Source organism: Cyprinus carpio, unplaced genomic scaffold, assembly GCF_018340385.1.
Source record: "Cyprinus carpio isolate SPL01 unplaced genomic scaffold, ASM1834038v1 S000006534, whole genome shotgun sequence".
Taxonomy (NCBI): Eukaryota; Metazoa; Chordata; class Actinopteri; order Cypriniformes; family Cyprinidae; genus Cyprinus; species Cyprinus carpio.
The window spans coordinates 366,343-438,431 of NW_024879199.1; the positions used below are offsets into that span (position 1 = coordinate 366,343).

At 36.6% G+C, this 72,089-nt stretch overlaps 1 protein-coding gene across 1 annotated transcript; it reads right to left on the reverse strand.

Annotated features, from left to right (window-relative positions):
* Positions 1-505: 505 nt before the first annotated feature.
* On the reverse strand, positions 506-22,979 carry LOC109076912 (spondin-1-like). Its single transcript, XM_042754515.1, has 10 exons — positions 22,919-22,979; positions 15,017-15,218; positions 13,550-13,690; positions 13,042-13,117; positions 10,849-11,031; positions 8,297-8,467; positions 7,694-7,861; positions 7,002-7,166; positions 5,341-5,607; positions 506-2,627 (listed from the first exon to the last, which is right to left on the reverse strand). Exons 1-10 carry the CDS (start codon positions 22,954-22,956, stop codon positions 2,464-2,466), a joined length of 1,575 nt encoding a protein of 524 aa, XP_042610449.1. The 5' UTR covers positions 22,957-22,979; the 3' UTR covers positions 506-2,463.
* Between the last annotated feature and the right edge of the window lie 49,110 nt (positions 22,980-72,089).

Consider the following 72,089-nt stretch of genomic DNA (forward strand, 5'->3'; position numbering starts at 1 on the left):
ACTGCTTCCGCAGGTCCCCCAAGGTCTGGAATCGGTCCTTCTCCACAATCTTCCTCAGGGTCCGGTCACCTCTTCTCGTTGTGCAGCGTTTTTTGCCACACTTTTTTCCTTCCCACAGACTTCCCACTGAGGTGCCTTGATACAGCACTCTGGGAACAGCCTATTCGTTCAGAAATTTCTTTCTGTGTCTTACCCTCTCGCTTGAGGGTGTCAATGATGGCCTTCTGGACAGCAGTCAGGTCGGCAGTCTTACCCATGATTGCGGTTTTGAGTAATGAACCAGGCTGGGAGTTTTTAAAAGCCTCAGGAATCTTTTGCAGGTGTTTAGAGTTAATTAGTTGATTCAGATGATTAGGTTAATAGCTCGTTTGGAGAACCTTTTCATGATATGCTAATTTTTTGAGATAGGAATTTTGGGTTTTCATGAGCTGTGTGCCAAAATCATCAGTATTAAAACAATAAAAGACCTGAAATATTTCAGTTGGTGTGCAATGAATCTAAAATATATGAAAGTTTAATTTTATCATTACATTATGGAAAATAATGAACTTTTATCACAATATGCTAATTTTTTGAGAAGGACCTGTATTTGAACTGGCTTATGGCCATTATCTTTACTCAAGAATAGTATATTTTCCAACAACTATTTTACAGTTATCTTGTAAAAGTAAGTAAAGCTGGTTTGCAAACATGGCAATACTTCTGGGCAAAGACTATTAAAATCAAACATATTACCAGCTCTAGGGCCTGATTTATGAAAGGCCATATATACGGGAAAAGTATGCAAGTATAAGTGACTAGGTAAAACAACCTTTGTACGAGCACATTTTTTCAACATATCTGTCGGGATTTAAATGATCAAACATTTTCAAAAATTTGCTCTGCTACCTGTGTGTACTTGTACTTGTGTGACATTTGTGTGACAAGTTTATTGATTTTTTTTATTTTTATTTTTTTATTGAGGATGTCAAAGCAGAATAGCCCTCTTTAGATGCAAGTAAACAATTTTGCAAGAAATTGTGCAGTATATCAACATGATCTCATGAGTATTTTTACTTAATGTACTGTAAAGTGTGGTTCTACCATTTGCACACACAATAAAACGTACAATACTGATGTATTAATAGCATCTAAATCAAATTATTTATATATGAAAAACTTTATATACAAGCATGTCTATGAATACTTAATTATGAATACTGAATGTATGTAATTAATTGTATGATTTTGCATTTATGATCAAAATTATGTTTTCAATCGCATTAAAATAAAGTTGGCTCATTAAAAAAAAAAACCACCTTTAAAACCTTAAAATATATGCATTTGAACAAAATATCTGCACCTTAAGTATATTGGAATGAGATTTTCAGCAAGAAACAGAGAAACACATTAGCCATGTGGGATGCTTTGGTGCTGGCTTTTTTATGTTTTATACTTATGTTTAGGTTTGGGGTAAGTCAAGGAATCTAAAACATCTATGAAATGGTAATAATGTAACTATACAAATATAGTTATGATAAAAGATTTGAAAATGTCAAGCTTCTGTAGGTGTAAATATGTAACAGTGTTTACAATTTACATGTTGTCAATATGCCAATATTGTACGTTTCAGTGTCTATTAAAATGCACAAATTTTGGATTTTGTTTAGTTTTTGTATATTTTGTTGTACCTTAAATGTTACATACTAATACCAAGTTCAGATGCAAAAGCATCTTAGTGTTGTCTGAAATGTTCTTCTAAAATTAGTATTTTTCTCTGGCTTCAAAGCAATAAAACTCCAAAACCCTGGATATTTATGGCCACAGCATTTCAGATCTCTTGAATAAATGGTTTGCATGCATCTAAATGTAGCTCCTCTGATCATTCTGATTATAGGGTAAAAGTGAACATGTTCATGTGATCTCAAGGAAAAAAAGAAAAAAAAAAGAAAAGAGAATTCGGTCACATCACATGATGTCTCTGAACCTCTAATACTTATGACTGTGATTTCAAGAGTAATTTCTTTTGGAAGGATGCTATTTTTTTTTTTTTTTTTTTGTATATGTGTAAGTGTTTGGATCACAGAGTATAAAAGGAGAAATGTGTTTTGCATTTCATGTCGGAACACATTAATCTTTAATACGCCATGGACTGCTTGTGAAAAAAAAAACAACGTTCAAAAGAACACCCTTCTTCAAAGCTTCATAGAGGACTGTTACTCTCAAATACTAATGCATATTAATACATCTGAATTTGTACAGTACATTGCAACTCTGAGCACCCCCCTCTTGGTTTTCCATTCCTTTACAGGCTAGACAATGCCTGGGTCACTATAAATTCTAGAAAATAAAAGTAAAAATAACAGACTACTTGTTGCAGCTTTCCAATCCCAAACAGAGTGCATTAAATAACTGCAAGACAGTGTCACAGTCTGTTCATAATGTAGATTGGGTCCCATCACGCAAGCATATTCAAGTACAGCCCTAGCAGGGATGGACATTGCAGGCCCGTATCTCCTTTCGATCTTTACAGCTAGTTAGTTGTGCATTCTTATATCTCTTCTTGGCAGTCATTAAACGCTCCTGGATTCCCCCACCACACAGCTTGGTACAGTCAGTCCATGCAGACCACGGCTTCATTTTGCATCCTGCAGGAAGAAAAATAGACCAGATACAACTCTTGATGATCAAATAATCATCTGTCTTTTTATTTAGAGACACTGTCTGTAGTGGTTATGATATTATGAATTAGTAATGGAGAGCTTCTGTGTCATCTGTAGTGGCAATGTTATTAAAAATAATTACTTTAACAGAATTATAGCATCTGCAGTGCAGATGCTGATTCTGATTTGCCATTGGAGTGTTGGCATCAGTAGTGCTGTGATGCTATGATGCATAATTACAAATTGAATGACATGTATTAATAACATGTGCAATTTAATGTTATGATTCTGATGGACTAAAAAAAAGAGCTAGCTAAGATGATATTATGTTAATGCACTAAAAAAAGCCCCAGTATCCACAGTATCATTAGTAGTGATGTTATAATGCTAATTTATTAAAATACATTGTCAGTGGTAATGTTATGATGCTTGTTTGACATATGTATAAGTGATAACATGATACTGATTTTCTAAGGTCAGTATCTCCAGGGGTGATGTGATGATGCAGAATTACTAATTGTAAATGTCAGCAGTAGAGCCATGCATTTCAGCCTGGCCTGACAGGCCCCAAACTATTTACACCCCTAGGGCAGGGCTTCAGGCCAATATTCACATCATAGCTCAGACCTGAGCTTGGCATTGGTCCTGTTTTAGGCTTCTCCTTATTTTTAGATTTTAGACATCCATCAATTACGGTGATGAAAAAAAAATTCTACCGCAACTCTCAAGAGTGGCTCGGACGGTGTTTAGTGACCCACCAGCAGCAGCAGCAGCTAGCGTGCCTTCAGCCCAGATGGAAGAGTACCGCCTGCAAGTGCACACAATAGGCTAAAGCTTGCCGCAAAGCCCCAGCAAAAGTAATTACCATGAATGTGTCAGGGGGAAGTAGGAAGGAGATATTTTAATTATTTATTAATAAACTTATTTCTAAACCAGTGTCGCAAAGATGAAGTTGATGATCCTGACTCGCCATCTCCTCATTTGCCACACCTTTAGAGAGAAATGCATCTTTAAGGATTACATAATGAAAGAGTTTTTGTTTTCGATTAGATTATTTTCGTTTTAAAGTAGTAATTCAAAACTTTCTATAGATACATTTGTCATGGATGTGCAACGCACATTTATCTAGGTTAAAAAATTTAAACTAACATTGTGATATATGCTTGAAGTGTTTTATATCTATAGATTTTATTTTAGGCAAGTTGTGATGATTTGAGAAAAGCTAAATTTATCAAACATAGGCTATGATCAACTGACTGTCTGCTGCTGGCCGCTTGGTCGTTACTTAAAAAACAAAAACTTATATTTAACGAACAAAAAAAAAAAAAAATGCTCCAAACCTTTTTATTTTTTTTTATTATTTTTTTTTAATTAACGATAAAAAAATTAATGAAATATTATCACTTTACCATTACATACAAAACTGAACTATTTTAATAGGTGAAACAGTAGTATAAGCTGTTTTGGTAGAAAGAAAAAAAAAAAAGCTTGGGTTGGACTCGGGTTGGTAATTCTTATAAGCTGTCGGACAAAGGTTGGGCTAGGGCCTGAGCGTCTCAGGCCAGGGCAAGGCTAGGGCCTATATTTGAGGCCTGTGCATGGCTATAGTCAGCAGCAATGTCATGCTGCCTTGCTAACAACAACAACAACAACAACAAATCCTTGACATGTAATGTGATTATTTAAGGGAAATTCCACCCCAAAATGAAAATGTTGTCATCATTTAACCCTCATGCCATTCCAGATGTATATGATGTTAATAAAATGAAGGACATTTCATGTTTTACACACAATTTATCAAATCTGTCCTTTCCTTTTATATTGTGGAAATACATTTTTCATAATTATGTTCTTAAGAAAGTCAAAATTTTTCTTTGTACTGTTGACTTGATTTTCAGAGTGTTTTAGAATGCCTATAAGCAAGAAAGACTCGTTTGTGGCTGTGGTCATTAAGCTATAGAATTGTTCTGGCCTGGAGAAAAGACTGTACTTCATTTACAAAATGTATAAATGTTTTAAGAATATACTTTATACATCTATTTTTATGTGTGTTTTAGAACGTAATTTTTATAATTCTATGTATGTTATAGTTATAAGTACATGGATGTGGTTAGGGTTCTGGCATCTTGCTGCAATCTTAGTTTCCCTAAACAGGACATCAAAGCTGAATCTGAGTCAGTCTGTCTTCTGTGGAAAACAAAGGGAGATTTTTTAGAAAAATAAGCACTATGCGTGAGTTCTAATAACATTAATATGGACTCTAATAATATTAATATGGACATAGATTATTACAGATATTTTAAAATGTAATTGTTTCACAACACACTTCACAACATGCTGACGTTCACAGCATGCTGACAGTAGGAAGTTATTATTGGTTAAGTTAAATTAAAAAGTTAAAAGTATTAGCCTTTTTTTGTCTCATATACATGTATAGTTTCGCTTAAAAAGACATTGGTATAATATATTTTACCGTTGTGTTCATTTTGAATGTTTTAAAGCAACAATTTTAGGCCAGTTGCATTGTATGGACTCACAGACACAGATTTTTTATTTTTTTTTTAAATCCATGTTTATGTTCCGTATGCACAGAAGAACGAAAGCCACATACATCTGGGATGGCATGAGTAAGCACATGATGAGAGAATGAAAATTTTGGGGTGGATTATTCCTTTAACAGTGACACTTGCATGTTCACCTGCAAGCTCATCGGCACTCTCCTCCCTTCCCTGTTTGTTCCTCCTCTTCTTACGGTCTTCCTTGCGCCTCTTCCTCTCATCACTGTTTATGCCTCCTTGATTACACTTCTTGATCTTGCATGTTTTTTTCTGTGTAGTCTCAGGGCACGGATCCCCACCAAACTGAGGCTCCAGAGTGATCATGCGTGTGCGGATCAAGTGACCCTTTCCACAGGATTTACTGCACTCTGACCACTCGGACCATTCTGACATCAAACAATCCATCGCTAGAGAGAGACATCAAAAGAGACAATATTCAAACAGAAATATGACAACATAGGCCTATCTCAGGGAAAATGTAATAATTAAAGAGAGGACGTTTATTATTTAGCATTATTTATTTATTTATTTATTTATTTTGTATACACATATATATATATATATATAAATATATATATATATATATATATATATTGTTTATTAGGTGCTCCTGGTTCACATCACAGCTGTCTATCTGTACAATGGATTTCTGATAAAACATATTTCAATCATGACAACCCTCTCAATAGTTTTATATGTTAAAGTATTTGGTCTTGGCATACTAGATCTGCTATGTACGCTGGATTTGATACCACCAATAGATACACAGACACACTGCTGTAAGCATATAAAATGTGCTGTTGCTGCATGAGTAGACATAAATAAATCTAATAGTAGATCTAGACAGGTGGGTCTGGGGAAGAGGAGGATTTCAGAGAAATTCTAATAGTGCATTGCATGACAAAATTACAGGGAATAATGCCCGAGATTATTTAAATGCTGAGCAAGCAATCTCATTGGCTTCAGACCATTCAGCTTCTGTCATATAGTGAACAATATGATCGCTGGCAAATTGCATTTAAAGAACCTATTTGCCTGTGCCATCCATATTTTACGACTCAACTAGAAATGTAACCTTAATTAAAAATAACATGAACATGTAAGTCAATTCAATTAAGCCTTTGTCAAGACAATTATGGAAATAATTGGAGTCTCTAAAATACATAAAAAAGGAAATCTGCCACAAGAGGTGTTAATTTGAAATAGTAATTTATTTCTTAAATAAAGGCTTAATTTTCTCATTGAAATGTACAGTACTAAATAAGTAAAATAATTGTATGTTTGAATAACAACATAGTAATACAATATGTGTTTTATATATAATAAGGGCTTTTCATTGCAATTATACAACAGTTCAATAATCAAGAATTTGATTGTGTAACTCGGAAATCTTTAGTCCTGTTCCTGGAGCTACACACTTGAGATGTCCCAACTTGCATATCATCTGCACTAAATAGTATCAGACATTAGAATTAGAGTATCCCAAATCATAGCAAGCTGAAAAGAGTATCCTACAGTTACTCAGATGGTCTTACAGTATATCTCAAAGGGTGTGGCCAACTTGTTATCAGAATGTATCACATTTGTTTGTTTGTTTTTGTTTTTTAATGATGGGTGGATGGATGGCCAGACAGGTCAGACTTTAACTTTACTTCTCCTGGACCCACTCTCACAATTAGGACTGATTAACACACATACACACACACAGACAGACACATACTGTGTATCTGTTATTTGTGAGAGCTGTTAACTGTTATGTTTGTGTGTGTATGTGTAATAGAGAAGAGCATGTGTAACTCACGACACTCTGGCAGCATGCATTTCTCCATCTGTTCCAGCTCCTCGTTACATTCTCCCAGCTCTGCAGGTGATTTCAGCATACGCTGACGCATCCGTGTGCCTTTACCACACGTCACACTGCAATCGCTCCAGTCCGACCAGGGGGACAGTAAACATGGGATCGTATCTATACACACAACAAAACTCAGCATCATAACACTGAAAACTGCAGGCATGTGGGTGTTTATTCTGTATAAATATACTAATGTGGGCTTGTTTATGAGAATATGTTAATGTATTTTTTATTTTTTTAATATGATAATATTGGCATGTGCAGTATGCAAATTTGTGTGTGAACAATGTAATGTGAGTGTATGTGTATTTTATAATAATACGCACTAATTATTTCCTATGTTATGTATATTAATAGGTTAATATGGGTGTGAATATGTTTGTGAGTGTATTTTTTGTGAGTTATGGATTTCAATATGTTACAGTGGGGCAGTGTGTTCACTTCTTGTGTTCTGGGTATTCATATGAATATGTGAATGTGAATTTGTAATTATGGAGATGTTAATGTGACCCAAACATTCACAGACATGTACTGATACTGTGTGGGAATCTTTTAATGTGCATGTGTGTTAATATGGTCAATTTAGCATTCATGGCTGTGCATATATTAATATGGGCATGCATGTGAATGTTTGCACTCACGGCATTCTGGCATCATACACTTCTCCACTTCCACCACCTCGGCCCCACAAATAGAGCCATCAGATGGGGGCATTTTCACCATCCGCTCCCGTCGTTTCATGCCAAGCCCACAGGTGGCGCTGCATGCATCCCATTCACCCCATTCAGTAACCAAGCAACTGCTTGGAGCTACACACAGAAACATATACAGTACATATGATTGGAGCACACAATTATGTTTTAAGATCATTTGTTTAAAATAACTTTTAGTATTTTATTAAAATATAAAGTAAGGATTTGACTGGCTAGTTTTTATTTTATTTTATTTTATTTTATTTTATTTTATTTTATTTTATTTTATTTTATTTTATCCAAGTAACCTAAACAATACATAAAAACAGCAATAAAACATTTACTGTAGATGAATGACAATGTTAGCAGGAATCGACAGTATATTATGTAGAGGAACTTTAGGTACAGGTACATTTTATCAAAATTTCCTTCCTGCACAATTGGCAATTGTCAAAAATTTGATTAAATTGTGATGGATCAATAAAATTGAAAACATCTGTTTTATTTCAATGAATTTGGCTTGTTATTAGTCCACAGGTAAATAATACTCACAGCAGTCCTCATTGACAGTGCATGGCTCTGTCTCTTCAGTGGGATGAGTGCAAGCAAAGCCATCATCAGGAAACTGTTTTACATAGCGTTCCCTGGAACGCACACCTGCACCACAAGACATACTGCATGGTGACCATGTGATCCATTCCGACATCATGCACGTGGAAGCATCTGTAAAAGTCAAAGTTCACTTTGTTATGCATGTCCTTGATAAAAAATCTTTTAACATTCAACCACCAGTCCTGTTAAAAAATGCAGATAAAATACTGATAAAATTAGCTTAAGTTGACAGATGTTTTGGAACAGTGGTTACCAGCCATGTTACTGAGGGGGCTCCAGGAACATGGTTTGGAATTATTGTTTTGGAACATGGAAGCTGGTTTTCAGGGCCTGGCAAAGATATATTAGTCAAGGGGCACTACTCAAACAATTACATCATAATAGTGGGCAAAACATTTTTATTTTTTTTTATTTTTTTTGAAGATGGTAGCTGGTTTCTAGCTGGTCCAAGCTGATTTAGGTAATTATGGAGCCTGGCATAGCTGGTAGAATGTTTTAGTCAAGAGCCCCACTAGAACAACCGCATCACCATATCACTGAACATGGCAGCTAGTTTATTAAGGGCCAATCGCTGTTTTAAAATTCAGATACCACCTTGAAAATTTACCAATAGTACATGAGAACTTTCTAATTTTCTTTTTTTCTTTTTTTTCTTTAACAAGTTTAGCTTTTCTAAACAATTTTAGATGCCCTAATATGCATTCATGAAAAATGCCTACTCTACTCTACTCTACTCTACTCTACTCTAAAGTTTAATTAAGAACATTAACCTGTTCTACAGGCAATAATATACAATGCCACCATGAATTTATAATATTACTTAATCTGTTATAGTCAGATGCATTGGCAAGATGCATATGGTGCAAAGCCTGGACTTCCCTCTTCTTTCAAATTACTGGCATTTGTTCTGCTTGATAAAACGTGGCTTATTGAAACACCAATAAAACTGTGAGTAAATATGACATCCTGGAGGCCAACTCTGTATCATCTATATTACATGATAATCAATTAATAATGGATATTAACACCACATTAAACACTAAAGAAAAACCCACCCACTAATGTGTGGTTTGCGATAAACAGGCTGTTTTATTTAAAGTATTAAAGAGACATCTTAATTCACATCTAACTTTATTTATTTTAATTCTTTTAACTTTATTTATTTTCATTCTTTTAATTCTAGTTGCTAAAGCATTATAAAACAGCTCATCATTTTATTCACTATGTTACTCATTACCTTATACACATACATGCTTGCTCATCCTATGCATCAACATTTTGTTTTATTAGAAATAATACAAATGAGCTATGCATTTTTATCGATTTTCACTCTGGCAACAAAAACTATGCAGAAGCTGCTTTGACCTTTTAATGTCTCCAGTGAAAATCAATAGTACTGCCCATTGAGAAGTAAGATGCAACCTTACCCAAGAAAGATGCAAAGATTATGTCACCCAATAAAAATGTCTAGTTAGTATTGCTTTAAGGCATTTTAAAAATGTTCCTGCTCAAGGCAGGGTGCCCCAAGATGTCTGATCAATAAAGCTCTTGTTGTGCACAAAAATGGTGAGTAAAGGTTAGCTCACCATAAAATTATATTCTGTCACGGTTTGACTGGTAAATTTTGTCCTTGTAGGATGTTAGGTTAAATTCTTAGACCAGTTATAAACAGCATAAGCTGATCAACATATGAAAAGAAAGAAAGAAAGAAAAAAAGAAAGAAAGAAAGAAAAAGACAATGAAAGAAACAAAGACAAAAAACAATGAATGAATGAATGAAACAATCAATGTATTAATCAGTCTGCTACAGGGAAAACTGTAGAAGTAGAAATTCAATAAAATAAAATCTACCTTATAAGAACCAAACTTACATCCTTTACAGTCTTGGCATTCCCAATATGTATTACTCCAACAAACTTGAAATAAATAAATATGTGGGAAAAAATATTATATATTATTATATTAAAAATATATTATTTTATTTTATTTTATTTTACCCATGAAAGTCCCATGAAAATAGTTTAATATTTTAAAAAGTTATAAGCATTTTTATGAATTTCATTATATTTTCTGACCACAAGGTGGCACCGGCCCCGTATGAGAGATGTTTTAAATAAATAAACAAACAAACAAAAAACACAGGATGTAGTAAAGACATCTATTTGATGTGCATAGACCAACTTAAAAGAATAGCGCTTCCGGAATTCAAGAACACATTTTGTTTTTTAAACCAAAATCAAATAATATTATTTTGACGTCTGGAAAAAGACCTATAGACCCATGCATTCTTATCTATGCATCCTATCCTACTATTTTTTGAGTACAAGAACACATCCTGTGTAGACGGCCTCTTAGTAGGCAGCTGTTTCAGTATTTTCTTTTTTTTTTTTACATTTTTAAACAGAGATAATATCAATATGATTGACAATAACTTCCATGGTCCTTTCCATATTGGGACTAAAATCCTGATTTTGTGTGTGTTTGATTCTGACCCTCATCACTGCAGCCGGGCCCCATGCAGGGCTCAAAGTCTTGAGTATGCGGACAGGGCACACTGAGATCCAGCTGTGCCTTCAGCATCCTCTGCCTCATCCTCTTCCCCTTCTCACATGTCGAGGAGCTGCACGCAGACCACGGAGACCAGTTGGAGTATATACATGTCTCTGGAGTGTCATCTGACAAGACAGAAAAGAAAAAGAAGTGGGAGGATGAAAAGTCTCATAATAAGAACATTTTTGTCTGTTAGCATTATGGATTCTCATAAAGGGAGTGGCCATAAGACAGAAAAAACACTACTGGGATCGTTTTTGTTGTTGTTGTTGTTTCAAATAAACATCTGTGAGATTAAATGGAGAGCAAAGAGCAACTTTTGCTTAAACTTTTGCTTTAAAAAAAAATGCCAAAAAAACCCATCTCCCAAGACCATATCATCTGACATAACCAAGAAACGTAATGAGCTCTGCTTTAACATACTGTATGATGTTGTTGATAGCCACAAAAAGATGTTGCATTTCATAGGTCATTCAGCACTGCATCAGTACTATGCTATGGTCACACTCTCTTCATGGCATGTGAGTATCATGGCAGACACTCAGTTGAGTGAACCTATTAAAGGGAACTTCTTGGTTAAGTATGTAACCCTGGTTCCCTCTGTAGGGAATGAAATACTGCATAATTATGCCATACCCTTTTTGTTACTGTCACAACTTCTGTACTTTTACAATTTATTTTGTAGAAATCTGATGAGTGATGGTAAAAGTGTATCCTTTGAGGCACTGGTGTAATGGTTCCTCGGAGGGTGCCATCAGCACCATCAGCCAATGAATCTGCATGATTCTATATTGGCTACTGAATATTGTCACACATGGAGGGTGTTCAAATAGAATATCATGATTCCAATTCAACATAAAAAAGTAAGTCCTAATCTCTCTCTAATCTGAAAGGAAATAAGTATTATTGTGGTTATTGTGTATTCTTGTATGTAACAATTGTTATTTCTTTGAAGGGATTTTGCAAGAAACATCAGAGACCAAGCTGAGATTTCAATTAAAGATTACTGAAAATTTAATTAATTCATCATTCATTAGCTATGAAAGTTTCTATTCAGTTCACCTAAACTGTTATGTCATACAAATGTGATTCTTCATCTAACATGTTCTGGAAGAACCCGAAGAACAACAATTGACCGGTTACATTTTTTAGTTACTGTTGCAATGACAGCTGTCAGTGGGAAAACCTTGTCCCTATATCTTTTGATAAATTTTGGACACAGAAGGACCATCATTCAAGTGAGACTTATATACGCCATGTAGAGATGTAAAAGATTTGAAAATAAATATTGTGGGTATTAATTTGGAAGTGAGTGTTTAAAGATCACAATGCAAGTGGGAGAAGTCTTATGTTATGTTAGTCATGATTGCAGATGAAAAAAATCCCAGATCAACACTGTTCATGTACTGCAGGGTAAGATTATATTAATTTACATTCAACCAGTTTAATATGAAGAGACAGTGAAATGTAGACCTTTGTTTGTGTTTTTGCCCTACACTGTACAAGACGCGATTTGTTACGTTTAGCATGCATGGACTCACTAACTTTAACGTTAGCTTGTTTTGGCCAGAGATACCTTTCTGAAGCGCAAGAAGACATCAATGTTCTGCTTGAGTAGATGAAAATTGTAAATATAATGAGAGTATGACAACCAGAAAATGAAGGTTTTTGTCTTCATTGGGACTGGGGGTGAATGTTTATGGACATTTTGCTCTGTTTTGTTTGGGTTTAGGAAATAGAATAAAATAAATTCCATTGCCCATCCACTCAGGATACCTGGAATAAGTGTTATAAGTACCCCAGGCACATTGTTTTTCCATTTTTTGAAGCATAAACCCCATAAACAATACAAGCTTTGAATCTTCTAATGTTTCTCTATGGCACTGAAACCTAAAGATGTCCGAGTTCCGCTCCCCACACAACTGATACTTGAGTTTGAAATTTTAGAATGAACACCTGAGACAAAGCAGTTACTTAATGAAAATGTACAGTAATTTATGTTCTCATGCATACAATTTACTCTTGGTTGGACTGGAGTAGTTTAGGATATTGAATAGTTAAAAGTGTCATTCTCTCTCTCTCTCTCTCTTTCTCTCTCAAGGTTGACTTTGATGAAAAGATAAAGAGATGCAAACCTTCTTCTTTTTCCTCCTGGGCAATGTCAGCCACAATGTCGTCCACATTATCAGGCACAATGTTGCACTGCTCACCCTGAAGACATCAGAAAACAACTCAAACTTCCAAACAGACTTTAAATGATGTCCCTCATTTAATCATTTTCTTCTACACAGTGATGCGATTTGATTCACTATTACCATCTGACTGAAAACAGCAAAAAGTCGACCTGCGTTATACTTTTCCCTTTGTTCCTACTAATTCTTATACAGTAATCTAACACTCTCCCAATTGAGGATGCATGACTTTCAATACTTTCAGGGCACTGTTGTGACATGCTGGGTTCATAAATATGCATAATCTGTTGTTGTCAAGTTATTTTAGCTCTCAGTTTATAGACATTTATGACATGAATAATGCAGAGCTGTTTTGCACAATAAAAGCTAAAACTGCAACAGCTAAGGACATTTTCTTTTAAAATAGATTTTTAAAAATTCTTTTTTTTTTAAGACAAGCAAAGAAACAGACCTTGCGAGCAATTCTCTCTACGACAACTCTAGCAACAGGAGTGATCGCGCCACCCTCTGGGTCGTAGAAAGGGCTCTGTGGATGGTCTAAACTTGTGAGGGGACGGATTTTCTCCTGAGGTGTTGCAGGCATGTTGGGAGACTATGGCACAAAAATAAATAGATAAATAATAAAAATAAACCAGTTTAACAAAATATCAAATGTTCAAGTCATTTACACTGTTATTTACTCTTTCTCATTGTGTCCATTTTTTCTTACACAGAACACAAAAATTTGGCAGAATGTTCAAGCTTCTCTTTTTTCATAAAATGTAAGTAAAAGGAGGCATGCAAACATTTTGCAACCATTTATCACAAGATTTATTTATTTTGCTGAACTGTTCTTAAAAAAAAAAAAAAAAAAAAAAAAACACTGAGGATGAAACAAAAATACATACCCACAGGATTTTCAATTATTTTATATTTGAACTGATGTCAAAAAATAAATACTGCAAAAGTAGAATGCCTATATGGTTATTCCATATTTTTACAGTTTAAAAACACCTCACACAACAAAGAGACCACCATATCAAGGCTTCAGGCTTCGAAAAAGAGAGATTAGCTCCACAGTCAACAGCAGCAGATCGCTGAGAGAGTTTGAATATAACACGCACAATCAGGGGAGCAATACAAATTATATACACAGACCCTCTCCTTAATGAAATGCTGAAAAAATAAATTAATTAAAAGTAAGAAATCCAAGGATGTCTTAGGACCAGACACTGTTAAAGGCATGCACCTGGTTTATTTACATCATGAGATTATTTATCAACAGCATATGAGAATAGTTGGAATGGACGAAAGAAAGAATGAATACATACAAACATACATACATTTTCTGAGGTAAATGAAAATGTTACACATGCTGTTTATAGAGCTTAATGCATATTTAACCCAGCATATTCCTGTAACCACCTAACCAGTCTACAAGTAAAAATATTAACATCTCAATATGTAAATGAAAAACAAACACACAAGTACATTGATGAATTAAATCAACAAACAAACATTGACAAAACACCAGTAGATGGCAGACTCAAGCTATGGTCATAACTGTATGGTCTCCAGTGGACTAAATTAAAACATACTTTTTTTATGTTTTTTTTTTCTTCATGTTTTTATTTTGTTCTGTTATTAACACGGAGAGAACTCATTTAGATAGTCACAACCCTATATTATCCAAAGACCTCAGGAGGAAAGTACTTCACTGCAAGTACTTCTCATCTAAACATCTATCTAAATATATCTATCAGTCTACCTATCTATCCATCTGTCTACATATCCTATAGATAGATAGATAGATAGATAGATAGATAGATAGATAGATAGATAGATAGATAGATAGATAGATAGATAGATAGATAGATAGATAGATAGATAGATAGATAGATAGATTGAAAGTGTTGGACCTCACTGTATGAGTGCTCACCTCATAAGTTACCCCGCTGTCTGTCCCCGCATCCCATGGAATGAGGTCCTGAACCACCTTCTGGACCCAGCCACACTCTCTGGTGCAGAGGTCCTCTGATGACAGACCCACGTTCCAGTCAGGACTGGGACCCAGCATGGTCAGAAAGGACATCAGGTGACGTGTGCGGTCCACTGAGAACTCAGCTGAAGGAGCTGCTCGACTGCAGGTAAGAGAGAAATCTAGTGCATTCATATTTATATAGCATATGTCACATTCATACATGAGAAGATACTACATATCTTATGTATTAGGATATTATTTTCATGACAACAAAATAATAATTATTTACTTCATAATCAATAACTTATAATTAATAACTGTAATGCAAACAATCATGCAAAGAAAGAAAGAAAGAAAGAAAGAAAGAAAGAAAGAAAGAAAGAAAAGGTTTAAATTGTTAAGCATTTATTGAACTGTATTTATTTAAATCCGAATAAAATATCAAGACAATAATTCCATCACAAGGAAGGGTAAGAAGAGAAGGATAGTCGGAAAACAGGCCAAAAGACAGCAGGCCGACAGAGAGGTGTAAAATATAACAAAGAAAGTGTGTGTTTTTCTGGCGGAGGGGTGTGTGATCACTAAATGGCTTGCCATTGTGTTCTCCTCTTAAACCTGAAAGTGGGATTCCTTTTGTAGCCGCCACTCTGACTGATATTTTCTCATCATAATACCTCTTATCTGGTAATTACACATCTGAACTGTCCTCTCTCTCCATCACTCATTTAACAGGCAGCACTAGTGCAATTGCAGAGCAGTAATTGTTCTAGCAATCAATGAAACAGTAACTTAGTTATTTCTTATGTCCACACAGAAACTATATAATATTATAGAGTTTGTCAGTTTTTCTTTAAATTCCATTAACACGTGTACTGTAATTCCTTTTTTTTTTAAATCATTAATTTCCCAATTATTATGTATCACCCATGAAGTCAGGGCAGGACTTAGGGGGCGTGGGGCCCCTGGGCTTGAGGTTATGTTTTGGGCCCTATACCTACTGTACACTACAAATGCCCTCAAATAGAACATCATAATGGAGTAACACAAAATACACAAACATATGTTTTGAGGTTGATAAATAGTACAATTAATATGCAACATGTCTAGGCTATAGTCAGAGTTTAAATGTAATTTTAAATATTTAATCAAAAGACATGCTGGCTATTAACAATCAAATGAATTCACTATCCACAAAATTAATAGATGGATTGTGCATAAATGTTACATTTTAATTAGGGCTGGTAAGCGATTAAAATGTTTTAATCTAATTAATTACATGATGTAGCGATTAATTAACTGAAATAATCAAATTTGGAGAAATTACTCCCAAAAGATAATTTAAAGTCATTGTTGTGTAAAGCATCAAACAGACATTACAAAAAGTAGGTTCAGCAAGAAATATTTAGTTTGATAAAATTTATTACATATACTCTTTTGGACCATGTGAGTAAATGATGGTTGGGTGAACTATAACTTTAATAATTTATTTTCTTAATTTGATTATTATTACTGTGAAAATATGATACTCTTAATAATAAACTAAAACTGCCAGTAGGTGGTGGTAAATGTCTTAATGATTAAGTCATCGAGTCATTTATTCGTTCAAATGGCTGATTCATTAAGGAGTAAAGTAAATGCTTCTTTAAGAATGATTCATTGAATCAAGTCAAGTCAAGTCATCTTTATTTATATAGCGCTTTAATCAAAAAAGATTGCGTCAAAGCAACTGAACAACATTAATTAGGAAAACAGTGTGTCATTCAATCAATTGAATCATTAGGCTTGTTTGACTTGAAGCTGGTCATCACCATCAGATCGATCAGTATGTGACATCAAAGTATCACAAGAGCTTTGAGAGCAGATGGCTCCTTGTGCTTTTGAATTGCTCTCACATTACTTTGATGTCATACACCGATTGGTCTGTGCAGTGCCACTTCAAATCCAACGAGCCTATGGCCAGTGGTTCAACGCACCAAATGGTTCACCCAGTTCGTTCAAAACAAACTCGCGAAACATAACTTGCGAAGCTCGCGCGTATCCCCTAAACACAACAACGATGAAGGGTAAGCAATCTATGTTTGAGACGGGCACCAATGGTCAGAATATTATAGACAAAAGAATGATTAGCCCCAGTTCAGAGTCAAGTATCATGTTTGCAATACAGCATGATGTGGAAAAAACACATTACTCAAAGTCTGAAAAACTCAAACACTATAAAAAAAAAACATGATGTAAAAAAAAATATTGGAGTCAGTTTTTTGCTTTATTTTATTAGTGTTAATTTATTTTATTAAACTCAAAAAATTTTTACAGAGTCAAATATTTTATGTGGTGTCATGATTTTTGATAAAAACAAAGGTTTATTATTGTATGTTCGTTAAATTATTGTATACCCTTTAATTTCACTTACTGAAAGAAAAGCAGCAGCAGCAGTATGGTGTTACATTTATTTGAAACACATGTATTTGGTACTTGCTACCTTATATCTTACTCTTTCCTTTCATTCTTTTCATGGCTTTGGAAAACTAGTCACAGATGTTAATCTACGTAACTGTTTGCATAGCTTCATTGCAATTTCTTTCTAGAAATTGAATCCTTTCTCTGAATCTTTAAAGTCTCTCCGCGAGCGATCATACAGGTGCGGATATATCTGTGCCAGCTCAGCTATTCGACACTCCAGTGTATTCATGTTGCTAGTGACTAGGCCGGAGATATTGTTCTCTCTTGCCTGACCTCTGTTGACTAAGAAATTAACCTGGGGAAAATAATCACACGTCAAAGAAGGTGGAGTTTCAGAACACACCCACCGATTGCATAACCGCCACGGACCAACGGAAGCTCCAAGGTGTTTAGGAGCCAAACGAACTCCCCCAGAAAGTTCGCTTTGGTCAGCTATTTTGAACTGCCGAAACAAACTCAAAACGAACTTCGTTTCGGCCTGATTTTGTTAGAAATTATGTCATATCAGTTCGTTCTTCGATTTCATTTGAAGTGTATCGGGCCTAAAGGCTTTCATGCTGGACAGAACCAGCAGAAGGGGAAGACGGGTTCTGGATGAAACCATAGAGTAGAAAGGGCCAATCAAATGGGTTGGCATAGGCATTATGTCATTATTAGTTACAGGGAGAACAGATTGTGATTGCATCCTTTATGATGAACTGAGCAATGTGTGCTGGATCAGGGATAGACAAGGCTTAAGAACATCTATTGATCCTTGAAGAAACGATTGTCCAGGGTGAGTAAGCTGATTCAGATCACTGTTAAATAAATCTTTTGTTTTGGTAATTTTAGTACATACTGGTGGTGTCAAAAATACCAAAATCAAAACAAAAGGGAGACTATGGTCTATTTTTAATCCATCATTCAATCTAAACAGAGTCTAAAACATAATACAATAAAGATAGAAAACAATATTTACACAAATATTTTAATTATCCAAAATGTTTTAAAAGCACTTTTCTATATAAACAATAACATCTGTATCTCATTTACACATGAAGAAGACTACAATGATCACGTTGGTAACATTTCTGTCTGCAGGTCTTTGTAACCTGTATTTCTCTCCATTTCAGACATATATCTTTCCTTTGTATTGGAGCAATATGGCCGTCAGAGATAAAGTTAACCCCTCTGAGATGTTCTGTTAAAAGAGTGATGAATGGCAGGCTCACACAGTGGGATGGACCACCAGAGAGGTGTTCATATTCAGCAGGATTATGTCAAATATTTGTTGTACAGTACATGGACACTGAGTGTGTAGGGCTTAGTGGGATAATAAACCACCGAAACCCCCAATGTAAGTCACCAGCTCTCGTTTAACCTTTTCAGTGGTGAGTTTAAAATATTCCAGCGGTCCCCCCAGAGTGAGTTTTTTTAAGACGACCGTTATTTTAGAACGTTCCCCTTACTGTTTCCATGGCGACGCGTCTTGCTTGTCGCGTGACACACAACGTCTACAACACTGTATGACAGATGTATTGCTTTTATTTCGTTTTTCCTTTTTTTATTTAAAATATTCACAAACTTACATACCATGTACTGAACAATCTGATATTCCGATTCATAAATATGTGTAAATGAGTGTGTTTTGTCGTTTAAAAAGCTTTCTAAATGATCTTGATCGGAATCTGAAATGTGAGATGGGCGCCGCCATGTTTTTTCGCGCTGCAGTTCAGAGAGTCCTGTCAGTCGCATTTACAGCTCGTGAATTCATCGATTTCTCCCGAAATACAACTAATAAGTGGCCGATGAACTGGGTGAAGAATAGAGTGAACTTTATAGTAACTTACACTATGTGTATCTGATATGAATATAAAAACATCTGCAAATTAAATTTGAATTCATTATTATTGTTGCTTCCATAGACATATGCCTGTATTTTTCAAACTCTAAATGTATTGTTTTACTAGTACTTATGTGTATTTAAATGTCTGAAAACTAAAATATGCATTACGTGGTTAATAATACTGCATAGTTGTGATAATATGACAAGAGCAGTGCACGTCTCTCTCTGGCTCAGCGCCAGCCAACGAGCGAAAACGCAGTTTGAATTTGGCAGTTATGCGACGTCACCGAACGTTCTAAATCCCATATGTGGGACCATACGCCCAGGCACACAGAAATTAGAATCCCATATGTGGGACCGTACTGCTCAAAAGTTTAATGAACATATTCATGCATCTGTGAATGTATCTTTCAAGCAATTAAAACTTGAAATCAAATGATTTGATATGTTGATAATTAATCAAAATTTATTGTGGCAAACGAGTAGATGAGAAAAGACCTTACAAAAATTCAACACATTGCTTATTTCTATATCATTAACCTGCTCCCATGGCTGAAAATTCCTCATTTCGGAATTATAAAATGTAGAGTCCAAGAGGCAAGCTTTTGCATGCTTATTAATATGCATATACAGTACACTACCATTAAAATTAGATTTATTTTTTTATTTATTTATTTATTTATTTTTTTGGGGGGGGGGGGGTAGAAATTATACACACACATGTATACACTACATACACATACTTGCGTTTGTGCTTTACAGGGACTCTCCATAAGCGTAATGGTTTTTATACTGTACAAACTCTATTTTGCTATCGCCCTACACCAACCCTACACCTAGGGATATGCCGGTATCAAATTTTCCTGTTGCGATTAATTGATAATGTTTTGTCACGGTATGCGGTATTATCACGGTATTGAAATTAAGTTTCAAAAAAGTGGTCATAATACAGTAAAACAGGTTAAATAACTTTTTTCTTATAACAAAATTAACTGAACATTTAAATACAATAAAGCAATACAAAAAAATATATATATTTAAAGTTAAAAGTTTTACACTGATTAAAGTGCAATGGAACTTTAAAGACCCATATCACTTTACAATAAGAACTCATTAGTTAACCTTAGTTAATGCATTAACATTCACAATGAGCAATAGCTACATTTGCTACAGAAGTTATTACTCTTTGTTAAAAAATACAAGTCTTAGTTAATATTAGCTCATTATATAACAAAGTTGCAACTTTCAATTTTAACAATGTGTTATTAAATAATGGAATACCTAAGATTAATGAATGTTCAGAAGAATTTTTCATTGGCAGGTTGTTAACTAATGAAGCCCTAATGTAAAGTGTTAATGAACAATAAAGAATCAAAACACTTTCAAACTATATCTAGGGCATGTTGTAGTCCAGATTAAAATGGAAAAATTTTATGGAAATATATAAATATTATTTTATATTATTTAAATGTTTAGAAAGTAGCAGCTGCTTTTTTTTATGGGATTTCCAGGGTAAGGGCTGCATTTTCTGCAGTTTAGCGCCATCTGCTGTCAGAGAGTGAATGTGCTTTCATTCAGCCCGTGCTTCTCATGAGTGCTTGTTTACATCACGTCTTTCAAGCAGCATACAGCGGTGTTGTGCATTTTGACAAGTTGATGGGAAAAGTATTCTTAAAATGCATTCCAAAATCTGAATAATTTGTAATATATAATTATTCTCTGTATTTAGAAGTGCCCACGATAACAATATCGTGCATATTCATTACAGTGATATATCGTATTACCGAATATCAGCACATGTCTACCTACACCTAAACCTACCCCTTACAGAAAACTACTGGCAATTTTTGGAATTTCATAAAACACCTTTTTAAAGTTTTTGGTTTTACGGGGACACAGGAAGTGTCCTCATAAACCATGTTTACGTTGTAGTTCCAATGTCATTATACACATGTGTGTCCTCATAAACCATATATACCAGTACATACACGGGGCAGTCGTGGCCTAATGGATAAAGAATTGGATTTGTAACTTGAAGGTCGTGGGTTCAAGTTCAAAACCCCCAACTGCTCCCCGGGTGCCGCAGCATTGGCTGCTCCGGGTGTGTGTTCACGGTTTGTGTGTTCACTACTGTGTGTGTGAACCTGGATGGGTTAAATGCAGAGCACAAATTCCAAGTATGGGTCACCATACTTGGCCACATCACTTCACACACACACACACACACACACACACACACACACACACACACACACAAACACACACACACACACACGCACGCACGCACGCACACACACACACACACACACACACACACACACACACACACACACAGTGATTAAAATCTATTTTGTTACAATTTCATAGTTACTGCTCAGATTAAATCTATTTAATTGTTGAATAACTTCTTTGGAACAGTATATATGTTTATATGACCTGCATTTTTTTATTCATAGACATAAAACCTCATTCTTTTCCATGAATTGCATACTTAATAAAACTATGCTTGATGTGTACAGTAAATGACTTTATAATAACAAACAGTGCTCTAAAAAAGCACTGCATGTCTGACATTTTAAATAACAGTCACAAGCACACACATATGCTGTATGGTAGCAACTGCAAAAGTCAGCATAAATTTGTGTTATTACTTAACAAGAAAGCAAAGTCTGTTATAAAGCCGTATACCCCTTAAGGAAATGAAATCATCCAACTCCACCCTTTAAAAGAGACACAACACACAGACACACACAAATACATGCTTTAACAAATCATGCAGCTAATTAGAGACTGTGCTTTCATTGACAACCTATTATTTTACTGTCTGCCTGTCAGCACACTGCTAATCAACTCAACTCAAGCTTTTCAAGGTTTCTGGAAAGTTCCAACAGCAGAGTACACATTAGCTGTTGTTCTAAATATATACTGTAGCTACTGAGCAACAGAACTGCAGAGAAGATGAGAGGACAACAAAAGGAGAAAGAAAACTAAATAAAGAACATGTATGCCATTTAGGCTTTTTTGACATGAACTGCTGTTATAAAGTCAAATAATGACATCTGTTTCATTATGTAGTGTGAGGAAAGACATTTATAGCTCTGGTCTCAAGCACTTGAAGCTCTTCTTGCCTCATACTGAGCATTTCATGACACTCTGAGTCAATTCAAAAGCAATTTCCTGTCTACTTTCAAGTACTAATGCACCCAAATATACCCGATGAGGTGAATGCAGCATTATAAATTAGAATTTCTTTGTGCTTGAGTAATTATTGGAGCATTGATCAATTTAGATCACATAAATGTTAAATAAAGAGAAAGCAAAGCACTCTAAGCACATAACTGTTTTTTTTTTTCATGAAACACGGTTGTTGCTGTCTGGGGAGAAAGAGGCAATACTCAACTTTGTAAAAAGCTTTGTAAAGAGCTTTGTAAAGTACTCTCTATAGCACAAAATAAATAAAAATAATAATAATAAAAAAAGATATTGTTTTTTGATGAGATATTATTCAACAGAGAAAAGGATATAAAACCTGCACACACACACACACACACACACACTACATGACAGTTACTTACACATTAAGGGGCTGCCAGGCCGGCCATTGGGCCTTCATCTTTATGACGGTCAAGACCTCATCACCCTGTGTGATAAAACACAGAAAAGTAAATAAATATAGTATAGCTCTGATTTACTACAGTGCCAAGGACTCTCCTTAGCCTTGGTAAAATCATTATATATATATATATATATATATATATATATATATATATATATATATATAATTTATTTATTTATTTATTTATTTATTCAAGAATAGATCGGGTTAATTTTTCGGTAACGTTTAATTTTTAAGTATAAATTCTCAATATCACCTAGCACATAATGTATATTACTAGAATATTGGCAGTTTATTTGTACTTATAATGCACATATTAATGCCTTATTCTGCATGACCATATTTTAGATCCCTACCACATACCTAAACTTAATAACTACTGTACCTTACTATCTATTTGTAAAGAGCAAATTAGGAGTTTATTGAGGCAGAAGTCGTAGTTGATAATTATTTAATAATGATAATTTGACCTTAAAATTAATTATGACCAATTTTTCTGCCAATAAAAAAGACCAAATTAGCATATATATATATATATATATATATATATATATATATATATATATATATATATATATATAATCTTGAACAAAATTATTCTTTAAACAAGAAATATTCTTTGAAAACAAGTCTTGATTTTTGACTTGATAAATTGTGCTCTTATAGCAAATTTCTCTTGTTTTTTTGCAAAAATAAATAAATAAAATTAAACAACAACAACATTTTTTTTCAGCATTCCTCTCTTTCTGTCAACACATCCTTCAATTTGTCTTGACAGGAAGTGATAAATGAAGCTTCCCTTTCTTCCTGCTGATGGAGTGATGGCATCAGAGTCTCATAAAAGCTGTATAAATATTTCATCAATGGCTTGCGGCACACAGGCCAGCAGTGTGTGTATGTGTGTACAGCTCTGTCCCACTCGAGCCATATCAGGAGTTCATGGGAAGGGCATCACTAAAGACTTTCAAGGGAATCAGGTTTACTGCTGGGGTTAAAAGGCATCATTCTTTATAATGCAGCAGCATGACACTTGTTTTACACTTTGAGCCTAACATGCAGCATTGTTCCAGCTGTCTTTATAGACCAGTTCTTGTCAGTTCAAAAGCAGAACACTTTTAGCACATTAGATTTGCTAGAAGATCATTAGATGATTCTTAAAGTGTGAGGAAGGATTAGGTGTTCTTTGGTTCGGTAACACTTTAGTAAAGGGACCAATTCTCATCATATCAGCATGCCTATTATTAACATATTGGCTGTTTATTACTTCTAAAGCAAATATTCTGCATGGCAATATTCTACATCCCTAATCCTACCCAATACCTAAACTTAAAAAAAAAAATACCTTACTATTAATAAGCAGCAAATCTGGAGTTAATTGAGGGAAAGGTCATAGTTAATGGGTTTGTTAATAGCGAGAATTGGACCTTAAAATAAAGTGTGACCCTTGGTTCTCAATAAGTTACATGACACAGAACTGGATTCATTGTTATACATGCAATTCATTATCTGGTTGATTTCATTGCAGAGGTGCAAACAATTGGATTCATAACTTTAGAATATTTGAGGAACCTAAATGCAAAGCTACTTTACAACAATGAGGCAAAAGATAAGACAAGTATTTCCAAGTCAGTGTTTGTACCTTCAGTACAGTTATCTGTTTTCAAGCAGGGATGTGTTATAGATCAAAATAAATAGATCATGCTCTTGGACACAATAAGACAACTAAAATGCAGTAGATTCTAACCCCACTATTGGTGATCTACCATCCTGCAGACTTCAGTTTCAACCCTGCTTAAACATTAGCTGGTTCAGGTTGTTTGATTGAGTGTCAACAATCAGCTGCATATCAAAAAAATTGCTTATGTGTAAAATGAGTAAATAAGTAGAACTTAGAAAATGATGTGCATTATAGTAGCATCCTACAGATATTATGTTGTGGAAGAAGCTAATGTACCACAAGTATATGGGAGTAAAGTGTATGCCAATTACACATTGCACGTAAAAAAAAAAAAAATCAAATTGAGTAATTCGTTAATTAATTACAGTCCCATATTATTAAATTAACATGGTGGAAACAATGGATGAGTGACTATGTTACTATGACTTTGGGAAACAGTTGTACAGTACCTAGTTAGTTGCTTTCTCTGATGATGCATCATACTATCAAAATGCAAGTGATTTAGTTAAAATAAATAAATAAATAAATAAATAAATAAATAAATAAATAAATAAATAAATAAAATTGTATGCTGCTTCTTCAGTTAAGAGATCTAAATGTATTTATATGTATTTATTCTGTCTGTGGAAGACATATATACATATAATGTTCGCCCAATCATATCCCTCGTCCGAGGGCTATGATAGACTTACTTTTCTACCTGTCAACGCATACCTCTGTGCACACGGTTCACAAACATGAGAGTCATCACGGTGTTCCATTACGCTATTGCAGAGTGAGTTATGTCATTGAACATGAAACTCCAGGTTGGGTAAACTTTATTGGTCACTGTGGTAGGAAGAAATACCAAACAATGTAAACGAATGCAACCTTTTCGTTGAATGAAGATAATCTTTCAGAAAATTCTGTATGGCATCTCACTGTGAGGCTAACACTCTCACATCTCTATCTAGCAATGTGATCTAATTCACATCCTTTACATTGTGAGACTGACATGCTGCTCTTTCTGCGCTAACGAGGTGAAAGAGATTGGTCATCTATCATCATTTACACACTTTCCTATAATTCCAAACCCACATGATTACATTTCTTCTACTTTTAACACAAAATATGATGATTACCATAATATGTAAATAGGCAAGTTACTATTTTCCATGCAACAAAGGCAGACAGTTACCAGGGGCTGCTAGCACGTTAAAGTTTCATAAAGTCCACATAAGCTTGTGTAAAATATTCCATATCTCCTGAAGCCAAACAATAGATTTGTCTGAGAAACAGACTGAATCTTTTTCACAATTTTTAAACTTGGAACTTGAGGCCTTGGCATTAATAATGCCAATGATACTCAAATATCTTTTGACCGATTGTTACAGGATGAGAGTTGAACTATTGAACTATGGGTGAACTATAATTTTAATAGTGTATAATGGCAAAGCCAAATGCCATGGCAAGCGTAAAGATGACTCACTGAACACTCATTTCTCTCTACAAAGATTTAACATAGAAGGGTTTTATGACAAAATGAGTTGGTGGCATAGATGTAACAGAAAAGTTGCACACTTTTGTTGTTAACTACTCTGAGATAATGCACAAAATTAAATTCTATTTACTGGCTTCATTTTATACACATATAAACAGACACAGAATAGATAGAATAGTGAAGAACAACTGTAAGTAAATCCATGGGATGGTACACCACGTTACATTATGCACATTGTAAACTTAATGAGGTACGAAACGAAAATGCAATTCATTTTTAATTAGTCTCTTTGCAAGGTTTATTTGCTGTTTAGTCAAAGTGAAAATCCGATTATTAATTATGCAACACAAAGCCAGAAGGACAGAGAGGGGGAAAATAAAAATAGTAATAAAAAATGCATATATATAATATTTAATTAAATGTATTATTTTATATAAAATATTGATGCATGTGTGTGTGTGTGAGTGTGTGATGTTTTTGAAATGAGTCTTTCATGCTCACCAAGACTGCACTTGATCACAAATGCAGTAACAAAAGTATTATGAAACATTGCTATAATGTATTGTTAACTGTAACTGTTTATTATTTCAATATATTTTATAGTGCATTTCAATCCTGAGATTGCAAACAGAAAATTCAAAAAACAACAGCATTTACTTTAATTAGAAATGTTTATCAAACATAAATGTATGTATTTACTGTCACTTTCGACCAATTAAATGAATCCTTTCTGAATAAAAGTTAAATTAATGACCCCAAATGTTTGACATTCTTTCAGATAAAATGATAACTGCCTCCTCCAAAGGCCCAATGCTCATCTGCCTCTGTGTGCTGCATGAAACTGAGCACCAAGCTCTTGCAAGTTATGAAAAGCCATCTGTCAGTGGGCAAGCATCACACAACAGGCACTGGACATATCCATGCTAATCACTTGCTCTAAAAGAAAAGGAAGAAAAGAGAAAACAAGGCTCTAATTCATCATTCCTCCATAAAATGGTGTAGCTTGTATATTCTCTGGAAAACATACAGTGTTCTTGACAGCTCTGAAAGGTCCTAGCAGCTCCTAAAGTTTCTTGGCAGCTGTAATCACAGCTGTCTGTTGCATAAAATCAACCATATTAGCATGAAGCCTTACCTCTTCTGTGTTGATTGTTATCAACGTAATATTCAAGGTCTATTAGAGATTATTTTCATTATTTAATAAAGTTGAAGTGACTCTTTGTAATTTAACTGTCAGTAGCTACTGTGCCCCATTAGCTGTCTTGCATTAGCCTGTTCTTTATATTTATGTTCTAAAAAACAAAACAAAAAAAAAAACAAATCTGCATGTGTATCTTTATTGATGATGAGGGCACACTGTACATGGGTTTCACATGGACTGAAGAGATCACATGTGGAAGATCAATTATCATAGTAATGCAGCATAGTATTTCTGTTCATTTGAACTCCTGTACACATAAAATCAATATTACTGCAGTTTCTTTAATTCATACACTGTCTACATGCAAACGTACTAAATAACCTATTTGGCACTGCTCCCAAACTACTTAGTTCACATAGCAACACAGAGACTGGCCAGTGTGTATTAGCACATCTAGTCTCATTCACTAATAAATTTGTAAATTATTTGTATTTAAATGCACAATCAGACTTCTCACGAAAACTTTCCGCCTAATTTACATATGCGTATATGCACATGAATTTGTTCTTAACTTCGTCCTATGTTAGTGAATTTGGAGAATTTTAAATAAGTGCGTACACGAGGTTAGTCATTTGCAAAAAAACACACTTTCCGTACAATCTTTCATTTACAGGCTTTCGTCACTCTCGTCAAACATACTCCACACATCCTCATATGACGCTTTCTACAGATGCATTCTCACCAGATCCTTGAGCAATGCCAAGTGTGCCGTCCTCAAAACCAGTTTAAACCAGTAAACACAATAAACACGTTTTAATCAGAACCAGTTTACAGACCTCACATTAGCCACCTATACATACAAATATATCTGCATTATTATTCAGAGAAACCAGAAACGTTTGCGGATTTCACACACAAATTTGTGTGTACCTAAGCTTAGTGAATGAGACCCAGTGTTTGACACATTAAGCAGCATTGTAAGTAATAATTCAGGTTAAAGAAAAATACTGAAAGCCATCAACTAGGTTTAGAGTGGAATCTGGCTCATAAATGTGTCTGCTTGCTGTGGCCAGGTTTTTTTTTTCTTTTCTTTTTTTTTTCTGCCAGAACACCAATCAGAAATGGAGAGCTGTCTTGCCATCACCACAACTGAACACTACAATGCACTCTGAACTGCTAACCTCTTTTGAGAGCATCTGCAGCCCCGGCCTGAGTCATTTAAAAATCCATTTGATTTAATTTAGGGAACACATGATTCATCTCTGCACAGCAAATAAAGAGAGTCTCATTATTATGTTAACTCATGCTGGATGAAAAAAAAAAAAAAAAAAAGGATTAGAAATCCTCTTTTAGGGGTTGGCAGTGGACACAACCACAAAGGGATTCTAGAATGATTGCAGATACTGTGGCGTGTGGAGGAACTAAAAATGGAGATAATATTACATTTCCAGTTCAAAATGGTAATACTTCTAAGTATCCTGGGATATCAAAGGAAGTGACTGGACTCCTAAATAATGGTATATGAAGAGTACAGATATTTTGGGGAAGAATAATAGAAAACAAATATAGCATACATGTGCAGTGCTAGGAAAAAAAAAAAAAATTGCAGGCACATTGTTTTCTTAGGCATTTGCTTCAAAAAGTTAATAAACAAACAAAGAAAGAAACAAATGTTTTATTTACTTTACTGTGCCAGTAGGAATTTTTACTTTCATAATAACCCAGAGATTTTTGCACAAACAAGGAGTCAAATACAACAGATGGCATGGTCCACACAGTGCTCTGATATCACCATCACTTTGTCAGTCTGGGATTACTTGAAGAGACAGAAGCAATTGAGATGCCCAAATCCATAGAAGAACTATGACAATAGAGCTGTACGATTTATGGTTAAAAAATTGCGATCTCAATTCAAACACCCATGCGATCTAATTTCTAAAATTTGTTAAATGCATAAAAAAGAACTAAATGACAACAACTTGCCTGTATCTATTAAACCTTTAAAAAAAAAAAAAAAAAATCATACTGGAACATTAAAATCTAAGTTCGCACTACCGCTAACAAAGAGAGCAGACATTATTATGTTTATTTGACAAGATTACAAACATAACATTCTTTGACTGTTTGAAATATTGAATACTAAATTAGTAATTATGCACAAATGGCAAATAAATAAATACACAAATTAATCAATCAATCAATCAATCTTACATTACACAATCAAAACTTCAATCACACAACACAAGCAAAACCTCTGAATCAAACATTTATAAATTCATTCTTTTGTGCATTTCCACAATGAATTGTTGGCAGAATGGCTTACAAGGATGAATTAATTCTGCTCATGTTTCATGAATGAGACCCATTACTCCTTACAGGATCATGGGCATGAATCCATTAAATCATGAATCATCAGTCCTCTCTTTGCCTCCACTCTTTTGAGATGAGCTTTCTTTTAGAAACTTGAACTTTGCTGAAGGGATTCACTTTCATTCCGCCTCAGGAGCATTACTGAGGGTAGCTACTGATTTTTGGCGATGTGGCCCAGCTCACAGTCACAGACAGAGTTCAAATCAGGGTTCTGTGTAGCTCTTCCATCTCAGCAAACCATTATTTTTATTTATTTTTTTTTTTTTTTTTTTTGCCTAGAGTTTTTTTCATGAGTTATGTGTCCAGGGAACCAGGGCTTTATATGCGTAAAAGAAATGCCACTGTCCTAGGTTTACGCAATCCTTAGTAAATTGCTGACGTTATAGGAACACTATATTACAGTGCCATACTGCAGGTTTATCAAAGTGAAAACATTTGCGAAAACTGATATAATATGAACTGAGACTTGTTTAAATATCCAGATTATAAAATATGATTAAAGTTTGCAGAGAGGCCCAAACTGAATCCAGTCCTCCAAAAACCTACAATTAGATAATGCCTGAAGATGCAGCACCACTAACAGAGTGAACTTTAACTTCAAGATGCCAAGATAACCCACATGCCTTATACACATTAGAAAACACATCCTTCACTCAATGCCACAATCCAATATTTGTAAAAAAAAATTATATATATATATATATATATATATATATATATATATATATATATATATATATATATATATTTTATTATATATTTCTGCCAATGAGCAGATGAGTTGATCAGGTGTTGTTATGTGAGGGAGATTACCTTATACACATTAGAAAACACATCCTTCACTCAATGCCACAATCCAATATTTGTAAAAAAAAATTATATATATATATATATATATATATATATATATATATATATATATATATATATATATATATATATATATATATTTTATTATATATTTCTGCCAATGAGCAGATGAGTTGATCAGGTGTGTTATGTGAGGGAGATTACCAAAATGTCTTAGAATGGTGACATAATTTTCCTTTTTGGGCGAACTATTGCTTTAATAAGAGTCCTTGAATCATACTGCTTTAGCAGTCCTTTGCTGTATGCATATGATGTATTCACCGCATCCCTGTTCTCAAGTGTAAATGAATATACTATGTATCATTTTAATTGTATGAGGTGGTGAACGTATCTCTTTGGAAACAGCTTTAACAGTCAGCTCATTTTAATCCTTAATAAAACCTTTGATGAGTAGCTCAAACTAAACCCTGCCTCTAATTGGAAGCTTCTTACGGGATGTTTTAGAATGGCTGCACATATGCATTTACTCACTCAATAGCACTATAGACTTAAATTGCAGACTTAAATAAAGAAGACTTAAATTCCAGAAGATACAGGTTGCTGTGGATTTTAGGATTCATTAAAAGAATGCAATTTTTCATCAGTATTCCATACCATCAATACCATTACAGTGCTGAGCAAAGAACTCAAGTCGTCTTTCTCGTTATTTGTTGTAAGAGGGTTAAAGGGTGAACCTGTCCTGATGTCAGCTGTGATCATCCAGGTTTATTGGCCAGCATTACTGAAAACATCTTAAATCATTTACAAGCCACAAGACAAGAGCATTAAATTCCCACATCCCTTGGCAGGAGGCACTTGGAAAAGTGCCATATCAGGCCCATTCAATATGGTATTGAAAAAGCAATAACAAAGTGACATAAAACAATCAATGTTACATAGAATATAAAAAGGAAAATAGGAAAGGGCAGAGTATGAGAAGATAACTTCTAAGTCTCCTGACTGAGAGGCAAAAAGGACAACTATTACTACTACTACTACTATTAATAAAATTGTAGCTATACAATGGAAACGGTTTACTGAATTTAGTGTTTGTCACTGCATCAAGCCCAACAATTGTCTTCTTTCAAACAATTCTTGCTTCATAAAAGTCGATATTGAAAAGGTTGTGTTGATAAACAAATATTTCCAATATCAGGGACAATAACATTGAACTGATAAGTAGGAGAGAGTGCAGTGAGCATTTATAATGAGACGGAACTGCCGGACAATGCATCTAAAATGTTTATTGCATAAATATGGAATTCATTAATCAGACTTGCTTTCTTAAAATAAAATTTTTGATAGCAAGCTAGTTAAAATTGTACTAATATAAACTAATTATAAATTGTTTGTTTGTTTGATTGATTGATTGATTGATTGGTATGTCTTAAATGGAAGCAAATGTCATGTGTTATACCAGCTTGAGTATGAGCATCCAAGATGATGGAGCAGGTAGACTGAGCAAACAAACAGAAAATGATAAAGTTACAAAAACAGATATAGAAAGATATTTAAAAATTAGTAAGCAGTTTATAAGTGGCAGTAGGGTATGAGCACAAGTCTTGATTTTGTCCACTACTCTTGTGATGGACAAACTGAACGGTGACATATAGGCCCCAGACACAGGACAAGGCACTTATCAACAACAATAAAGCCAGCATCCACACTCCTCCTCTCTGGGGAGGACGGACCATTTAACTTTGGAGGCTGAGTGCATTCCGACAGCTAACAAAACGCTTATAAAAAAAAAAAAAGGCAAAGTAAACAGAAAAGCATCTCAGATAGGTAATGTCAGAGGAGTAATTTTGAAAGGGTGATGAAAGTTGTCAAGCAATCATTTACAGATAATGTTAACATTTGACCTTTAGAATCTTGCACAGTGTACAATAATGCTTATAAAAATCCATGTAACCCCCTCATTATATTGTGTCATTATCAATAAACAAAAAAACAAAAAACACTATTTATTTATTTAGCATAGAATTCCTAGCACAATGTTTTTTTCCTCAGTGCAGTGCCATGAAAAAAAAAAAAAAAAAAACCTTAACGTGATACTCTGGTGCATATGGCTGGACATGTTGTTATACTTTTGGTACGCTGCATCAGAGAGCTTAGACAGCTGAATTGTTGCCTCACTGCACTACCAGGCAATGAATTCACAGATGGCATTTGTGAAGTTTAATTTCGTACAGGCTTTTGAGGCAGTACAAAGTTATAAGGACCTACAACAGAAAAGAGAGAGCTTTGGTGAAAACTAATTAAAATTTTAATAATAAAAATAATACTATAAAACTACATTAACTATGACTATAATACTGATTTCTCACTAGAAATAAAACCAAAATTTAAAACAGTCATTTAAAAAATAAGTTTAAACACAAACTGACTGACTCAGATGGCATTTTATTTTTTTTAGCTCAACTGTCATGGAATCGACTGCACTGAATAATGAGATGTCATAGGCACAATACTGTACATTTATGCTGCCAGATAAAATCAAACAGATAAAGACATCTCAGTGGACAGGATGACACATCCAAAATGTGCAGTGGTAGGTCTCCATGACATGTTTGAGAAGCACTGTTCTAGCTGTTTCCTAGGGTTTATTTAAAAAAAAATAATAATAATAAGTTGTCACTGCATGTTTTAATCAAAAAAGCCTTTGTGATCTGGAAATGTGATCAGTCTGATATCTTAATTTATAATCAGACTGATGGCTCAATCAAAAAAAACAAAACAAACAAAAAAAAGCCTTCATGTACACCTCAATCGAAATCTCAATCCTATTAAAATGGCTGGTAATCGTTTCAACCACAGGAAATGATGTGGTAAAAGATCCTTGAATTGCATTGCTTGGTGACTACTCGGATAAGCTACTAGGATCCCAAGCAGATCACACTCAGATAATGTGCATTGCCCAGCATAATAAAGTGTTCCTCGAAAGGGAACAAAATGTTTTTAATATGAAATCACATTGGATTAATTCCAATTAACGACTGAAGATTGAAGTTAGTGGACAATGTACAATAAGTATCAACTATTACAATTCATACTGTCTGTGATTTTACTATCAGATTTAATTGTTTATATCCACTGAAAAATGGACATGAAACCATGTTTGCGGATTCTTCACATATATTCTAATGATTGCAAAATTGTACGACTAAAGCTGATTCACATTCTACTGCCATCTAAATCATACAAGCAGCCTATAAAATACTGTCATTTTGCAGAGTCCATCAAAAGTAATAGGATGTTCCTATGATTTGCAACATCGGGGGAAAGAAACACACACCATCCTGTTTATATCAGTGAGAGCTAGAAGCAGCTCTTGCAATACATCACAGTTTTAATATGGATGTCATAACAGTACTGTCACAGCGCCTCTGGTTTCCTGCATGCTGATCTCCGAACATGACACTGAGAATATGCTAATTCAGTTCATGTTAACACAATGTGACTCCATTGTTACTCAGGATGTGGGGTAGTCCTGACAGCCTCCGGTGCTTTGGTTTTTGCTGTTTAAGCTTCCATTTTCACTATCAGAGACTGAAAAATAAATAAATAAATAATAATAATAATATTAATAGAATAAACAACTAAAAAAAATAGGAAAGATTGTAGGCTATCTCTTATTTTCAGATACAGTGTTTAACCCTGGTCTTAAGTTTATTTATAATTTGTCATAAATTTGTAACCAAGTAGACTTTTATCAATATTCTGTAAAATATAAATTTATTTAAAAATCTAATGCATGAATTTTTGTTTGTTGCTGTCAGGATTGCGTTTAGTTTCATTGCATTTTATGTGTCTGTTTCTAGTTTATCCTTTTGGTTTAGAGTGTCCTAAGTTAGTTTCCTTAGTTATGCATTGTCACCTGATGCATCGTTATCTCATGTGTAATTATACTCCGGGGGTGTATTCCAGAAAGCAGGGTTAACTTACCGTGAACTAAACCCTGAACTCTCAGTTGATTAACCCCAAACCTTGCTTACTCGAGGTATGTGGTTCCAAAAACACGTCCGGGAGTAAGTTCATTCAACTCAGAGTATGTTCCTGGTTGAGACTCAAGACATTCTCAACAGAGCGACGAATCGACGAGTCACTATGGAAACGGACGCTAAGAAAAAGCGCGCCAAGCTGTTCCTTTCTTCTTCTTTTTATTCATTAGTTGTTTACATGCTTAGTGCATATCGCCACCTAATTGATGGCTGTGCAATCATTTTTATTTTTTTCCATTTAATCTTTAATCCCTGAGAAGAATGTGAATTATATTTTTTGTTTTATGCTAATTATATATTAAGTCATATCAGATATGTATTTTGATTTAGAATTTAAACATTATAGAAAATGCCTCTCCATGTGTGAGATATATATATATTTATATAATAGGCTATATTATATATTGTAATATTATATAATGTTGTGCGCTATCTGTAATGCCCACTGAAGGCTCGCTGAAGTGAACTAACCCCTGGAACATAACCTGCTCCGGAGCAGGTTAAGTTCAGAGAGTGAGTTGCTGTGACTACTAACATACCCTGAAAGTTACCTCCGTTTTTGGAACCGAAAGTTGAGGTTATCCGCTTACTTACTCTTAAACATACCCGAGTATGTCACATAACCTGCTTTCTGGAATACCCCCCCCGGTTCTGTTAGGTTCATAAACATCTGCAAAGGTCACCAGCAGGTGGTGCAAATATGTAATAATAAATAAAATAACACAATTTCACACCAGGTGGTCCTTCCCTGCTCAAAACAACAGCTTCATGTTTAGACTTTATTTAATTTTTTTTATTTATTTTTTTATTTTTTTATTTTTTTGTGAAATGTAAATTTTTGCATAAAAGTGAAATCAATAAATCAATCAATAGATAGATTAAATAATTTTGTTGATGAAGATATTTATTATGCAGACATAAATAAATGTAAAACAAAAAAAAAGAAATAAAAAATACATAGTATAAATTGACAACTGCTCTCTCTGGGTCACCAGTTTGATTATACAGTTTATGTCAAATAAGGAGATTTTTGCCTATGGTAAGCCTGCAAATATAATTATGCCATGCACTGAAAACAATTTTATTTTATTTGTTTAGGCTATTAAATTGACCCCTGATAAAAAAGGGAGCAAGCCGAAGGAAGAGATAGAGAGGCTATTGGATTAATCCAATCCATATTAGATTAATGTAAACATTAAAATATCATATACTGTATATATTCCAATGCATGCCATTTAGGCATATATTTATTTATATGAGTGTCTCAACATAAAGTTGATTGGAAGACCCAGGTACACTTTTAACACTCTTTAAGCATTTCAGAAATATTATTTGAATTTATATTCTACAAAGGAGATAATACAGTATTGATTACACCACCGCCACACCATGGATGTATACCCAAAAGAAATCTGAATTCCAAAATCCAAATATTAATGCACAACCAGATTTATGAAACCATGCAGCATATGCTAGCAGTAAGAAACAGAGGAGAGAGAGTAGTAAATCAGCAGTGTTTGTGGAGTGTTGTTGAATTATGTATTTTGATTAAAAATGAAAATGTAATAAATTCAGTTGGTTTTGTTTTCTAAATATAATTTTGAATTAAACAATTGTTTGATAAATAATCTGATAACACAAGAATGTGAGCCTGAACTGCAAACAGTATTCAACACATTTTCAGTTAGTTAACAAGCCTTTGAATAACCGAGGTTGCTGAAATTCTTACGTTATTCAGGGTCAACCAAAACCTAAATCTGCATCCTGCTGCTAACACTAAACATAAATAAAACACTATCTACAATTTTAATGTTCCATAGATGTTCTCCCCGCTGGTGAAAGTAGGCTCTTTTCCCCACTCTAGATTCAATCAGCAACCATTTCATCACACAAGAAAGCCCCAAGACACTATCTGTGCATCAGAGCAAACCTCACCGAATGACACAGTCAGTTTCGTTTAGAGTTCCTTCTATTTGGACCACTAGTAGAGCCCCTGAGGTCATCTCTCTTTGTTAGCTCTCTCCTTTAATCAAGGTTTTAAAAATGGAAATGAAGAAATCTTTATCAAATAAGCAATGACCTTAATCAGTCCCGCTGCATCAGGACATTCAGATGTTACTAACAGTGTTTTCAATGTAGACACGGAGGCCTGTAATTGATACCTGCACTGTGTTTCTTTTAAATAAGTCATATTAAACTCTATTTCTTTAGAGAGACACTTTATTTCTAAAACATCGCCACGGGTTGGATAAACAGATCCAAATCCTTCCCAAAACTTACACCATAGAGCCAGTGTTGTGTCAGGCTGGGATGTGTTTCCTGAAAGCATTGTCAGCCAAACATTTTTGCAAGTTCAGCCAGTTAGTGTTTCCATCGAACATTCGCAAACAGCATTGCAAGGTTTTGTGTTTGGAACTACAGCTCTTGACCTGTGTCTAAAAGCATAGTTTCTTTTTAGCATGACATGGACTTATATATTTCTTGCTCTTGGGCACAATAAGCAAGGCAAACAGAGCAAAGCAATTTTTACACTTTTTGGGGGAAATCAACGAACAAATACTGAGCTCAGATAGGTAAAAAAAAAAAAAAAAAAAAAAAAAAAAAATATATATATATATATATATATATATATATATATATATATAATATATATATATATATATATATATATATATATATGTACTCTTTAAAAAATGGTAAATCACAAGAAAGCAGAATCAGAATCTTTCCAAGTACTCCCTGGAACCAGTCCCAATGTGCCCCTTGTTGGGAACAACATAGAGATAAAAACAAGCCTTAATGCATCAAATTGCATTGCTCTCAAATATAAGTTATCCAGCTCAGTACCAGGGGCAACACTTTCTCATTTATTATGTAACCACATCACTGTCACTAAAAGGACATAAATAAACTCATCTGTTGAAACAATTCTTCTCCGCAACTTTGCTATTACAGTTAATGAAAAGCATCATCAGGATTTATCGGCTTAATGGCACAATATACCACAGGTCATTAATCAGCTTATCATGCTATAAACAGCTATAGCTGACATTATGCATTTAAAGTGTTTCGTTTCATAACCTAATGAAAACATTTTAGCAAAGATACTTCAGGAAACGTATATTGATTGCTGAATTTGCAGAACAACATTGAGCTTAAGGGCAACATAATGTGTGGGGAAAAACAATGACTCTTTCATTCATCATTCTTTTGAGTTATTTCCAGTGATTTGGACAAAAAGGTTTGTAAAACAATCTAGATTAAATTTTAAAACATTCAGACCGATTTCTCACTGAATTATTTGGAGTGGTTTCTTCAAAACCACTTTTTTTGAGTGGTAAATTTAGTACTTGAAAATGAGTCATTCACACTGAAAGTCTTGCATTTTTTAGTACAGTATTTTTTGAGTGGTAAATTTAGTACTTGAAAATGAGTCATTCACACTGAAAGTCTTGCATTTTTTAGTACAGTAATCCACTTACAGAATTGTATTAGGCAATAGCTACAGTACACAAATGCTACACATACTAAAGAAAATGCTTCTCTCAAATCAGAATTGAAGTGTTTGGTGTTGCTTTGATTTCTTTTATATGGGTACACTACTTGGTACTCACAGTATGGGTACACTACTTGGTCAGATATTGGTGCATACCCTCAGATGAAATCCTGCAAATGCCTTTGTTTCTTATACTCAATATTTACCCGGTAACCTCATCCATGATAAGTTCAATAATGGTGCATTTACAAAAGATGAAAGAAGCAACACTGCTCTCTTTTAAGAAAGTTTCCAAGGTAGGACTGAAATAAAGGGCAGTTTTGTGGCACTGTTCATTTTACACAGATATTTTTTTGTTAAAACAACACAAATATATTTAGTTTTCCGCCAAAACACCATTGTATTGTGCTTAATCAACTTAAACGGTTTAATTTTCCATTTTACTTAATTATCAATCATTAAACTAATGTAAAGGGTTTAATTTAATCATTTAAAAAAAAAAAAAAAAAAATGGATGTGACGATTTCCAACGTATTTGATGATGACGGTGCGGAGGAGCTACAATGGCGTCAGTCAGAACAAAAAGTACCAGCCAGGTAAGACAATCTAAAGTTTTCCTTGTGTTAAGTCAAGGTCTTTATTCTCTCTTAAAGTTTCTGTTTTGGAAAGCTCAAGCATTGTGTAATCGGTTTATTGTGCCGTTAATAGATGATTTTGAGCGGTTAGGAGACGTGAAAACGCATGACTCTCTGTAGCATATGGACTGTAGTATGTATATATATATATACTAGGGCTGAAACAATTAGTCAAAATTATTGACAATGTCGACAATAAAAAAAAAAAATGTCTACAAATATTTTTGTTGAGTAGTGGTTTGATCTCGTATGACCTAATGTGAGAGCCTGCAATAATGCAGTTTGACCAGTGTGGCGCTGTAGCGCAAGACTGTAATTCAGCTCTCCTGATCCAATTCAAAAGAAAAAGACAGCACTTCAGTAAAGGTGGGCATACACGGTGCGATTTTTGGTGTCGTACGAGTTTGCATGCCATTTTTTTTCAATCGTGTGGAAATTGTGTATGCTTGTATGGTCACGGCTCGTATCATGTGCGAGGAATTACAAGCTGACCAGAGTGCCTTACGAGCACTTCCCGACCTCCCGATCATTTTTAAACATGTCTAAAAAGTTTGTGAGCTATCGGTTTGAATTCGTGACATGTGTGCGGTTGAACGAGCCGATTTGTTGATCTATCTGAAGTTGACCAATCACGAACTAGGAAAACCACAGAAGAAGAAAGATGAAGACGGCAGCGCCACAGCGAATGTGGACTATTGACCAAGAGGATAAACTCGCTGAACTCTGGCAGGAACAGTGAGAGCTGTATGATGTTTCTAGCTGCGTGTACCATGCTTTTTAATTCTCTCTCTCTCTCTCTCTCTCTCTCTCTCTCTCTCTCACACACACACACACACACACACACACACACACACACACACACACACACAAATATGTAGTTTAGACGTAACGGTTTTCTATACTGTACAAACTGTATATTCTATCCCCATACACTACCTCTATCCATCAAGGAAAAATGCATGTTTAAAATTTCAATTAAACACCATTTAGTATTTTTTTTTTTTAAGCCATTTGGTTTACGAGGGCACAGGAAGTGTCCTCACAAAACAATTTTAATTATAAATACCCATGTCACCATAAACAATATACAACAAAAAAAACACACAAAACAACACACAAAAAAACACAAGGCTGACCAGACGTCCCGGTTTCCTGTTGCTGAAAAAGAACCTGTATGTGTAGGAAACAGTCACGGCTCGTTTTATATGCAGTTATGAGAGAGGGAGAGCAGCTATATTAGGCGCGTCAACTTGAAGCAGCGCTGCACAGAATGATCACTGTATGACATCAAAATACCACGTGAGCGATTCAAATGCATTGGATCCGTGTGCTCTCTTATCGCTCTCGTGGTACTTTGATGTCATACAGTGGTCATTCTGTGCAGCGCTGCTTCAAGTGGAATGCGCCTATCAACTTCGTGCGATTGCTTCGAAAATTGGCAGGTCGGAAAATCATGTTGTATATCACTACGTCCGTACGATTTTCAGATAAACTCACTTGTGACGTGTGCGTGGACATACGATCTTCCAACCATCCGAATTCGCACTGTGTACACCCGCCTTTAGAACAAACGGAGCCGATCCGAACCTGAGGCTGCTGAGCGGTGTTTGGTATATACTGCATGCTTTCCTCTCAATAACAAAATAAACACAACAAAAACTGACCGCGATGTAAAAGCACCACTTAAGAACACACTTGATTACAGCGATGTGTATGTTTGCACGAACTCTGAAGTTCGGCACTCCAGTAAAGAAAAGTCCAGTCCAGTCCAGTCACGTCACATCACGTTTATTTATATAACAGTCCTTTATGCAATAGATAGCCTTACATTAAACATTTAATTTCCCTAATTTATTTGTTAGAATATGTATATTTTAATTAATTCCAAAAGCTGAATAATCAATAAATGTCTAACCATGAATTGTCGACTGAGTTTGGAGACCCCTTTCTTAGCACAGTGAAAATATTGGAAGTTTTGGTTATGAACATGGCGGTTACAAATGCTCCAGATATGTAATCAGGTCCACCCTTTTGGAATGGTAAACATGACACTATTCATCAACAAACTGCACTTTATTTGTTTACAGATTTGTGCAGAATTTGAGACATACAGAATTACCATAGGCCCATTAGCATCAACAATCTTTACCAAAATGGATCCACACTGCAAATCGTGTGAAGATATTTGCATACTGAAGAAGAGTCCTTGGACAAATAATTAAACCCTCTTGGTGCCCACTACACAGGTAAGAACAACTGCACTCAACAAAACCTTGTATTAAAACATTATTCTCTCACTGGCCACTGAGTTTTTGGGTTATGAAAATTAACAAAAAAAGACAGATATAGTAAGATTAGGTTTATTAATAAATTAAATACAGAATATGTGGTATTACAATAAACAGACAGATTATGAATGCATTAGCCTCCCAAAAACAATTTATTTTGATGCAAGGCAGGGGTGTCTAAACCTGTTCTTGGAGAGCCAATGTTCTGTGGGGAAGTCGTAGCCTAGTGGTTAGAGAGTTTAACTCCTAACCCTAAGGTTGTGGGTTCGAGTCTCGGGCCGGCAATACCATGACTGAGGTGCCATTGAGCAAGGCACTGAACCTCCAACTGCTCCCCGGGCGCCGCAGCATAAATGGCTGCCCACTGCTCCGGGTGTGTGTTCACGGTGTGTGTGTTCACTGCTGTGTGCACTTTGGATGGGTCACTGTGGAGTTTAGCTCTAACACACTTGCCTGGAACTTCTAGTAAAACTTTGTTTTTGTTTTTTTTTAATTCCCCAAAATCTTGATTAGCTGGTTCAGGTGTGTTTAAATGGCTAGATCACCCAAAAATAAACGTCATTAATAACTCACCCTCATGTCGTTTCAAACCCGTAAGACCATCATTCATCTTCAGAACACAAATGATGATATTTTTTATGAAAATCCGAGAGCTTTCTGAGCCTCCATAGGCTACAATGTGACTGTAATGTTCCCAGACCCAGAGTCGTAGTAAGGACATCGATAAAATAATTTTCCGAAGCTATGAGAATACTTTTTGTGTGCAAAGAAAACAAAAATAATGACTATTCAACAATTCTTCTCCACCAAATCACATATTCCGCCATTATGGAGAGTAACAAGAGGCGTGAAACTAGCAACTTTAAATAGAAATCATTTAGTTAAAGTAACTAGAACTAATTACATGGAACCACTGTCCATAATTTAAATTTGTTATTTGAAACAAACCTCCTTATGTTGATAGAGTGAAATACATTTGGCCAGTTTGTAAAAAAACAAAACATGTTCACTTAACTGGTTTAAGTTGAAAGGAAAGTGAATAAATTGATTTGGTTGGACATTACTATTTCACATTGATTCTTCCACATTCAGTTGTGTTGCCACAACACAAGGAGTTTGCATAGATTCAAAAAATTCCATAAACGTTAAAAAAATACAATTTGGTTATGTGGAACCACTGTCCATAATTGAATTAAATTAGTTTAAAGAATCATTTTCTTTTTTTTTTTTTAGGTGTATGCTATCTGTTTGCATTTATATTTCATGAGGAATTTTAGGAATGTGAAATTTTAATCATCACATAAATCTTTTCAGTAATGTACAATGTACAGTATATCAGTCTTTAGGAGTGATAAAGTGGATACATCTATACCAGTGGACATACAAAGTCTGGCAATGCTACAATGATTGCCTTTTATTTTAGAAAGAAAGAAAGAAAGAAAGAAAGAAAGAGAAAGAAAAGAAAGAAAGAAGAAAGAGAAAAAAGAAAGAAAGAAAGAAAGAAAGAAAGAAAGAAAGAAAGAAAATTACCCTTAAAATTTAGTTTACCCAATTAGTGGAGAGGCTTCAAGAGTCTGTCTCTGGATTCAGTAAACATCACTTACGAGTGCACTTACACGTTAGTGATTACAAACTTAAAAGTAGGATGTTAGGGGATAATGGTCTTACTAATCAGTGTGCATGTATGTGTGTGTGTGTGTAGCTTCTTGTCTATCTGTATATTTGAAAACAGCAAAGCAACAGACGTTTTATAGTAAATACAACAGGTTCATCGGACTTTGGGAATTCCATTCACCTTCAGGAATATTTAATATATAAATATTAATATTTAATAAACTGTATTTATTATTTTTTTATTATTCTTTATATATATAACAGGTTGTTTAATTTATTTTCGATTCATGTTTAAAATGGGATTCTGTGTTAGTGCTTGTTAAGTCATTCAGTATTCAACAATGTTTTAGTTCTTCCTGGTGACCAATCAAATGCCATCTGGACAGAACTTGTGTCAGCAATTGGTCTCCAATCTGTCGCAGTGATGATAGGGTCAGAGGATGGATGGTAGTTGGCCAACAGAGAAACTGATCTCAGCCAGCTTAAGGTTGCTCTTTGGGTTTGAGCTGAGGATAAATTCAACACTGGATTTTTGACATAAAATTGTATGTTTACACACACACACACACACACACACACACACACACACACACACACACACACACACACACACATGCTTGTTATATGTGGTCCATGCATTTGTGTCTGCATTTGCATATTTGTGTAAAGTTTATTTTTGGGTGTGGATGTGAGGGTTTATTCTTGTCTTCCTGAGGAGAAATCAACAAATTAGCTGTTGAGAAAGAGTGGCATTTCCTCTTGCTGGCTAATATAATAGAAAATAATAGTATGTGTCTAAGTCTCAGTGCAAATAGCCATTAGTTTATAATCACTGAGCCCTTTTCCCTCTCTCTCTCTGTGCACCACCCACTGAATAAATGCATATTCATGCACTTTAGAATGTGCATTGCCTCTCTCAAGTTCTTTTTTTCAAGCTTATTTATTTACTCCTAAGTACATACTAAGAGTCCTTGCCAAGAGAAAATAATACTCAAGGCTTTAATTACACTTTGGAAAGATATGTTTAACCCTGATTCATCTTGGTCTAATGCCACATGGATTTTACTTTTCAACTCCACAAAGTAGTCTTAAGAAACTTAGTTCCACTCCACAGAAAGAAAACATATGATTTGTGCAATGGTTTCCTCATCCTCATTAATCAATGCCATTAGACACAAAATAATTGAAACGAAATGCGAAGAGCTACATCAGTCTCAGGTTTTAAACATGCCTTTCTGTAACACAACAGCTGCCGCTCTTAATTACATGCATTGAGCTCTGCATACAATGAATATACATTGATTAATGCCAAATGTGTCATTTTCCTCATAGTGCACTTACATTCAATACCTGTACATCATTGCATAAAAATGCTAATTATGATCAAACATATCATAATTAATCCTCTGGGGTCTAAGGGTGTTTTGGGGCCCTGAATAAGTTTTGAAATACCGACATTTGTGCTTTGTTCAGTTGCTTATAAACATATAAATGGATAAAGTCTGATAACACTGTAATCAGCACAAACTGAGCTACAATAATATGTGAGCAGCATGTATGTACATGATTGTGTTTTTGAGAAAACAATGTTTATTCATGGTTAGTGGATAACATGAACATTTTAATCACTTGAATAAGGCCAAAAAACACACACAGAACGTTTGTTCACAAGACTTTTGAGAACTGGATCTTGTAGACTATAGTTTTTGCTTCAAAATGATGTGAAAATTATCCTGTTCACCCATTAACAGAAAACAATATATTCATAAAATTTTTAGTCAGTTTTAGTATGGAACAGCTGTATGCGAGGAGGCGTGAATGATCATGAATAATAGAGTGATTCACACCTGAGAAGACAAAGGCCCACATAATGAGCCTTTCAGTCAGGTGTGTGACTGAGAGGGATTTGCTACAAGAAAGATTTATATTTTTAATTTGTATTTTATTTAAAATATATTTAACTATCACACAAAATAACTTGAGATTCACTTGCCAGTGCAGTTAAACAGTTGAATAGAAACAAACAACACAAGAGTCAAGACGTCATGGGTGCAATATCCAAAATATCCAAAACAGTGACAGGAAACTGGAATGCAAGAAAACGGGAGACAGCAGAAACTTCACAAGAAAACAAATGGACATGAGTAACACAATGATCAGGCAAAAACAGAGCAAACATGGTGACAGTATATATATATATACTACCACCAGTCAGTTTTTTTTTTTTTTTTTTTTTTTAAGAAGTGTCTTCAGCTCACAAAGCCTGCATTTATTTAATCCAAAGTAAAGCAAAATTTTGAAATATATAAATATGTATATTTTACTATTCAAAATAACGGTTTTCTATTTGAATATATTATAAAATGTGATTTATTCCTTTGATTTGTTCCTGAAGTTACATTTTTAGCATAATTTAGCAGATCCTTCAGAAATAATTCTAATATTCTGATTTGCTGCTCAAAAACATTTATTATTATTATTATTATTATTATGAAAACTTAATTTCTATAATTTTTAACACCCCCCCCCCACACACACACCCATGATTTTATATCTTAGATGCACACATGCTTTGTATACATTATCATACAATACAAAAACAACATTTTATATCTCAGAAACTAAATTATTATTGTTAAGCACATGATAGATCGAAACATGTTTGAGCAGATATTAGCAGACAGTATTACACAGTATTGGTCTAAACATTCAAAGACATTACTTTTATATTGTCTAAACATTAATTTTATATCGTATTGTTTATAGAACATAAAACCATCCTTACGCCTACAACATTTGGATGCAATAAAAGGTTGCCTATCATATTTCAAAATGTTTCACTCAATTTCACACATTTTAGTATATATATATATATATATACTATATATATATATATATATATATATATATATATATATATATATATATCACTTTCCATTCATCTAAGAATGTGTAAAAAAATGTATGAGTTCCAAACAGCACAATTATGTTGTAAACATTGCAAAAAATAAATAAATACATATGATAAGACCCCTTTAAACATTGAAATGTGATCAGTATTACTGCAGTATGCATAGGCTGGCTTTAGCAGATGGCCAGAAAAGATTTCTGAAATGTCTTAATCCATGAGAAAACAAGTGGTGATACTGTCAATACAACAGTCTTCATGTCAGTGGGCTCAAATGCAGTAGCAGCCACTCCATCTCTTACTGAACTCAGTGGGTTTTGATACCAAACCTGAGTCACGATCCCTCTCTTTAAAATATAATGCTTCCCTGCCCTTCCCAGCATATCCATGTGTGAGTCAGTGTTTGTGACTTTGTGTAAGGTCATTGGAGTGAAGAAGCATGCATTTACCTACAGAATAAATTACAAGGACGCTTATGAATATTAAAACCTATATTAAGTTTTAATTAGTGGGCTTACTGCATATTTTAATTTGCTCTTGACCCGTTAAATGGGGACAATACTGGCTGAAACCCCAAGACTCTCACTGTGGGCACTCAGAGCAGGGTTCTCTTGTCTAGGAAGAATTGGGCTGTTATGTTGGAAAGCTGAGCAGATCAGCCATGAAATTACCTCAAGGCAGAGTAAAACTAAAAATGAGCTGTGGTTTAAATACTTGTGGCGTGGTTATAAGTTTTGATCTGAGAACACTAACCAGTGTACTGTTTATTTAATTAATTTATATATTTTTTGTGCAGACTACCATACTAACAGTCTACATAACCATTTTCACAGTATATTTGCAAATTATCAGTATTGAATACTTGTATGACCTACTATATTTGACAAAAGTACACAATACTGCATGGGATATCTCATGATTCAATGTGTCCAACTGGACCTTTCATTTCCAGTGTGCTAAATGATATGTAAGCAATATCAGACATGATTTATAAAGGGGTCATATGACGTTTCTAAACAGAACATTATGTTGTGTATTTGGTGAAATGCAATGTGTTTATGCGGTTTAAAGGGGTCATATGATGCAATACTAGAATACTACTGTTTGAAATATTTACTGCGGCATACGGCATACTTTCATATCCTATTAAAAAAAATGCTATTACTACATTATGAACAAAATCTTTTTTGGTGGCATATTGAATCGTTCCATTTGAATATGCAACTAGCATGACAGATGCAGCAGATATCACCACAGACACAATCATGTGTCTGGAAAAGCTTTGGGCAGACAGCATGTATGTGTGTATGAGTTGGTGGGCGAATGTGGATGTGTGAGAGGAGAGATGACACATAGTGAGAAAATAAGAAGAGGACAGCGTGTTTCGCTGATGTGTTTTGTGAAACCGGAAAAAGAGAAGCAGAGAGACAAAGAGGTCCAGAGAAACAAGTAAAAGTGTGTATGTGTTGATGCACCATGCATACTCTGAGAATCTCTAAACTGAGAATCTAATTCCACTTATCTTCCATGACATCATTAGAGACAGGCAGACAACTGTGTCTGTGTGTGTGTGTGTGTCTGCAGTAGATTGCTCTTGTTAATTAGGGGAAGACATCATAGCTGTGAGTGATGACTGACTGACTGAGTGGTGACTGCATACTACCCTAAAGCAGCTCAAACTCACGGCAAGTAAGTTCCTCTAACATCAGTAGTGACTGTGATGACAGACAGTATATTTTTTTCCCCCCTCTCTCTAGTCTTTGCCCAGAAATAGGCAAGTCAAATGTCAAGATGGTCGTAATTTCTGCCCACAGCTTCAAGGTATGGGATATTACATATTCTGTTATAAAATTAAACATATATATTTTAAAATCTTGCTTATTACTTATAAAACCCTCAGTGGTTTAGCACCTCAGTATTTGAACAACCCCTTTTACACTATAGTCCTCCACATCCGATGTGTTCTCAAAACTCTGGCAATTTGATAATACCTAGAATTTCAAAATCAACTGTAGGCGGCAGAACTCTCTGCCAAAACTCTGGAATAACCTATTAAACATTGTTCGGGAGGCAGACACACTCTGTCAGTTTAAATCTAGATTAAAGACCCATCTCTTTAACCTGGTTTACCAACCTGTCCTCCAACTAATACGCTCGTATAGGTCGTTTGTCCAAATCCCTGAAATACGACCCATCAGAGCGTATACTACAATTGCGCCCCTATCGGCAAAAGGTCGTTTTCATATTAATGTTTTGTACTTTTTTATTTGCACTGTGATTTGTGTTTCGTGTAGCTCAGTTGGTAGATTATTGCGTTATACCGTGATATGCAATCATGCTATCATGGGTTCGATCCCAGAGAACGGACGTCCACGTAAAATGTATATGCTCAATAAATCATAATTTAGCATGATTTCTGTGAGGGTTAGGTTTAGGGGGTGGGGTTAGGTTTGGTCATTCAAACGAATAAGCCACCTAGTAAAATATGTACGAATTACTGTGAGATCGGTGTAAAAACTCCACACATTGCATTTAAATAAACGTGCGTTTTGATTGGTAATGACGTTATACGTCATTTCATGACGACAGACGCAACGCGATACTGTCATTATTTTTACGCCCGCTAGAGGCCACTTAACTTTAAAACGTAAATATAGGTTGTTATAATGTGCTTGCACAAACGACCTATATGGTCGTTTTTTGTTGGAGGACAGGCTCTGGTTTACACATAACACACTAACACATTTCTAATATTCAATTCCGTTAAAGGATTTTTAGGCTGCATTAATTAGGTCAACTGGAAACGGGAACACTTCCTATGACACCCAATGTACTTGCTACATTGTTAGAAGAATGGCATCTACGCTAATATTAGTCTGCTTCTTTCTTATTCCGAGGTCACCTTAGCCCCCAGATCCAGTCTGCATTCCAATCAGATGGTCATTGCAGTCACCCGGATCTAGTACGTATCCAGCCCAGATGGTGGATCAGCACCTAGAGATGACCTCGACAGCCCTGAATGACAGCGGAGACCAGGACAACTAGATGCACCCCAGAGACAGATCCCCAGTAAAGACTTTGTCTCCTAGATAGCCACCGGAACAAGACCACAAGAACCAGATGAGTCCTCTGCACAATGAGGCTTTGCTGCAGCCTGGAATTGAACTGCTGGTTTCGTCTGGCCAGAGGAGAACTGTCCACCAACTGAGCCTGGTTTCTCTCAAGTTTTATTCTCCATTCTGTCACAGATGGAGTTCGGTTCCTTGCCGCTGTCGCCTCTGGCTTGCTTAGTTGGGGACACTTAATATCCAGTGATATTGTCGACTTGATTGCACAGATACTATTTAAACTGAACTGAGCTAGATGATGACATCACTGAATTAAATGATGAACTGCCTTTAACTGAAAATTGAGTGTTTAATATTGTCATTTTGCATTATTGACACACTATTTTCCTATTTAATGCTGTAAAGTGCTTTGACACAATCTGTATTGTTAAAAGCACTATATAAATAAAGGTGACTTGACTTGATTTAAATAACAAGGCAACAAAGTGAGCTTCCTACAAAGGCAGACACTCAACACAAAGGCTGTTCCAAAAATTCTGCAGCATAATGATATTAGAACACCTTGTTTTGGCATCTAAAGTAGCACTGCATGGGGACAAAATAATATGTGTTGCAAATTAGCTTATTAACAATTTAATCCAAGATGGCAGAACTTAGAAAATTACTATAATTTATTCAGTATAAAAACATTGATCAAAACAGCCTAATTCAAATGGACTATTTAATATAAAGTGTGTGTATGTACGAGCTATTTCCTTCATTATGTGGACCTATATTGGTCACCAACAACATGTTTATTAGATCCTGTACCCAATAAATTACTGAAAGGGTTGTTACCTGTAGCAGAAAAAATGCTTCTCAATATTATTAACTTGTCGTTATCTTTAGGTCACGTCCCAAAACCATTCAAGCTGGCGGTTATTAAGCCTCTTATTGAGAAACCACAACTAGATCCTAGTGAACTGGCAAATTACAGACCCATTTCAAATCTTCCATTTATGTCTAAAATTTTAGAAAAAAGTTATCTGCTCAATTGTGCTCCTACCTGCAAAAAAATGATCAGATTTCAGGCCCCATCATGACTTGCTTCTTGCATCAGACCAAGGCTGCATCTCATTGCTAGTTTTACTTGATCTTAGTGCTGTGTTCGACACCATAGATCACAACATAATCATAGATAGATTACAAAACTATACAGGTATCCAAGGGCAGGCTTTAAGATGGTTTAGATACTACCTGTCCGATCGCTACCACTTTGTTTATTTAAATGGGGAGTCATCTCATTTATCTCCAGTAAAATATGGAGTGCCACAAGGATCTGTCCTAGGTCCTCTGCTATTTTCAATATACATGTTGACCCTTGGTAATATCATTAGAAAATACGGGATTAGTTTCCACTGTTATGCTAATGAATACTCAACTATATATCTCAACAAGACCAGGTGAAACTTCTAAATTATCTAAGCTAAAAGAGTGTTTTAAAAATGTAAAAGATTGGATGACCAATAATTTTCTCCTATTAAATTCAGATAAGACAGAGATATTACTTATTGGACCAAAAAACATTACACAGAATCTCGTAGATTACAATTTGCAATAAAACGGATGTACTGTTACTTCCTCTACTGTCAAAAATCTGGGTGTTATATTAGACAGTAACTTGTCTTTTGAAAATCATATTTCCCATGTTACAAAAACAGCATTCTTCCATCTTAGAAACATTGCCAAGCTACGAAACATCTTACCTGTTTCTGAAGCAGAAAAGCTAGTTCATGCGTTCATGACCTCTAGACTGGACTACTGTAATGCACTGCTAGCTGGTTGTCCTGCATCCTCAATAAACAAGCTACAGGTAGTCCAAAATGCAGCGGCTAGAGCACTTACCACCTAAAAAAAACATGATCATATTACCCCAATTTTACAGTCTCTGCACTGGCTACCTATTAAGTTCCGTATCAGTTACAAAATAGTATTACTTACTTATAAGGCCCTTAATGGCTTAGCTCCTGCATACCTAACTAGTCTTCTACCACGCTACAATCCATCACGCTCCCTAAGGTCACAAAATGCTGGACTTTTGATAGCAAAGTCCACTAAAGGCTTTTTCGCATTTGGCTCCCAAACTCTGGAATAGCCTTCCTGATAATGTTCGGGGTTCAGACACACTTCCTCTGCGCATTATTATTCTTTAGCTTGGGTTAAACTAATTAATTTTACTTGGCTGGAACACCAGCTACGCTAATTATGTCTCTATTTGTTTCTCTGTTTTGCCACGGGATTTACACAAGCTCCAGTCTGAATCCATAACACCTGAGAAGAGATGATGCCAACCCCTCAAAGGACCTCAGATTATGTTAACCGTGAAACAACATACAGAACTACCACATTTTGCTACAAGTTTGATTGCATAATTGCTGTTAATAGTGTTAATCGTCTGTTTTTTTTACGTCTTTTATTGATTTTTCTGAACATTTCTGCCGTATGCACATAAACTGACAGTAATCACGGATAAGCTACTACTAAATATTGTAGAAACTTAATTTTCTGTAAAGTTGCTTTGCAGTGATTTGTATCGTAAAAAGCACTATACAAATAAACTTGAATTGAATTGAACCATGAGGAAAACAGCTTAGAAATCGTGCAGAATTTTGTATTTTTTTTGAAAATCAAAAAAAATAAAAATAAAAAATGGAGAAGGTTATAATGATTAAAATAACTTAAGTTTTCATAATTTCTTATGCACAAAAAGAAGCATACTACACGCAAACATAGCATGCTACTATTTCAAATGTTTACTGGTGCATACTGCATACTTACAGTACATATCCCTTTATGAAAATAACATTGGGCTGTGCTGCAGAGTATGATCATCTAATATGCTCATAATACATTGTGAACACAGTTGATGATGCCTATATGTAAAGAGTAGACAGCAAAGACAGTTTCTCTAACAAAGCCATATTCATAATTGAATTTAATAATCTTGGTCTGGGAATGGACTTTAATTGTCTATGTGGCACTGAATGAGGAAATATATAAAACACATCCTGATCAGACTATACATTCAATTTAAAGTATCACAGCAGCTCTGACCTTCATTCAAGTCTCCATCATTAGAAAAGTGGCTCACATTTGATGTGCTAAATTAGTTCTTATTAACTATAATTTTACAGTGACTTTCTGAAAGGAGGCGCTGACAGGGCTAAGGATCAAAGTGGGAAGATTATAAGCAATTTCAGTTAACAAATGATCTTTTTTAATTAAGCAGATTGTCAGTAACTTTAAATTGTAAGAAAGTACATCTAAGCAAAAATGTAGGTCCAAGGATACTTTTCCTGTCTCTGTACAATTCCCCCTGGAGTAATTTATACTCTTCATATAGAAATAGTTTTAATACAAGGCCATTTTAATAATTAAGGCAAGAAGACCTTTTCATGTAATATCATCACTCATACATAACCATAAGCAAGTAAAAATAAATGAATAAATAAATGTCTCAGTTGCTTCCCCTAAAGTGAAAAGTGACGTGACATACAGCCAAGTATGGTGACCCATACTCAGAATTCGTGCTCTGCATTTAACCCATCCAAAGTTCACAAACACAGCAGTGAACACACACCCGGAGCAGTGGGCATCATTTATGCTCCGGCACCCGGGGAGCAGTTGGGGGTTCGGTGCCTTGCTCAAGGGCACCTCAGTCGTGGTATTGAAGGTGGAGAGAGCGCTGTACATTCACTCCCCCCACCTACAATTCCTGCCACCCCGAGACTTGAACTCACAACCCTTGGATTGCGAGTCCGACTCTCTAACCATTAGGCCACGACTTCCCCTAGATAGCAATGCTATTATAATGAGCACAAATAAAGACTTACATTTCCTGCTTCTCAGATTTTCTATGATTAAGATCCCACAAACTGAGATGATAAAACATAAATAATAAAATTACTCTGCTAGCTACTGTAACAGTGATTGAGATACTTTTATAAAATGTAGATTGCAGAAATTTATAAAATGTAATGAGACATAAGTGTGTTAAAAAACAATGTCAGTCAGTTAGTTTATCAATGAATATCCTTTCAGTGTTTACTTTTTGTAGCTTGTTTTTAAGCACACAAAAAAGGGGGCTCAACCTTAACTTCTAGCCTCATTAGTGTTTTCTGTAGAGTCTACAAAAACAATCACACACAATATTTAATTTCTTGTTCAACATGAAAAATCAGAGCTTTATCTTATTAAGGCACAGCTCCTCTGCACAACAAGAAGGGAAAACAAAAACTGTATTAATTAACATTTCTCCATAGTTTTTAAAGTCTTATTGGGAAGTTGCCCAATTAAGGTTCAATCCTTACCCCGGAAATCTTTTAATCTTCTTGTTGTCCCGAAAAAAGTGAATCCAAGCAGCATTAGCGTCATTGCTAATTCCTACCTTTATCTTATTATTCATGAAATCCAACAGGGATCTCGGGTAATTTGTTGTAGGTCCAGCTTTCTCTCATGTCACCACATGGCAATCAAAACAACAGGTGTGGCATTTACTCCCACAGGCCTTCACTGTGTCCTTCTTCATGCTTGAAGCTTTTGAGGAAGATGCCAATTAAAATAAATATTGAACATCTGTCAGTATTTATATTAATCTTTTTGCTTGCTGTGTAATACATATTTATTAAAGCTCACTCAGAATGTTATTGTTTACTCACTCTCATATTATTCCAAGTCGTTATGACTTTCCAAATATGGCAAAGGAATATAAAGGATCATAAATGTAGTCTATATGTAGTCTATATGACTTGTTGCTTGTATGTATGTATGTATGTATGTATATATATATGTATATATATATATATATATATATATATATATATATATATATATATATATACAGTATATATATATATATATATATATATATATATATATATATATATATATATATATATATATATACATACAAACACATGTATACGTATTGTTAGGATGGTTGCCAAATTGGTTGATTATCTGAACTTGCTCTTCCCGAACCTTGTTAATCAAACATAATTTACTGTACAAAATTAATATGCATTTACAGCTGTAGAAATCTAAAATAACAGGTAACAAATAGATGAGTGTAATCTCCATGATTTATTTATTGCTAAAAAGCAGCATTTGTCTAAAGGCAGTTCCAAAATATTTCAAAAGATGATTTCCAGTCCTCTCTGATGGTACAAATATTTTTTTTTGTGTGTGTGAAGTACAAAGAGGAAATTTGTTATCAATTAATCACTGAATATCTTATATGGATTTACTCAATTAAGTTGTGAATATCTTAATAAAATGCATACAGTACATTACCTGAAACATAAATTATTGTTGAAGAAAGGCTTTTTTGTCTATTTCTCACAAAAAGCACTCATTTGGAGTATTGAAAACACAAATAAAATTAGTGGTTAAACGAGTACAGAAGTGTTATTCATTTTAAAGTTTTAAAATGTAATCTTGTGTCATTTTTCATCTTTAAAGTTTCCCAGCTACACTCTGCTGCTCTTCTGTCTCTTTTGACTCTTTCTGTTTTCAAATTTTAAAAATCACAACTTTATCAGAATGATAAGAAACTTGGTGACTTTTATGGCATTTGGAACGTGAACACTAGGGCCAAGTAAATTACACTGTCAAGGTCCAGAAAAAATATGAAAAGCATCGTCAGAATAGTCCATCTGCCATCAGTGGTTCAACTGTAACGTTATGAAGCAACGAGAATACTTTTTGTTAGCGAAGAAAACAAAAATAATTACTTTATTCAACAATTTGTCTCCTCTGTGTCTCTCCGCATCACCGTATCGCCATTTTGGAGAATATAAGATGAACGCAGGCAGCGTATGCTCTTCTGTGTCAGCTGCGCCACAAGGATATGTTTTCTATATGTATATATATAATATATATATATATATATATATATATATAGAGAGAGAGAGAGAACAAACATATGTTACATTGATTTTGCTGTGGGGATACAATTTTAGGTGTCTGATCACTTTAGACAGTGAAGATCACAAGTGTGACTCCCAAATGAGGAGCACCAGAAGGTTTTCAAACTAATATGAATGAAAACTCAGCAACCATACACAAGTATGAACCAATTAATTCCATGAATTCAATATCATTGATTTTATTTATTGATTTATTTATCATTTTAATTATCATTATTATTCTGTTTAATCTTTTATTTAAACATAAGTAAATGTATGTGTGGTAGAACCAAACTTTAAAATACATGAATACTCATTAAAGCTTCAAGGAGTGTTGTTAAAATGGCCCTTGCACCCGGGCTCACCGCCATCCGGTGGCTTTAGGAAATCAGTGAATGGTCAGCAATATGAATTTAAAGTGGTAAATATAGGAGGAATATGTCAGTCATTTATATGTGCCAAACTTGCTGCTGCCAGCTTGTGGTTCTATGACTATAACTGAATATTGGCATGTAGATGTCTTCAAGCCAAGTACTGTATGTTTGAGTTAGTGTAAAACATGACATATTGGACATTGCATGTTTAAGTTATTGTAAATTGAGTTATTCACAGGAGTGAGGTAAGAAAGACAAGACGATGGCAAAAGATTGTTTAGAAAGAAAAAAGGAAAGGTGCCTGTTTGGCAATATTTTAGATTTTGAAAAGCCTATTGACTGGACGTTTTTTTTTGTTTTTTTTAAACATTTGTTTCTTATTTATTTGGTTCCACAGTGTTTGCTGATTACTTTATTTAAACTTTGTGTAATTTATTTATTTTATTTTACATCAAGGTGCAGCCTATATGCCGTGCCTCCAAGCTTTCTTATTCGGTTTGCTAATAAACATAATGTTTCTTATTTAATTCCACAGTGTTTGCTGATTTTCAGTTTTATATACCGATTTAACCTTTGTGTAGCCTAAGTAATTTGTTATTTTATTTGGCATATATAGTGTAATTTTATTTGTTTTGTTAATAAAAGTTCTAGGAGTTTGACGTTGTTGCTTGAGTTGAATCAACGCTGAATTGCTGCTAATTTGAAACTGAAAATAAAATGTGCACAGCACTTTTTCAAGCTATTTGAAAGCCAAGAAATCTGAGGAAAAGAGGGAAAACTCAAACGAATATTTGCTTGACACCGAATTGCGGAAATTCAATTGCTGCTAATTTGAAAGTTAAAGTAAAACGCGCTCTACACTTTTACAAGCCATTTGAAAGTGAAGAAAAAAGGGAAACTCAAACAAACTAATACCCACCATCGGTGCTTGGGCCCTAATGAATTCAGACTGGCCAAATCATATACTTTAGCTTTGTTTGAGGATTTTATCTACATAGTCTTCATATACTATATATGAATAAAGTGATTTATAAAATACTTACAGGCTATGGTACCTTTATGGTGCTTTTTGTATATTTTTCTTTACAATGTGTCATATGTGAGCGAGAGAAGTGTGAACATTCTTCAAAAAATTTTGCAGAACAAAGATAGCCGTATGGGTTTGGAACAACATAATGGTGAAACACAGAAGCAATGAGAATTTTTTAATTTTCCCTTGAAACCCATTCCTTTAACTCAGACTTACGAAATAAAAATCATCCTTTAAGAATAGTGGAGGCAGTGGTGTATTTTATATCTGTCAGCTTTTGTGATGAATGGAGCAAAGCTTTATATGAAAGTATCCAAAATTTCATTCCTTAATGGTGAGCTGATTGATGTCTAGTACATCAGAAGGGCAGCTGGGAGAATCTATTGACAGTGAATTTGATGAGACAGCAGCGGTTTTACGTTCCTCTGGCTGTCCAACATCATTATAGGGAGACTTTTGAATATTTCCCTGTTTCTCTGGAGAGATCTTTCTTATACTCTCATAAACCAGAGAAAGCTTACAGTGGCCAGAGGGAAAAAGGAGCAAAAGTTCACAAAAATAGTACAGATGGACAGAGCCTTTCGCTGTGGTTGCTGATCGGGTCATTGTGCCCGTGAACATCATGTCTGGAGCTTAGCTATGCTCAGGGACTCCACGCTGGCTTTACATTAGCACAGACAGGCTGTCCAAAATCTGAAGGGAAGTGTGAAACAGCTGGACGGAGCTTACGGCTGCCTCACAGGACATGATGTCTAGTGAATGGGTGCATTAAAGTGGAGGAAAGAGGGATGAGTGTGGTTTGACAGGCAGATGGGCAGATGGTTATTTCATTTGACAGAACATGAGGAGGATCAGCCATGTGCAGAATATAAATGAAAATCATGAATGCAGTAATAATCACATTTCCTTAAAAGAATGGTTAATTACTTCAACATAGGCTCATTGGGAAAATGTGCTTCTACTTACAAAACTCCAAATATATACCTATACGTACAATTCACTGCAGTTCCCAACTAAAATGAACACTTGTAGCAGAACCCCAACAACTTATTCCTCTTTACACAAATTGTGACTACAGGGTAGATTATCGATTAATAAAGACTTACTTTTGTGCAGTTCCTTGCACAATACTGTTATGACCTCAAAACACTTTTACATAGTGCATATACATTTTATCCTGGTTTATTTAGCATCCATAGTCATTTTTAACACTCAACCTAAAAATTAAAACAGAATGCATAAGGATTCAGTTAGAACCTGATAAGATTTTATGACGTATATTTTGCCAATTGTTCAAACATCTAAAACAATGTTGTGTGCTGGGCTATATGTATGCTTGAGCATTTTTTCTTTGTTATGGTTCCACCTTATGATATCGTGCTATTTTTGATTTGTTTAGATTTCTTTGGTCTGTGTTGCTTTCACATATATACAGAAAGTCAATCCACACCAGAGCTCATTTGGAACTGGACTGACACCCTAAGTTTTAAAGCAGCAGATGTTTGTTTGGTGCACTCTGAAGTTCAGATGGCAGCGTTCACACTTACACAATTACTGAACAATCACAGTTTGTTTTAATTGAACCTGGTAAGTGTAAACATTTAATTTCTGAACTGATGTGATGCATACTTACAACCAACGTAATAAAACATTGCCAGATCAAGATTCAGATAAAAGTGACTGTGCTTTCACTGCCATTTAATAGATATTTCACTTTGAAAGTGTTTTGCGAAACATGACTCCGAAAAAATCAATAATTAAACTCAATGAAGATGTGTAGAAATAAGGGCATAGTGAGGTTAGTAAAGTGAATTGGAGTAAGTGTGTTTTTTTTTTTTTTTTTTTTTTTTTTTTTTTTTTTATAGAATATCCTTCCCCATAGACACTGGTGGGTCCAGTCTCACAGCTGTCACAAACACAGATCTTCCAGTGAAAACAAAAGTCAGTTGGAACCAACTACAAAATGTCTACTGATATATATATATATATATATATATATATAGAGAGAGAGAGAGAGAGAGAGAGAGATAAAAAAAAATAATAATAATAATAATAAATATAAAAAAAATAATAATAATAATAATAAATATTTAAAAATTCTGTGAAGTGAAATTTAAACTTGTGAAGTCCCACAACTAAAGCAAAAAATATTCCTTTGAACCACATTAGCTCATACTCAGAATCTATCCACCTAAGGGCAGGCATACACTCATGGCTGTAGCAAGGGTTTGAAAACTTGTGATGTCTGGGGTGGGGTTAAGAATTGTGCTATAATAACCCCACATACAACTCATTATAAACACTAAACACTATAAAAGAGACAGTCATGTAGATGTTTGTGAAAGATGTTTTCTTTGTTTTGGAGCAATGAACATTGTTAAATTCTATCATACTGCACCATTACTATAGGTAATGGGTGTATAATTTTATCAGTTTATTATTATTATTATTATTATTATTATTATTATTATTATTATTCATGAAATAGCATAGACTTCTTTTTTTTTTTCATTCTGCAAACTGCTTGTTCTACAGATCTCATAGTGTCATATGCTAGTGTTTTAATAAGGTTGATAATGTTTCGGACAGATAATATCATGATTAATTTATGTATTTATTTTTTATTTATTTATTGATTTTGCCTTACCAAATGTGGTATCCTGTCCATGGGCTCTTTTGATTACTGTCAGTTTAAGTGCCTCTCTAAACTCTAAACTCTCTGCAACTTCCATTTTTATTAACTATGCTAAATTATCAAATTAAGTAGAAAAGTCAAGTCCAAAGATGTTTATAATAGCTGGATCTGGCAACGCGGAGGCTGCGTCTACACCCTCACTCACAAGTCAGAAGCCTTGTTCAGTCCGTCAGCATCTCACAGCGATCATTTTCATACCACAGGCACTAAATTTTCTTTCAAACTGTCTAAACAGTTTTTTTCCTAGACCTATAATAGCGATCGTAAAAAAGGTTCCCTTCCGAGGGAACTTCGAAGTGAGTCCTCTAGAGGTTGTTTTGGGGAATGCCTTTGGCAAGACCGGAGTCTGAAGCATACATCTAAACAGGACAATAACATTAGCTGGTGACAGCCCCTGATGTCATTACCGGCATGACCACAGTATAAAAAGGAGTCGGGAGAACAGGGCATCCTCTTCTTCGTCTTCATTGACTGTTTGTTTATGCTAGCATTAATCTAAGCACAACTAGGACAACTACAGATAGTGGCTCAAACTTTCTGAAGGCTTTTCGAATATATGGGGAGGAGAAAGAAGATGATGCTCAGGATGCACAGGAGGAGGGAGACTTCATATTTGAAGAAGAATCTGACGAAAGTGAATCGGAGATGGCGTACCAAGACCTTTTTGGTATTCTAGATGAGGACGGTGGCCTGGAATACCAACTTCCCATACATCAAAAATTAACGTTTCACATACTGAAGCGCAAACACACATAAACAAGTTCATACTCAAACATAAACACACACTCTGCACACACACCTTCTCTTTTGTTCTCTGTTAGCTTGTTTAAATGCAGATGCTGACAAGTTTGTGTTGTGAATGTGAAAATAAAAACAGTTAACTCTTTGAAAAAATCTGGGTGTGGTTGAAATTTTATTGCAAATGACAGGTTATGTGATGTTAATGTGCCCATCACAGGACTGAGATAGGCTACTTAACTTCAACCTATGTTTTATAGTAGCAGAATAAATAGACTTTCAAGCAGAGGTGTGTGAAAGTTCTCCAAGTAGTTTGAAATTCAGGGTTTTCGCTTCATATCAATCAGATCAGAAGTAACTAGTAACTAGCTACTTGAGTAGTTTTTTCATTGTATACTTTTTTACTCTTACTCAAGTAACTATTAAGATTTTACTCTTACTTGCGTAAATATTTCCATAAGTACTTGTACTTTTACTTGAGTACAGATTTTGAATACTCTACCCACCTCTGTGTGCTACTCATCTCCCACCCTGGCGGGTCTCCTGAGATGTGAGTCATTCCTCAACCATCATGCAAGTTCTCTGAGCTAGAGCTCCTCTCACTAAGGTGCTGAGTGGCTCAACACTCCTTAATTCCACTCTGCAGCTCGATAGAAGTTCAGGCCCACGGGACCTCCCTGTCACACTGCCTTTTTGGTCAAACCTCTGCGGAGTGGGCTTGAGCACAGTGCATTTCCTGAGGTACACGTGAGATGTGTTTCTGTGCAAACCCTTCCTGAAAGCTTCGGCTTTGAGGAGCAGTAGCACTGTATGCATGAATGGTTATCGGGTCCCACTGTTTTTTCAGATTCTATCGGTCTGGTTAAACAGGACCCATGCTCTCTATCGTCATAGAGAGCATGAGATTGTATCCAGCTGCATCAGTTGACTGCATCTCTTATTGTCCCTGCTGGATTCCCCACCTTCTAATCTAGCGCTGTTGGGCTCTTGGGCCCTCCTCAGCTTGGGAACAGAGAGTGCAGCCACTGAGAGCTCCATATGCAACAATGCTGAGTTGTTAGGACCATCTCTGTCGCCTCCTTGGTTAGTTGCCTCTAGGCTGGGACCCTGTTGTTCCCTATAGAAATGTATGGTCCCCTTCTAGCTGGATCCCATTTCTGATGTCCTATTGCAGTCAATTTGCTTTCAAGACATGGCTGTGCTCCCCTCACTGCTGGAGGATATTTAACCTGTTAGCCTGCACCCAGACGCCGGCATCCTCAGATCCCCTTGTTTGCACGTGTCAATATTCACGAATAGATTAAATGAAACGGGACAAATTTAATCTTGACAAACTATATATCATTGTAAAGATCTAAGCCTCAAGCATCGACGACTGGTCGTTGTTTTTCAATGGAAAGCTTATAAAGAATGTATTTGCTAAATTTGTGTAAGCAGTACACATCAAAACATGAAGAATGAAAATGCAGTACATACCAGATTCATCGTAATAATGAGTAATAAACACATCAACAGCTGTAAATCCCGGTTTAGTTAGGAAGGTAAGGGTCCACTGAACGACATCTCATAGAGCACGTTTAGTCCAACGAAGCAATAATGTTGTAATATGTAATATGATAATTCCTTTGTTTACATTTCAGTTCTTCAGGGACAGAATTGTTTGTGTCCGTTATGGAATAACTCACGCTCAGAAACTGTGCTTTGGTAGTAAAAAACTGCATGGTTTTGTAGCATACAGTGTCACAAACAGAATGAGACGATCTACCAAAAAAGTTTAAGATAGGCGGAAGATTATTTATTTGAATTCTGGCGCTCTCTCGTGACGGCTCTTGAGGCGCGCTGTGACGCACCTGTCATCTGATGGAGGCGGAACTTAGCGATCACCTTTTTCTTTTTTTTCTTTTTTTTAACATTTTTTATATATGTGTGAGTGTGTTTTATTTTGAATGTGCCTGTATCTGCATGATTACCATCTGTTTGAGCGCTAATCAGCTCGCTATTACTGTGTAATCACGGCTATCAATGTGACCGCCATCTATATGAATAGAGTGTGATTTATTGACTTTATGGTGCATTTATATGATTACAATCTCTATAACTGGCCATCACCACATCAGCACGTATTTGATGTCAATCACTTATTTGATGTCTAAGTTTCTGTCTAGTGTTTTATAATTGAAAAAAAAAAAAAAAAAAAATGTGGAATGTTTAATGACTAAAATAGTTTGTAGAACCCTTCAATACAGTTAAAGGTAAAGGTAAATATTTTTTATATTTGTGGGGTGGGGGGTGGTGGGGACCAGACATAGTCTTAGAAAAATGGTTGCAAGAATCTCATTTTTCATGATATCTCCTTCAGATCTGAATTAGAAACTCATGAGACATTTGACTTTTAACCCATTACTTCTATATATCTCCACAACACATATCACATATATTTTTATATCAAATAAAAAAAAAAAAATCATATTTTTGAGCATTATCAACTCTGGTTGAACAAAAGTACAGCCCAAAGGGTCTTCTTTCCAAATACACCAAATTTATGTGTGTAACACACTGAAGTAAGGAACTGTTACAATTTTAAGTTAGGTAGGGCACTTTCAGCTGTGTGTCCCATAATGAGGGGTGCTGGCTAACAGGTTAATGAGCTTGCCGGTCCTGGGCAGACCATGTGAGTCCTTCTCTCTACTTCAGAGATAAATGCTCTGCCCCTGGGCTATTGATTGCTTCAGTAGAGTTGGGTTCCTCTCTCTCCTTGCTAGGGGTTGAACCCTCTGCTCTTTGAGCTCTGTGGTATCAATATCAGGTAGTTGGGCTGCTTGCTACCTCCCTGATAAATTGCCCTTATTTGGTTGAGCCTAGCAGAGCTCCCCTCACATCAGAGGTTTACCTCTGAGCATGCCACTCCCAACTGAGTGTCTGAGGCCTCCTCTCATCAAGCTCTCTCACTGGGTCCTCCGCTCCCTGGACCTCTGTTTTGTGGCATCATCAGGCCTCAGGTTGTGGCCTCTTTCTGCCTCCCTGTTAGGCTACTCTTTTGGTTGAGCTTAGCAGTGCTCCCCTCATTCTGGAGGGTCACTGGTGAGCATGCCGCTCCCAAACTGAGCATCTGAGTTCCTGTCAGAGTTGATTCCTCCACTCCCTGGGGCTTTGTTGTAAGGGCACCTTCTGCCTCCCTGTTGGGCTGCTCTTTTAAACCCTTGTGGACTTCTTTTTTGGTTAAGCCCAGCAGTTCTCCCCTTGTCATCAAGGGTCATCAATGAGCATGCAGCTCCCAATTGAGCGTCTGAGTTCTCCACCTGTTTTGTGAGTCGATTCCTCCGCTCTTTGGAGCTCTATTGAGCAGCTGTCAGGTTGTTAGGGCCTTTCTGCCTCCCTGTTAGACTGCTCTTGAAGGTGAGCCTAGCAGTGCTCCCCTCGTTCTTGAGGGTCACCAATGAGCACGTCACTCCCAACTGAGTGTCTGAGTTCTCCCCTTGTTGAGCCCTCCGCTCCTCAGAGCACCACTGAGCAGCCATGTCAGGTTGTTAGGCTCCTTCTGCCTTCCTGTTTGGCTGCTCTTATGGTTGAGCCTAGCAGTGCTCCCCTCCTTTCCTGAGGGTCACCTATGAGCATACCCCTCCCAACTGAGCGTCTGAGTGTCTCTCCCACTTCTGGGAATCAGACCCTCCACTCTCTGGAGCTCTGTATGGCAACCACATCAGTTAGCTAGGCTATCTTCTTCCTCGCTGGTGGGCTGCTCTTATGGTCGAGCTTAACAGAGCTCCCCTACCTTCTCCGCTTTTAGAGCTTAGTCTAAAATCAATTTTTATGCTAAGTGCACACGCTAGTTCTCTGTGCACATCCCTAAAATTTAAATTCATGGTAGGTGTGCACGCTAAACCTTTGTGCACCTTTCTGAAATCCTTTATGGTAAGGGTGACATGATGCTAGCCTCGTCCCCTTTCACTGAGTTGGCTAAGGCCCCAGTTCTTCCCCTTTGCTCCACTCTCTGTGTGTGTATCTTTTTTTGATACATTTTTTAAGCAGGGTGTTTGATACATAGTTCCCAGAGTATCATGTGATCCTCGGGTAGCTCATTCTAAGAGCAGAAGGTAGCCCCCTGTGTGATAAGCCAAGATATGGGTTTATGTCAGCCCTGAAACTCGGCTGCATCCCCTTAAGCAATCATTTTATTCTGATTCCAAGCCTTTAGCTTTGCCCTGGGCTCAGGCTTCTTCAAGACAGCCCCTCACAGGTTATTTCTTTGGCGCATAACTCAGGCCTTTGGCCATAGGGGATGATGTCACTGACAGCCATCAAAGCATCCTAGGGGCAACTCCCTTAACTTGGTTGAGTTGGTACTTAGCGCTCTCCTTAGTATTGGCATGCACTCCTCTCAGCATGGCAGCATGGGTATACCGTTCCCCAAAGCGACCTCTAGAGGATGCAGTTCAAAGTTCCCTCAGAAGGGAATGTCTCAGGTTATGTATGTAACCATGGTTCCCTGAAAAGGGAACGATACACTGCATCCTCTAGAGCAGTGGTTCTCACCCACGTTCCTGCAGGACCCCCAACACTGCATATTTTGCATGTTTCCTTAATCAAACACACCTGATTCAGGTCACCTGCTTATTAGTAGAAACTCACAGACTTGAAATGGGTGTGTCAGACAAAGAAGACATGCAAAATGTGCATTGTTGGGGGTCCTCCAGGAACGTGGTTGAGAACCACTGCTCTAGAGGTCGTTTTGTGGAACGGTACACTCCTCACCAAGCTTCGGACATAACCTTAAGACAAAGATGCGGTTGTCACTGGCCAATGTTATTGTCGTGTTTAGATGTACGCTTCAGACACCGGTCTCGCCAAAGGCATTGCTCAAAGCGACCTATAAAGGACACAGTCTCTCCTTCCCTTCTCAGGGAACCATGGTTACATACATAACCAAGTTTCACATGGTTAATGCAAATTGTCACATGACCAGAGCAGTTTAATTCCCGTTTGCATCTTGAGAAGATGATGGTTGCATTAAAGCTCCAAAACGAAAGTTTTTTTTTGTTTTTTTTTTATCTTAGCATTCTTATCAATGTTATAAGTATGTTGTATATAATTTTTATGCATAATATAAACCCTAGAATGTAGTCAAACAGTTTAAAATAGCTGGACTAATATATATATATATATATATATATATATATATATATATATATATATGTATATGAAGAGTTTGGTTCCAAAACGCAATAAACACCTTTTTTTTTTTTGTTAAATGAGTTTCCGCCAAAATCAGTTTTGTATGTGGTCGGTAATGAAAAGTCAATTTTTAATTTTACGCAAAATACATTATCCGCTGAGTTATTGTCACGTAACGCACACAGACAGGTAGATCCAAATGCAGTATGTTTTATTAGGGCAATCCGAAATCATAAACAGTCCAGGCAGGGGTCAAAACCAAACATAAACAGTCCAAAACACGAAACACGAACATCCACTAGGGAACCAGGAAAAAAAGCAGGGTGACATTCAACAAGGACTCCGTAACAATGACAGAAACAACCAGTGTATTTATAGACAGGTGCAAACAAGGTAAGTGGTGACAGCTGAACCCAATGAACAGTGATGAACAGATAAGGCTAGTGGGAAATGTAGTTCAGGAGGGGGTGACAATCAGGGGAAGTGAGACCTCTAGTGGCCACCCAGGGAGACACAGAAAAGACACTGTGACATTAGCCCCCCCTCTAAGGAGCAGCTTCCAGATGCTCCCCAGATCAAAAAAAAACAAATCAAAAATACCAGGAGGGAGGTGGACTGGTGGAGGTTAGAACAGGGGGAGGGATGGCGGGCCAGGCCCGTGTAGGAGAACAGGGACCGGCCGTAATGGCTCCACCGGCAGCCAAGGTGGATCAGACAGTTCAGGGGGCCAGGGTTGACCCAAAAGTTCAGGGGACCACGAGGGACCAGACAGTTCAGGTGGCCAGGGTGGACCCGAAAGTTCAGGGGACCACGAGGGACCAGGCAGATCAGGGGGCCATGGTGGACCCGAAAGTTCAGGGGACCACGAGGGACCCGGCAGTTCAGGTGGCCACGGAGGATCAGTCCATCTTAGTTGTGCAGACGGCCAGGGGAGGAACTCGCCACCTGAGCGACCAGAGCGGAACCTGCCCTTCCGGTCTCCCAGTGGAGACGTGAAGGTGCTCTGGACGGCCTGTGGAGACGTGAAGGTGCTCTGGACGGCCTGTGGAGACGTGAAGGTGTTCTGGACGGCCTGTGGAGACGTGAAGTACCTCGACCTCGGGAACCATCTCAGGCACCGCAACGGACAGCGCCTCGGGCACCGCATCGGGAATGGCCTCGGACCCTGCATCGGGAACGGCCTCCGCATCGGGCACCGCCTCGGCCATTGCATCGGGAACCACCTCGGCCACCGCATCAGGCACCGCCTCGGCATCGGGGACCGCATCAGGCACCGCCTCGGCATCGGGGACCGCCTCGGGCACCGCCCTGGCATCGGGCACCGCCTCGGCAACGGGCACCGCCTCGGCATCGGGCACCGCCTCGGCCTCGTGCATTGCATCGGGAACCGCCTCTGACACCGCCTCGGCCTCCGGAACCATCTCGGACACCGCCTCGGCCTCCGGAACCATCTCGGGCACCGCCTCGGACACTGGAACAACATCGGCCACCGCCTAGGCCTCCGGAACCATCTGGGGCACCGCGCCTCGGCATCAGGCACCGCCTCGGGAACCTTGGACACGTCCACCTGGACGAAAGCGGCCTGCTCGGGAACGTCCTCCTGGACGGTAGCGGCCTGCTCGGGAACGTCCTCCTGGACGGCAGCGGCCTGCTCGGGAACGTCCTCCTGGACGGCAGCGGCCTGCTCGGGAACGTCCTCCTGGACAGCAGCGGCCTGCTCGGGAACGTCCTCCTGGACGGCAGCGGCCTGCTCGGGAACGTCCTCCGGGCTTTGAGGAACGGCTGACGCCTGTCTCCTCCTCCTGCGGCCTCTATGATGGCGTGCCGGTGGCTCCTTGACGAAAGACTCAGGCGTTGAGTCAACCATCTTGTCTGCCAACACAGGTGTAGATTCGACCATCTTGTGCAGTGGTGCTGGGCTGGCGGTCATCTCGTGCTGTGGTGCTGAACTGGTGGCCATCTTGGGCATTGGCGCTGGCTCAGCGGCCGTGATGTGAACACTCCTGGGAAACTCTGGGATCTGGCACATCCTGGAAAAGTAACTTAATACTGTCTCCGCGGCCATCTTGGGCTGTGGCGCTGGGCTGGCGGCCATCTTGTGCTGTGGCGCTGGGCTGGCGGCCATCTTGTGCTGTGGCGCTGGGTTGGCTACCATCCTGGACTGTGGTGCTGGCTCAGCAGCCGTGACATGAACACTGTTGGGAATCTCTAGGATCTTGGACAGCACAGAAAAATAGTCCAAGAATGTTTCCGCGGCCGTCTTGTCCGAAGACACAGGCTCGGCAGACGTAACGTGAACGGTCTCAGGAACGACAGACGTGTGCTTCCTCCCCCTTCTCTGTCCGTGATGGAGAGACAGCAGTTCCGATCCGTCCCTCACGAGCCCAGGGTCGAAGGTGGGCCCTGGTGGAGAGCGATGCAGGACCTCCTCTCGACCACTCACTCCTCTGCGACCTCCCCGGGTCCCACGAAAAACGATCAGGCGGGTTCCCTCGAACCCACTCCTTCTCTCCCCGCTCGATGGCAGGGGGAGAAACCCTCAAAAAACATACTGCTGGATCTAGGTTTGACGGAGTCCTTCTGTCACGTAACGCACACAGACAGGTAGATCCAAATGCAGTATGTTTTATTAGGGCAATCCGAAATCATAAACAGTCCAGGCAGGGGTCAAAACCAAACATAAACAGTCCAAAACACGAAACACGAACATCCACTAGGGAACCAGGAAAAAGCAGGGTGACATGCAACAAGGACTCCGTAACAATGACAGAAACAACCAGGGTATTTATAGACAGGTGCAAACAAGGTAAGTGGTGACAGCTGAACCCAATGAACAGTGATGAACAGATAAGGCTAGTGGGAAATGTAGTTCAGAAGGGGGGGGACAATCAGGGGAAGTGAGACCTCTAGTGGCCACCCAGGGAGACACAGAACAGACACTGTGACAGTTATTCTGTCATGTTTTCTCCCTTTTTTTCCAAACCGCGACAGACGCCAGTCTCCTTTCTTTGCGGAATGTGATATATCCGCTCAACCAATCACATCACACCATTCCACACCATTACACACTGCACGATTTTAGCAATCCTATAAAATCATTACTGGTCACACTGTGCGGCATGGATCTAATAAACTTGGACCTTGTACGATGATGACACCTATTGACTCATAGGTTATGATGTACATTTCTAGAGAATAATAAAACGTCATTAGCATGCGTAAGTGGTAAAAAAAAAAAAAAAAAAAAAAAAAACCTGATGAATCACACTTTGACAGTTGTAATTTTTATGTGTGCTGAAAAAGTGGGAGTGGTGAAAGTGGAAGAAATAAGAGCTTGAGGTAAGCAGTTTAATGTTTAGCGGCATGTCGCATTGATTTCATGTCGCATTTTTACTGGTTGGTCAGTATACGTGGGTCGTAACTGCAAACACACTTTGGGATGAATTTTTGACACTGCCAGAAAATTATCGTAGGCTATCTTAGGTCGCAAGACTGTGACAACGGCCATCTTTGAACCTCTCTCACTGTATGACATAGGACCACCGATTAGGACCCATGATCACAGAATTCTTCGACGATGCCAGTCTTTTGTCTGGGACAGCTGAAAATTGTGCAGTGTGTCTCGGGTGTTTCTTCAATAGGTCTATTCCTGATCAAAAACTGCTTCAGTAGCACACTTAAGAGTGGATCGTTTTGTGATTAGTCTTTGCATTATCTATTAGGCAACATAGGCTCATTGGAAATGCATGCCTCTTAATACATTTCTGAAAAAACGTACCTACAGTATGTTTTGGAAAGTGCTGTGCTAAGTTTTTTTTTTTTTTTTTTTTTTTGCCATTTAGTGGTTTATAGGAAAATAATATCAAAGGTGCCTTTTACTCAGAGACGCTTTTAGCCCTGTTGTACCCTATCATGTTATGAAATCAAAACAATTTTAACATGTTGCGACGTTTGAAAACTGATACTTTGAATGTTAGCGTCAAATATACAGCTTCATATGTATGGGTTTTTATATTCAGTAGGTTTGTTCGGTAGCTCATGCAGTATGGAGTTTGACTTGAGAGGTAAAGAACTACAAATCCCATGTGTGATGAGTGGGGTGGGGCCGAGAGCTGTGGGAGCGGAGCGAGGCCGGTAGAGTGAATGATAATGAGTGACACCTGCGCCACTCACCGGTCTCAAGTCCCACGGAGGAGCTCTGGAAGGATAAAAGGAGGAGTAACGACAGAGAAAGGATGAGAGAGGACCAGGCCTGGATTTTATATTTTGTTTCTGTTTGTGCACGGCAGTCATCTGTGAGGGGCAGTCACACTATTTTCAGTTTTGTGTTTTTGTTATTAAATTGTTTAAATGTTCGCCGGTTCCTGCCTCCTCCTTCCCGATCTACAAGCTTTGTTACATTGGTGCGGAAACCCGGGAGGAAGGAGGGACACGCTGTCAGAGTGCCCCCGCCAGTGGCTGCCTGAGGCGGTGGTGCTGGAGCAATGGAAGACGAGGTGGGATGGAGAGCTTGCTGCCACGCTCCTGGGCCAAGGAGGGGTGGCTGACGTCCAAGAGGGAGAGGAGCCGTCAGCGCCGTTTGCCAGGAGGCAGGAGCAAGCGACTCTACGAACTTTGTTACAACATGAAACTACCTTTCCACAAAACAGCTCAAACCTGCATGTAAAGAAGGTTAAATGGCACGGTTGGATTCACAAATCTGTTATTATACCAATTCTGCATTTGTTAACAATATCGGGTGGCTTAAGGGTTGGGTTTGGTGTAGAGGATATTTCCAACAAGATAGAGCATTTACTTTTAGTGACACTCAGCAGGTATTTGTATTATGAACCACCACAATATGTACCTGAAGCAACGTAATAAAATCAAAGCAATACACACCTATATCAACGCAACAAAAAAAGCCAGGGTCATGTATTGAACCAGAGTTTAAGCACCACTCACTAGACATTTGCTTTGGCTGCCTTGAAATGTGCAGTAGGGTACATAACAACAGTGGCTGCGTTTACACTTGGCATTAACATGCGACCTGTATTCGGACGTTGTCCACATACACATTGAAAAGACAAGTGTATGCACTTCTGATCAGAATTGTATCCGAATAGCGTGTCCTGGTCCAAAGGTAGTCGAGGAAGCATTGTGATTGGATCTCCGTGTAATGTAAATGCAATCCAGACATCACGCAAAACGCCACCCCCTCTCTCGCAAACTGTCAGAAAAAAAGACGGAGAACACCCGTGTGGAAACTAGTGAGACTCCTACACTTATCTTTGATTTGTAAAATTTCCGGCAACTGAAAATGCTTTTCAAAAGAAAACCCACCACTTCAGGTTGACTTTGCACCGGGCCATTCTCTGCAGTGTAAACGTGCCATGTTCTGATTGACTGACGATGGTGATTGCACGTTAATGGCAAGTGTAAACACAGCCAGTGTTGCAGAAATGTATTATGAAGTATTTCCAATGAGCTTTAGTTGATATTAAGTCTGAGAGCAAACCCATGACCTAGAAGCAAGCATTGCTATTTCATAAGCATAAAAGAGTTCATTTAGACAAAAGTTATAAAGGTGGTGAAAAAAATACTACAACAACAATAGCTTGACTACCACATGATGTTTATTAACAAGGTTCGGGAGGAGCACGATCAGATAATCAACCAATTTGGCACAGGTGCAACTCGTTTAAATTAACCATCCTAACTAGAGCAAAACGTATGTTTATATATATATAATATAATATAATATGCAGCCTACCTACCTATGTCATGCGACAGTTTTCTGGCATCCCTCCTCCACCCAAACTCCTCACTCCTAATTTATTTTTATCCCAGATTAGGGATAGGGGGAGTTCTCTGGGTTCAGGCCATATTCCGGGCTCGGAGACCTACCCCAGGACAGCACGCCAAAATATGCTTACTATTTGCTATCAGATTAGATGTAAGCTTGAACTTGTGAAACTGTAAAAGATGCAACTGCACAATTTCCAGTTTACGAAACCTTTTGAGTCTCAAACACTAAAAATGCTATTTTCTTGTAACTACATAAAAACTCTTGACAGACCAACAAAATTACCCCAAATGTTGTCCCAACTAGTCAAACACAGCTGTCTGAACAAAGAATTTCATATTGTTGAAATGTTAAGGCTTTGTGAGTTCCCAGCATGCATTGCATCATGAATAAATTATGCAGTTACTATTATAGGATTATTGTTTTGCTGTTTGCTGACTTCATTTAAACTTTTTTTGTTGTTTTATTATTGTTAGTTATTTGTTGTACGGTAATGTTAAGAGCTCATCTTTTTAACATTTGTTGATTGCCACCGTTCTTGAGGTTTTTGTGCCTAGTTATAAAGGCCTAGAGTAAGCTCAACCCCGTAAATTGTTTTACAAACAAAGACAATATTATCTACTTATAGACCAACTTATCCATTAATGTTTGTCATTTGTAAGAAAAAATAATTTAATTTTGTGGTGACACTTAAATTTTTATTTATTTTTTTCTTCAGGAAGCAAAAAAAAAAATACATTTCCTCAACAGTAATTGTTATTTCAGTTGTTGTGACAAGAATTTTTCTATTAGCAAAATAAGACAATCAGCATTGCATGAACAAACAAATTTACATTGGCTCAACAAAGTATCTTTACTGAGCAGAACTAAAAAGCTATTGTTGAGAGAACTCAAAAGTCTTAGTGCATCAAGTTGCCTTATCTTTCATGATTTCTCAACTATTTATTTTTTACACTGTACTATAAGTGTTAATAAATTTTCTTATGGCACAACAGCAACATGTTTCAAAACAAAGCTAAACATTTTAGAGCAATGGACATTGCAAATCATCTTTCCACTGCTAGGCTAGTGAATTCATGTAGCATAAGCTTGCAAGCAGCAACAAGTGCACTGAACCATTATTTGAGATGCTTAATTTAGCAGAACTAATTTCATGTTAAGAATGAGCGATATTTTAACCCAAACATAACTATTTCTATGAATGGCAAATAGAAAAAAAAACTAGAATATTAATCTATTAAAATGTACAGTAGCTGCAGAGATAAAAGAGGAGCTGAAGTAAGAGAAAATGATTCCTGCTTATTCTGCTAATCAGAGAGCCTGGCCAATGCCTCATTTGCTTTGCAATCTCTTACACCATTTCAAATCCAAAACAATTACTCTATCCCATAATAATTGTCATAACATGGCAAGCCTGGGTGGGCTAACAAGCTTTTCTGGCAGATTGCATGACCATCTCTGAGCTGCTGAGGCACAAATAATAGCCCAAGTTGTGTTTGACAAGTCATTGGTTTTGTAAGGATAAGACATAGCGGATGGTTTAATAGTCTTTTTGTGTTACATAAGAGTAAAACATCACCTCATTTATTAGATAAATTTTGCAGTGAAACATCTTTTAATTGCAATTATCACACTACCCCGATCAACTGAGCATTTACACGAGCTTGTAAGAGTATGAAAAAAAAAATCCGGCCTGTAATTACACATGGTGTCCAGCACCACCGGACAACCACAGCCATGCCCAGTAGGAGAGCATGAATGGTTAAGTGTGCCCAATTATTGTGGCCTGCCTTAAGGAAACTGTGCCATGCTCCCATTGACTTCTACTGAAAGCCTGTGGCATGAGAGCGGCCCAAATCCACT

Bases quoted from the DNA above. Each gene is read 5' to 3' on its own strand.
- LOC109076912 (XM_042754515.1), bottom strand. From the start codon at position 22,956: ATGAAGGCCCAATGGCCGGCCTGGCAGCCCCTTAATGT. The intron at 11,032-13,041 runs GTTTGCATCTCT...CTGTCTTGTCAG, and splicing joins CCAGGAGGAAAAAGAAGAAG to ATGACACTCCAGAGACATGT. The intron at 7,167-7,693 runs GTGAGTGCAAAC...TTGTGTGTATAG, and splicing joins GTGTATGATGCCAGAATGCC to ATACGATCCCATGTTTACTG.